This window comes from Lactuca saligna, chromosome 6 (assembly GCF_052625555.1).
Source record: "Lactuca saligna cultivar CGN05327 chromosome 6, ASM5262555v1, whole genome shotgun sequence".
Classification (NCBI taxonomy): Eukaryota; Viridiplantae; Streptophyta; class Magnoliopsida; order Asterales; family Asteraceae; genus Lactuca; species Lactuca saligna.
The window spans coordinates 128,996,960-129,069,048 of record NC_136422.1 but is presented as its reverse complement, the minus strand read 5'-3'; positions in this window follow the sequence as shown (position 1 = coordinate 129,069,048).

Genomic DNA, 72,089 nt, shown 5'->3' with positions numbered 1-72,089 from the left:
AGTATAATTCTATAACATTGGAAAGGATACAATGTATGACAAAACAAATGAGAAGAATCAAATTAGGCAGAAAGATAAAAGTTTCTCAAATCTGAAAGGATGAGAGAGTACTTTAGTATCATATTTCATGATCATCTTAATGATTATGAAACCATATCACAAATTCATACTCTAAGGATATCTTAGTGCATTGTTATGGCTAAGAAGAGAGGTCATGAATTGTTGCATTGGTTAAAATCAAGAAGATGAGTCATACTTCATTCCAAAACTATTCTTAGAGTCATACTCCAAGATTGTAACCTTGAGTGACATAAAGGAAGATTTATTAACACTAGTCAAATGTAAGTGTAAAATGTTTCTACCCTTGTATATTTGAGATTGGTAAGTTGTGATGTCTTGGATGAGACAAAGACCAACTAAGACCAATTGTGTGAAGTGTTAGTCTTGATAAGAATCTGCAATATCCCTTGAATATTAATTTTGTCAAGGAATGGTTCTTGACTAGGGAAACTTATATGTCAAGGGGACAGTGGGAGCCTTAAAGATCCTGAAAGAGTTTCAAGATTTAATTAAGAGTAAAACCTGTAATTTATGACTAGCACACGACTTAAGGTTTGCAACCTATCATGTTGACATAATTCTTATTTCTGTACCTACTTCAAAGAAGTTGAATTTGCATGTGAGTTATCAGAGTTCAACTTGGAAGCATTGGTGGGCCTTGTGCTACCAAGGTGACAAGAAACTAAGATTGAACAAGTTTAATCCATGTAAGGCTGAATTTGTCACTAACCTTATCTTTTGATTATGGTTTTGACAAATTCACATGGATAGGAACTCATACACTATAAAATCTAAGTGTCATAAGGTTTCTCTCCGATTCATGAAAATGATGGTGAGGAAACGCTTTCACTAAGTAGATTTTACGTAGATATCAATTGTGTTATTTGCATTTTCAAAAGTCGTTAGTGGAGCGCATGTGGTTAACCGGCACACTAACATGGACTTGTGAGAAATGGCAAATGCCTAAGCGATTGAGACTATGATTATGGCATCCCTTTTCATAGTTCTGAAAATTGTTTAGACACACATGTGAGCTATCTAAGAAAGGGTGTATGAATCTAAATTTCAGAAGTCCAGCAGATTTCTGGAAATATGTCAGAGCTAGTGGGAGCATAAGTGTTAAGCTGATAATCATCATGTTAGTGGGACCATGATTATTACATTTAGTGTTGCAAGTTAGCAATGTTAATTATAGAAAAAAAAGTTTCAATTTGTGAAGTTGCAGGGGTTGAAAAGTTGTTTTGCTATAATTAAAGGAGAGGAAATTATACTTCATTTCAATTCTAAAGCTTAGATTGAGATTTTAATCATCTTTAGTCAAGGACATATATATGAATTTTATGTTTGAATGGTTCGACTTAAGGAAATTCTATATTTATTGCGTTCTCAAAATTCAATTATGACTACGGCATCCCTCTTCATAGTTAAATCTTGAAAACATGGCAAATAAAAAATATTGTAGCAAAAGACTGGTCTAGTATCATGTCTTTATGTGAGACATCATGAATCGTGTCCCATATGCTTCGGATATAGGATCGATTTCATGTGCTATAATATTCATCCTTTCTAAATTTTCCAAATGCTCAGGCCATTTAGAAGGGAAAAGTCTAGAACTGGATATGACTAAAGTGATTAAGCAATTGTTGAGGACAATCTTTGTTCGCCAAAGATTGGTTGCTCAGGGAAAGTTGGAAGTATAATTTAAGTTGTCGGAAAGGACCGTATTGACATGTTCTGAAAAGAAGTAACTCTTCTTTGGAAGTGATAGTCAAAATGGGACTATGGAAATGTCTCCATAGGTGGAATTTATTCAATCTATGTAAGATTAGAAAATCTTAATGCAAGAAGGATGTTCAAAGCAATGTACTTTGAATATGAGACTTCCGTTCCATAGAAGTTGACCTTCTTTGGAATACTCTGTAATGACTGGTGACAAGGTTTTGGTGACTTTGTGAATAATCATTACAAGAGGAACATTGCATAAAAGTTTAAAATCTAACAGATTTTTGGTAAATAACAGGAATCGGGGATTCTCACATTTACAATAAGGATTTGGGATTGTGAAATGAGTATCATTGGAATCATGTTCAGTTGATCTACATCACAATGTAAGGATCATAGACAAACATAGTGTGCATACTTGGAGTATGGCATTACTATTGTTTAGAAAACAAAGTGTACATGCTAGGAGCATGGGACGACTGTTGTTTTTATTCAAGTCTTAAGTTGATTGTTTGAAACATTATATAATGAATAATGTGTAATCAATATGGTGATAAATAAAATGTGGTTTTATTTATATTCAAAAGGGTTCTAAGACCATATTGGATTCGATTATTATTGTGTTTCACTTTGCATGTTTTGACTTCCAAAATAGCTAGGTTAATCTTTCCGAATGACTAAGTTATTTAAACACTCCACAGTCGTTCATATGTTGGAAGTAGGTATGAATCAAGATTGTCATGAATCGGGTTTGTAGATGGCTAAATGGGTTTAGTCATAGCAATGGTTGCTACAACATTCATGAGTGCTCATAAGTTATGAGTATTGGAATAAACCCACGCTCACTTGTAACATTTATGGAATTTATCTCGAGTGATCGTGAGACGGTAATATCATATAAATCTTCAAACCTAGAGATATGAGTTGTTACCTATGAGTTGGTTGTGCATTGATTGAACGTAAACTCATCAGTAACTTGATGTCATAAAACGTGCCTTTGTGTACAATTCAACAAGTAGTATAACAAGCATATGAGTCGAAGTTATCTTTTCCTTCTAGAAATAGAAGCGATATCTGGGCCCCTCGATGATTTTGTTGTGACCTATGTACCGGCCGGTCAAAACTAAATTGATGTGTTTGATTAAGTTCTTTGTCAAACAAATCGAAAATCGGGAAACAAACTGCTGGACAATAAGTACGACGTTGTTCCATGTATTTGTCCGGCTGATATCATGAGAATAGAGGATTATACAATCACTTATCTAAAATGGCGCTTCATAGTTCAATAGAGTCTTCATAGTTCAACGGAGTTTTCGAGAGCTATGATTGCTGGTTGGTTCCTGAAGTAAGATACGCAAATATAGTTATTAGACTTATCCAAGTGGGAGTCTGTTGGATAAGGTGTCTAAGTCCATACTTATTTGGTATATACTTGACCCGACCCGGCATGGTCCATTTGGGTTGCATCTCATCCAAACTATTTATGGATAATTTTATGAGAGTTATACACATATGTTTATTAATATATTATAAGTTATAATATATTAATATGAGGTTATGTTATTTAATTAGTTTTAGTCTTAAATTAATTATGAATTAATTTAGAGATTAAAAGGAAGACTAATTAGATTATGGGCTATTGGTTTTATATAGTGTGGGCTAATGCTCTTTTGTTAATGGGCTAGGCTTATATGGAAGTCCATGGATGATCCTGATGGGTTTTGGTCATAAGACATCCTATGTGCTCATACAAACCTAATGCTTGGATCTAGGTTTCTCTATTGTACATGCTTTGAATCCAAGACTACAAACCCTAATTCTAGCATACATATAATCATATTAACATGAGAATAAGTTTATAGTGTTACCTTGATTGTTATGTAGCAATAACAATCCCAAATCTCCTTGTATTGACTTTGGAAGGCTTAGAGTCACAAGTGTCACTCCTCTAATGGCTCACAAACACCATAAGCAAGTGGAGAAGGTATAAGGAGAGAAGTGAGAGGTTAGAATTCGTATCTAGGACCTCTTGGGAAGGGATACACGAATTCATGGCCCTAGGGGTGTTTATATAGGTGTAGAGATAGGGTTTCAGTCATTATCCTTATCTAGTTGATTATCCATTAAGCAACCAATAAGATAACCCTTGAATCCTTATCATACTCGAATTCTAAGGGATTTACACCTCAAATTCGTTCACCATATATATAAGATAATTCTTACCTTATTTTGTAACTATCACATAATTACAATTCAGCCCCTCTAGTTTAATTAATTACATTTGATCACAAAACTAATTCTTAATTAATTATTGACCAATATTAATTAAACAAATATGATTTCTCCTTTAATATATTATTCTTATAACATATTAATAAATCATATTATCCTCTCTCTCTTTATTCATTTCTCCAATCAAGTTGCTTTGGTGAAGGCAACCCAAAAGGACCATGCACCATCGGGTCAAGTACATACCAAAATAGTTATGGACTTAGACACTAATCCAACAGTCTCCCACTTGGATAAGTCTAACAACTATTCTGCGTATGACTTCAGATCCTGATCTGCAATCGTAGCTTTCCAAAGCCGCTGTCAACTCTGATCATATCAGATACACGTGTCCTTAGATAAGGGATCATATATTCCTCCATTCTTGATATCGTCTGAGACATGATTTCTAATCATTCTCTTTGTACTACTTCTCGATTTCCGATTTATGACGACTGACTAATTGAACAAATCAAATTAGCCCTAGCCCGGCCGAGCATTTACGTATGTCATCACTAAACCATCGAGGGGCCCAAAGATATCGCTTTTATCCTACTTTGGATAAAAGGAACGGATAAACTTTGATACAATGCTTGCTTGCACTCACTCACCGAATTACACACAACAATATGTTTTATAACACCAAGTTACTGGTGCGTTTACATATTATCAATGTGCAACCGATTCGCAAGATACAACTCACACATCTCGGTTTCAAGAATATAAGATGTTATCGTCTCACCAATCACTCGTAATACAATTCATGGAGTGATCCAAGTGAGCGTGGGTTTAATCCAATGCTCAAATCATATTCGTAAGCACTCATGAATGTTGCAGCAAACATTTGCTTATGTCTAATACTCTTTTAGACAATCCACACACCAATTCACGACAGTCTTCATTCATATCTACTTCCAACATATGAACGACTGTGGCCCGTTTGAATAATTCGATTATTCTTAATAAACTCAGTTATTCTGGAAGTCAAAACATGCAAGGTGAAACACAAGAATAATACTAATCCCATATGGCCTCAAACCTTTGAGTATAAACAAACACGTTTTATTTATCACCATATCGATTACTCATTATTTGTCGTTTCGGGTAATCAACTTCGCATTTGAATTCCAACACTTGTCCCATGCTCCTAGCATGCACACAATGTTTACCTATGGTTCTTACTTTTGCGAAATAGACAAATTGAACACATTTCCAATCATTCTCATTTTACAACACCAAATCCTTTTTCTTAAGTGTAAGAATGTCAAATTCTTGTTACTTATAGAATATACTAGATTCTAACACTTTATGCAACGATCCTTTTGTAATGTCACTGCACCAAAGTTTCAAAGACTATTGCCAATGATATTAGAATTCCTCTATCGGAAATTGTTACAAGACAATTCCTTAGATATGATGTCTCTCACTCAAAGTACATTCCTTTGAACATCCTTTCGCATAAAGTTTCTAATCTAGACATAGATTTTACTTCCCAACATGGACACACTTCCATATTTTCTATATGACAACTCATTCTTAATAGAATCTTATCTATTCGTAATGATGTCGATATCGTCCATCCAATATGGAAACACTTCCATAATTTCCAATACTATACTTCCAACTACTCGCAAGCGACCAATCCTCGTTGAACTTTGGATTGTCCTTTGATAGTTGTTTAATTATTTTAGTCAAAACCAATTCTAGTCCCTTTTCCCTCTAAATGCACTATACATTTGGAAAATTTTAGAATGGTCAAACATTAAAGCATTCGCAATCGATCCTATACCCGAAGCGTATGGGACAGGACGCATAATGTTTTATTTGCTATGTTCTCAAAACTCGAATTGCGAAGAGGAATGCCGTAATCACAATCGAAATTTTAAGAACACACTATGTACCTTTGACTAAATTTATTAACATTCCACAACCTAATCCTTTAGATTTGAAATGAAGCATAATATTCTCTCCCTTAATTATAGCAAAACAACCTTTCAACTCTTACAACTTTGCAAAGTATGACTCTTGTTTTCTATAATTAATATTGCCAACTATGCAATACGTGCCTTAATAATCATACAATCATAACATTTATGCTCCCACTATCATGATGATTATTATAAAACATAACACTTATGCTCCCACTAGCTTCGACATGTATTCATAAACATCTTAACTTTCAGAAAAACAATACTTATTGAATTTCTTAAGTTCATGTTTCTAACACTTAGTGCTTTGATAATCTTTTATCAAGGCTTCTTGAACTTATACACTTTTGCCTTAGATAGTTCATATGTGTGTCTTAACAATTAAGACTAATTGCCAAACCTCACAATTCAAATTATGGAAAGGGATGCCGTAACCATGATCGAATTTGAGAATGCAATTTTACAATCACTATCTTTTAAAATCTTTCTTAGTGAAAGCATTTTCTCACAATCATTTTCATGAAGGAGGAAATCTTATGACACTTAGATTTAAACGGTGTATGTGTTCCTATCCATGCGAATTTGTTAAAACCAAAGTTTACGACAAATTCAAACTCATATGGATCGAACTTTCTTAATCTTGATTTCTTGCCTTATGGTAGCACAGCTGCCCACCACGTCTTCCAAGTAGTTAAGCATCTTACCTTTTTCCTATCAATGTACCTTTCATTGATCAAGGTCCTTGCCTTTTACGCATTCAAATGAGAACTCATAGGACTCACATGCATAATTAACTCGATTGGATTGGCACAGAAACAAAATAATGTCTTTACGATAGGTTGTAAATCTCAACTCGTGTGCTAGTGATAATCAATAAGGTTTATTTGATTTGTTCTTGAAACCTGTCAAGACCATTAAGACTCCCACTGACTCCTTGACATATAAGATTCTCTTGTCAATAAACATTTGTTGACAACCAAATATTCAAGAGTTAGTGTAGCTTTTATCAAAACACTTCATAAAATGGTCTTAGTTGGTCTTTGTCTTATCCAAGACATCACAACTTTCCACAATTGATGGATGTTATAAACCTTCTTAATACTATTCACTCAATGTCACAATCTTGACTTTAAGACTTGTTTTGGAACAAAGTATGATTGACTTCTTGATTTGACCATTTCTTCAATCTTTGATTCCTCTTCTTGGACATACAATTGTACCAAGACTCATTAGAGGATCAATTGAGATATGGTTCTTAATCATTAAGACCTATCATAAAGCATAAAAGCTACTCTCCCTTCTTCTTAGAATGGAGAAACTCTTATCTTTCTGCCTATTTGATTCTTCTTATTCGTTTTGCTATTGATCTAAACCCTTTAATCAATTCAAAATTACACTTAATCTTGTAAGTGTAATCATATTTACTAAGCCTTTAGTAAATCATGACGAATATCTTTGTTACTCTTATGGTGAACTTGATCAACACACAACTTTGTGTGCTCGATCTCCTAGTCCTTCACTTGACACTTTGTCAATGAATTAGTCTAATTTCCAAATATGAAGTTTCTCATTCATCGTGCAACCAAGTTGCATGATTACAAGTTTCGGTCCAATTGAAACTTGGGCGATCAGAAACTCTCCCTATTTGGTAAATTCTTGACACTTCCATAAATAACATAACTAAGAATCATATCCATTCGTTGTAGAAATATGCAAACATCAATTTTCATATAACGATTTCATTGCAAGGAAGTATACAAATAAATAAATAATTCAAACAAAATTTATTTTATTTCTGAAACAGCGGAAAAACATTTGTCCTTACAATGCAAAATCTATTGAAAACTATGTAAAAAGAAAATTTCTAACAACTCTATCATAACTATCTAATCTTAAAATCCAATCTTCAAGTCCATGCGATCAAGATCCATCTCTTGTGATTAGATTCATCTTGCTCTCTTATCAAGCTTCCTTTCTTTTCACCGATCCTTCAAAACATTCAAATGCAATCTTATCATATCATGTATTAAGAATCAATGAATAGGAACTTAATGGAGTTAGATAGTGGATTCTTACCTAAAGCGTAGTCATACTTTTGACTCTCCCATCTCTTAGATCTCTTAGGTAAATAGGGCAACTTCGTCTCCAATGCCCCTTCTCTTGGCAATAAAAGCAAATTGACTCATTTGGAACAACACATGGAACTACTTCAGACATCGCCTTTCTCTTATGATCAAACTTTTCGATCATTGCATGTCTTTCATTGCCATTGTCTATATCCATAGAGGTCTTGAAGGCAGATTCACCAATCAACTTTGCTTTTCTATTGCGCCAAACCATTGTTGATTCAGCAGCAATAAGCATGTAGGTGAGATCAATAAGGGCCACGCTGTGGTTTATCATATAGTACTCTCTTGCGAACTCACTATATGAGTTAGGAAGTGACTGAAGAACCCAATCAACAGTCATCGCTTCACCGACAACGGATCCCATCATTCTTAGTCTATCAATGTGTGACTTCATCCCTAAGACGTGTGCACACACCGACTTGCCCTCTTTATGTTTACTTGCCAAAAGGGCTTGAGTGATATTGAACCTTTCAATTTTACAATCTTGTGGGTTAGGGAGAATAATTGGAGGAGGAGGAGGAAGTGAAGCATGATTTCTTGTTCCTTGATTGAATCGTGGAATATCATCTTCATGTGGAATGCTTGTTCCACGGGATTGAGAAGACCATAGTTGTCGAACTTTGACATCGGGAGAAAAACGAATTCAAGTTAGTTGATTGATTGAGTCCTTGGTAAATCACCCAAATGAAATTCCAAGGCTAGGACCCAACACAATATCCTACAACTCGGGAGAGGGATGCCGTAACCCAAATCGCAGAACATTTGAAGGTAAGTGAATGACGATTCACTAGTTTCCACCATGAAAAACGAAAAGGAAATTTAAGTTTTAAATCTATGAAAACTCCTAGATCCTTTGAGATTCATTGAACATTTCAATGGGATGTTTAAATCTCGATATGCCCCTCATGTTTGTGACTGGGATGCCGAGGATCACAAAGCGGGTGTGAATAACCATGCAAACTACATGGTGCCCTCACATGTTACAATCACCTATTCGATGTGCCGGTAAACCACACACGCTCCACCGAACTATGACAAACATTGAGTCACCCTTTGCTACCTTTGCTTAGAACCATTTAGTGTGCCGGTAAACCACACACGCTCCACTAACGTCTTAGCAAGGGCACAAAGTGTAATTTCATGGAATTGCATCAATTCACTTTTGCCTAAGTAACTAAGATTGGGAATTTGAAAAACATTTAGTTACTTTGTATTTCATTATACTTATAATGGAAGGTTTTGTCCTATCCTACCCGTTCGGATAACGACCCTCCACTAGTCAAGAGTGCGGTGGGTAAGAGTGGATACCCATTCAATCGCCATTTTATAGGCAATTTCCTTAAACACCCCTTATAGACCAGCTTCGTGAATGAGGCCTACTAACGGTAAGACTGACTTTTACTCATACATATATATAATGTTAGACTTTTAATCTTATATATAGTATAGGGTGTATTTTACACTTTTAAAATACTATGTGGTTAACTTTAATAATTACACTTTTAATTCAATTAAATTGTTAACCTAAACTTTTATGGATTTATTAAACCACTTTTAATTATACTCCTTAATTAATTAATAAAACCATAAAGGGGTGATTTGAACTTTTCAAAACATTACTAGAGTTTTAGAATTTAACATTTCTAATTAACCTTTTAATCAACCTTTAAATTCCAAAACTTGAGGGCAAGTTGTGAAACATTTCAAAACATTAGGGTTTTAACTATTTAAATTTCAAAACAACAAAACTTTTGGGGTTCAAATTTAAACTATAAAACCTAAAGGGATAAATTGAAACTATTTCACAAGATAATTCAAATCTAAATTACAAATAATCAAACTTTATCTAATAAAACAAGTGATTATCTAAATTTTTGACAATTATCTTCTATTTAGGTAAGGATAATCACATAATAATGAAAAAATTCGGATTTTATCACAAAAACGAGTTTATGGTAATTATCCAAAGCCAAAACAGGAAGAAAATCGCGAAAACGAGCTGTCAGACACTTTGACTCGTCGAGTCTGGACCTGGACTCGTCGAGTACAGCTGACTCGGCGAGTTCACCAAGTGACTCGGCGAGTCAAACATTCAGAAACTCAAAAAATCGATTTTCAGTGCTTATTTCGATCAAATATGCATCAATACAATTGAAACCAATCAAGGCTCTGATACCACTGATGGGTTTTGGTCATAAGACATCCTATGTGCTCATACAAACCCTAATGCTTGGATCTAGGTTTCTCTATTGTACATGCTTTGAATCCAAGACTACAAACCGTAATTCTAGCATACATATAATCATATTAACATGAGAATAAGTTTATAGTGTTACCTTGATTGTTATGTAGCAATAACAATCCCAAATCTCCTTGTATTGACTTTGGAAGGCTTAGAGTCACAAGTATCACTCCTCTAATGGCTCACAAACACCATAAGCAAGTGGAGAAGGTATAAGGAGAGAAGTGAGAGGTTAGAATTCGTATCTAGGACCTCTTGGGAAGGGATACACGAATTCATGGCCCTAGGGGTGTTTATATAGGTGTAGAGATAGGGTTTCAGTCATTATCCTTATCTAGTTGATTATCCATTAAGCAACCAATAAGATAACCCTTGAATCCTTATCATACTCGAATTCTAAGGGATTTACACCTCAAATTCGTTCACCATATATATAAGATAATCCTTACCTTATTTTGTAACTATCACATAATTACAATTCAGCCCCTCTAGTTTAATTAATTACATTTGATCACAAAACTAATTCTTAATTAATTATTGACCAATATTAATTAAACAAATATGATTTCTCCTTTAATATATTATTCTTATAACATATTAATAAATCATATTATCCTCTCTCTTTATTCATTTCTCCAATCAAGTTGCTTTGGTGAAGGCAACCCAAAAGGACCATGCACCATCGGGTCAAGTACATACCAAAATAGTTATGGACTTAGACACTAATCCAACAGATCCATGGAGCTTTTAACCCATGGATCCTTGGAAAAGGAAAAGACATGGGTTATTAGGGTTTCACCCTAACCATGCACACTATATAAGCATGCTTATGGAGCATGAAATGGTGCCTAAGGGGTAACTAGTGAACTAGTGTGTGTGTGCTTGTGTGTGGCCGAAAATACAAGTGTGTATTCTCTCTCAAAGTTTTCCAAGAGTTTGTGGTGTTTTGTGATTCCATTTAAGGCATTCACACTATTGGTGCTTGGCTCTCAAACTCCTCAAGAACCAAACTCATCAAAAAGGTATGTAATCTCTTCTAACTCTTTATGTTGAAATGTTCCCCATGCCATGTTAGATAGGTTATAAACCTTGGAAAAATTATTATTTTGCATGTATTTAGACAAACATAGATCCAAGGTTTATTAGGGTTGCATGCACACTTAGGAAGTGTTAGATTGCTCAAAACCCAACAGAGAAACCCATCCAGGTCTCATACCTACCCCTGTCCTGAATACCTGTGCGATTCTCCCCTACTTAGATTTGACTAAGTCTTCATAATATACGAGATTAAAAGGATTCCCAATCCTTTTTAGTGTTTAATAACCAAACTGTTGACAACCTACTTGTCACACCCCCAAACCAAGGATGGCGGAAACGTCCGGGGGTGGAGGACTTCATGTATAGCATCATAACCATAATTTCAATAGTAATTCAAGCAAACACAACCAACATATATATAATTGAAAAAGTTACATCACTTGTATGAATTACATGTTTCAAAATCAATTATAATATGTTGTCAAAATGTGAAAAGTTTGACGCCTTAACGTCCCATCCTCAAAAGCACTTGATAACCTGATTAGTGTTTTCCTGTGAATACAAGTTGTTTGAAAAGTGTCAACACAAAGGTTGGTGAGTTCATAAGCTTTTATTAATAAGCTTAGTAGGAGTATTTCACATGTAAATGTCGCGTTTGTTTCAGAAAAATCCGGTATTTCCCTTGAAATCCGAGAAATGTAGCCTTATAACCAAAGACTAGAGTGTATGAGAAATCATCGTTTCTTAGTAACAATGTTATGAGTTTAAAATGAAATGGAAAGTAAATTTATTTTATCAACCTAAAACCTACTTCGGTTTTATGAAACCCCGTAAACTTTATGAATTGTTGTCTCCCTAAGTGAGTCGCTATAATCATACTGTGACTATGTGAACCTGCCACAACGTTTCTCAGGCGTCGCGAAAATGAAATGACATTTGTCACCCGTAGACCTGCAGGTCCCACTGTAGCTAGCAGCAAGGTGTGGGGTGTCAAACCCAATATAGATCTATATACAAGTATCACGTTCTCCCTCAAGGAGATTCTGATTATAACTACCAGGAATTATATCTCGCACTCGGACGTACGGGGAGAGAGAGAGAGAGAGAGTCTCACAACATAGGTTAACAAGTTTACTTGAAATGTGTGTGAATATAAATCTTTCTTGTATGAATGTACCCTTTTTGTACGAGTGCGTGAGTGATGTATCACAAACTATACCTATTATAGTTTATCTAAAGTGTATGTGATATGTATAAACTCTTTTATGGAAATGTGTTAGTGTTATGAAATTATCAAACTATACTTTTTATAGTTAAATAATCCGTGTTCTAAAATGAAAGAATAATATTTAATATGAATGTCTTAGTTTCAGTTCATAATGATAAACTAACATGGAAACACATTCAAATATTAGAACTTATGATTATACACTTTGCTCAACATAATACAAAGTGTTATGATATTTACATGCTGTTGGCTAACTTTAGCCATTCTGCCCTGTATTTGGAAAAATCATAGAAAAATCATACGAAGTCGAAAACTAGATCCGTAAATTCTGAGAGTTCACAAAATGTGTCTAGTTTGCTCATAAATTTTATCTCAATTTATAATGACCTCTAACTTGGGTGAAAAAGTCCAAAATCACAGACTGGTCCGGATTGTTGTTTGAAATGATAGGCAGTTTTGTAAAAATCACCATAAATTGTAGAAAAATCGTATGGAGATTTGCAAGTAGCCATTTTAAAGCTAAAAACTTGAACTATTTGCACCTTGTACAGTTTTGAAAACAAAAATATTTAAGATTCCCAAAACAGTCCGTGAATGGAGTCGAACTTTTCTGATGAAGGCTGTTAGAAAAATTTTGATAGGTTCTTAGTGTTTTAACTTGTATTCACCCCCTGAAAACTTGAGAAATCATGAAAATGTAGGGGTATGAACTCACCTTGAGTGATTTCAGTAGATGATTGTTGAAGGATGGAAGTGTTTAATTCAAGAACACTTGGAGATGCCTTGAAGGTTTTCGAGAATCTAACATCATAGTTAGGGAGTTTGTGTAAGCAACCAAAGATTTGAGTAGAATGAAGTGAAATAGTAATAGGGAGGATGAATTTTTACTTACTAAGTGTGGAAGAACACTTGAAATCAGCCTTGGATCTCGAAAATTTGTGTAGAAGAGTTTGAGAGAAAAAAGTGGTGTTTGTTACTTAGTGGAATGAGAGAAATGAGAGAAAATGAGGAGTGTGGTTGTTTGTTCCAGCTCAAAAACGTGGGAGTGAGTGAAATTTGAGTGTAAGGGAACATTGAAGTGACATAGGTAAGGTGGGGAGGTATGGCTTGTCATAGAGTGGGTGTGGGGTGGTTGCTTGTGTCATAAGTTAAGGCAAAGTCAACACTCTACCTTAAATAAATCCCCCATTAAATCTTTATTATTTAATTAATGATTTTTATAAAAATATGTTTAAATTATGAATATTTAGGGTTTATTATGTTAAAATAAAATTTCTGGAGAAAATCCCGCTTTAAAATCACGAAAAACGGGCTTAAAATGTTAAAAATATCAAAAATGGGCTGAAAATGACAAAAATGCGAGACCTGGCCGAGGTTCGGCCCTCTTATGATGAACCGAGAGAGAGAGGGAGGCGGAACCGAGAGGAGAGGAGAAGGAGGGAAGAACCGAGAGCACGAAGAGACAGAGAGGAGAGAAGGGAACCGAGAGTGCGCGAGAGACAGAGAGGCGGAGTCGGACCGAGAGTGCGCGAGAGGCAGAGAGGCGGAGTTGGACCGAGAGGCACCGAGCGCTCTGTCGTGAACAGTACTTTCGGTTCCAGTTCTTGCTTCTTGCTCTCGGTTTCGGTCTTCTTACTTTCGGTTCCTAAGAGGACCTCTCGGTCCTAAGGAACTTCGCCTCTTATAAGAGGGTTTCGGTTCCTAAGGTCCATTTTTCTCGTTTTCGCCCCGTTTTAAGCCGTTTTTGACCCGGTTAAGGGCCGGAATGACCCGAATGATTCCAAAAAGTCGCGGGAAGCTTTTGAGAGAGATTTGGGAGAGATTTCTCACACTTGGAGAGATTTGGGAGAGATTTGACATTCTTGGAGAGATTTCTCATACAAAGAGATATTTGTGAGAGTTTTCACATACTTGGAGGGATTTGGGAGAGATTTGACATTCTTGGAGAGATTTCTCATACAGAGAGATATTTGAGAGAGTTTTCACATACTTGGAGGGATTTGGGAGAGATTTGACATTCTTGGAGAGATTTCTCATACAGAGAGATATTTGAGAGAGTTTTCACATACTTGGAGGGATTTGGGAGAGATTTAACATTCTTGGAGAGATTTCTCATATAGAGAGATATTTGAGAGAGATTTCACCTACTTAGAGAGATTTGGGAGAGATTTGACATTCTTGGAGAGATTTCTCATACAGAGAGATATTTGAGAGAGATTTCACATACTTGGAGAGATTTGGGAGAGATTTGACATTCTTGGAGAGATTTCTCATACAGAGAGATATTTGAGAGAGATTTCACATACTTGGAGAGATTTAGGAGAGATTTGACATAGACAGAGATAGAGTGAAAATGATTGAGAGAGGATCCATGTGGGACAGTTGTGAGTGTCCGGCACCGCAATGCATGGTTCGTAAACCCTGTTAAGCCTTGTTTAAGGATCTTACACATTCCCGATGAGTATGCAACATGGTTTTCATCAGTTTAATTCACTGATTAGTACTAAGGCTTAGGAAATTTTTAACACAAAGCTTTTCTCTAGTGATGTTTTCCCATTAATATAGCAAGTTATACAATACAAACATAACACCAACCCTAATACACAAGGTTTAATAGAGTTGACCGGCTTGACTTGATGACTTGACTTGACTCAAGATTGACGATTGTCACATCATCCCCCCGTTAGAGGGAATTTCGTCCCGAAATTTAAATTCGGCTGGGACTTCAAGGGTTTGGGAAAAGATGTGGATATTTTTGTTTCATTTGATCTTCACGTTCCCAGGTAAACTCAGGCCCTCGTTTCGCGTTCCAACGAACCTTCACTATGGGAATGCGACTTTGTTTTGTTCTCTTGATCTCTCGATCCATGATCTCGACGGGTTCCTCCACAAAATGGAGATTTTCATTAACTTCGATTTCTTCGAGTGGTATTACGAGTGTCTCGTCAGACAGACACTTCTTTAAGTTGGACACGTGGAAGGTAGGGTGCACATTACTAAGTTCTTGTGGTAGTCGGAGTTTGTACGCCACAGGACCAATCCTAGCAAGGATTTCGAACGGACCGACGTACCTTGGGTTTAGTTTCCCCCGTTTACCGAAATGTATCACCCCCTTCCAGGGGGAAACTTTTAGTAGTACCCGGTCTCCGACCTAGAATTCTAAAGGTTTGCGTCGCTTATCCGCGTAACTCTTTTGTCGATCACGAGACGCTTTTAGTCTTTCCCGAATTTGAATGATCTTTTCTGTGGTTTCCCTTATGATTTCCGGCCCCGTAAGGGTGCTATCAGGGACTTGCCCTCTGGCTAGCTGAGTATCTCCAACTTCGGCCCAACACAGTGGTGATCTACACTTGCGGCCGTAGAGAGCTTCGAATGGAGCGACTCCAATGCTAGTGTGATAACTGTTATTATAAGAGAATTCGATAAGTGGTAGATGGGTATCCCATGCCTTACCAAAATCTATCACACAGGCTCTCAGCATGTCTTCCAACGTCTGGATGGTTCTCTCGCTTTGTCCGTCCGTTTGTGGATGGTAGGCCGTACTCATGTCTAACCTGGTTCCCAGAGACTTTTGTAGGGACTGCCAGAAACGCGAGGTGAATCTACTATCTCGATCCGAGATAATGGATGTTGGTACACCATGTAGTCGCACGATCTCCTTAATGTACGTCCTGGTCAACTTTTCCATCTTGTCTGTTTCCTTTATTGGCAGGAAGTGCGCGGACTTGGTCAATCTGTCCACAACCACCCATATGGTATCCATCCCACCTGATGTCTTAGGCAGTTTGGTTACGAAGTCCATGGTTATTCGCTCCCACTTCCACTCGGGTATATCCGGTTGTTGAAGTAGTCCTGATGGCTTCTGGTATTCCACCTTGACCTTGGCGCAAGTGAGGCACTTGCTCACATAAGTAGCAATTTCAGCCTTCATGTTTGGCCACCAGTATAACCTTTTGAGGTCTAGATACATCTTATCTGACCCCGGATGAATGGAGTATCGAGTCTTGTGGGCCTCGTCCATTACAACGTCTCTGTACCCACCGAACTTCGGTGTCCAGATTCGATTCATGAGATAACGAGCTCCATCCCCTTTGACTTCCAAGTTCTTATCCATCCCCCTTAGTGCTTCGCTTGCCACGTTTTCTGGTTTCAGGGCTTCTAATTGGGCGTCCTTGATCTGGGTGGCCAGTTGGGAGTGGATGGTCATGGCTAGGGATTTTACTCGGAGACCCGAGTATTCTTTCCTGCTTAAGGCGTCGGCTACTACATTAGCCTTGCCCGGGTGGTAGCGAATTTCACATTCGTAGTCATTCAGTAATTCCACCCATCTTCTTTGGCGCATGTTTAGTTCTTTCTGATTGAGAATGTGTTGAAGACTTTTGTGATCAGTGAAGATGGTGCACTTGGTGCCGTAGAGGTAGTGCCTCCAAATCTTCAGGGCGAACACCACAGCTCCCAATTCAAGGTCGTGGGTGGTGTAATTAACTTCATGTGTCTTCAGTTGCCTTGATGCATAAGCGATGACTTTTCCCCTTTGCATGAGCACACAGCCGAGGCCTTGATTTGAAGCATCGCAATACACCACAAAATCATCAGTTCCTTCTGGAAGAGACAAGACTGGTGCGCTGCATAGGGCTTGCTTTAGTGTCTGGAAGGCGGCTTCTTGTTTATCTTCCCATTCGAACACCACCCCTTTTTGAGTCAAGGTGGTGAGAGGCTTAGCGATTTTGGAGAAGTTTTGTATGAATCTTCGATAGTAGCCTGCGAGTCCCAAAAACTGTCGGATTTCTGTCGGCGTTGTAGGTGTTGACCAATCTTCGATTGCTTTGATCTTCGAGGGGTCCACATGTATTCCTTCTTTGCTTACTACATGGCCAAGGAATCCTACTTCTCGGAGCCAAAATTCACACTTTGAGAATTTAGCGTAAAGCTTCTCGGTCCTTAAAACTTCCAGAACTAGTCGTAGGTGATGTCTGTGCTCTTCTTCGCTCCTCGAATAGACCAGGATATCGTCGATGAATACGATGACGAATTTATCCAAGAAGGGTCGACACACTCGATTCATCAAATCCATGAATACCGCAGGAGCATTTGTTAACCCGAATGGCATCACTACAAACTCATAGTGCCCATAACGAGTTCTGAATGCCGTCTTGGGGATATCCTCTTCCTGAACTCGCAGTTGATGATAGCCCGACCTCAGGTCGATTTTTGAAAAGTAGCTGGCTCCTTGGAGCTGGTCGAAGAGGTCGTCGATTCGGGGTAGGGGATAACGGTTCTTGATAGTGAGTTTGTTTAGTTCTCGATAGTCTATGCACATGCGAAAAGACCCATCCTTCTTCTTTACAAATAAGACTGGTGCTCCCCAGGGTGAGAAGCTTGGCCTGATGAACCCTTTGCTCAATAGTTCATTCAACTGGATGGATAGTTCTTGCATTTCTGCCGGTGCTAAGCGATATGGAGCCCTGGCGACGGGGGTAGCTCCTGGGATTAAGTCGATCCGAAATTCGACTTGTCGTGCGAGTGGTACACCAGGCAGATCGTCTGGGAAAACATCAGGGAAGTTGCATACTTCTGGAATTTCTTTGATGTCCTTCACCTCCTGTTTCTTATCTACGATGTGGGCTAAGAAAACATGGTATTGCTTTCGGAGGTACTTTTGGGTTTTAACACAAGAGATGATTTGTAGGTTCGCACTAGGTTTATTGCCATAAACGGTGAGAACGTTGCCATTCGGCAGATTGAGGCGGACGGCCCTTTCGTAACATAGAATGTCGGCACGATGAAGGCTTAGCCAATCCATACCAATGATTATATCGAAGCTTTTTATGGTGACCGGCATAAGGTCGATTTTGAACAAATGGTTGTCTAGAGTGAGAGTACACCCTATGTAAATATCATTAGCGCGCTCAACCTTTCCATTTGCCATTTCTATGATGTAAGAATCTTCTAGTGGTTGAGAATTTTGCTTAAGTATATGTTTGAATTGGTGACTTATGAAACTTCTTTCTGCCCCACTATCGAAAAGTACGCATGCATAAGAGTTATTGAGGAGGAACGTACCAGTAACCACAGAGGGATCCTTGACTGCTTCTCCCTGCCCTAAAGTTAGGACTCTCCCTACACCCCCAGCATTAGGGGCTCGTGCCTTGGGGCAGTTCCTCCTGAAGTGTCCCGTTTCACCACATCCATAGCAGGCTTGGCTTGCCCCAGTGTTGGCGGTCGTAGCGACTTGTGTGGCGGGTTGGGTAGTCGCTCTACAGAATCGGGCAGTGTGCCCCTTTTTGTTACAGTTATTGCAGTGTAACTATCGACAAGCACCGTTATGGTGGTAGTTACACTTGTTGCACTTGGGAAGAGTTCCTGTATACTGTTTCGGTGGCGCTGGAGCGACAGCAGTAGTGGCGGTGCGAATAGCAACAATCGGTTGCTTTTTGGCGGGGTCCTGAGTTGGTTGTTTCCTTTTATTGCCCCAGAACTTCCTCTTGTTGTTCCCTCCTTTTGTTCGGTCGGTGGTGGTTATCACGGTACCACGGCTAGCCCTGTGATCTATGAGTTGTTGTGCTAATTCCTTGGCACTCTCGAAAGTAGTGGGTTTCGAGGCCAAGACACTATCTTGAATCTGGGATGATAGGCCCCAGAGATATCGTTCCACCTTCTTCTCTTCTGGAGTGACCATTGTTGGACAGAGGAGTGCTAGGTCGTTGAAGCGCGCAGTATAAGTTTCAAGATCAGTGCCTCTCATCCTGAGGTTCCAAAGTTCTTCTTCAAGTTTTTGTATTTCGCCCCTCGGGCAGTATTCCTTTAACATTAGGGCTTTCAAATCCTCCCAGCTGATTACGTTAGCTACTGCAGGGGTAAGTGACTTAACTCGGCCATTCCACCAAGTAAGTGCTTTTCCAGTGAAAGTGAATGCCGCATACTTGACCTTGCTCGCTTCGGGACAAGCGTAGATTTCAAAAACTGCCTCGGTCCTTTCGAACCATTGCACCAGTGTGATCACGCCCCCGCTTCCATTGAAAGGATCGGGTTTGCCATTTGTGAAGTCTTTGTAAGTGCACTCCCTCGTACGCCCCGTGCTGTCCCCATGAATGGAATTGGTAGCTCCGGATCCAGAACCGCCGGAACCATGGGTTCCCATTTGCGACATTGCTGCCGCCACGGCTGCCGTCACTGCAGCCTGGAACATTGCAGGATCAAACTGCGGAGGTGGTGGTGGAGGCGGCACTGGGTTGCTGGAAGGCCTTGGTCTTTTCCTTGGTGGCATGGTTCTGTCATAAAAAAAATGACTAGTCGGTAAGACTTCAATAGTGATAACGAGTCGAGTGATACTGGTTCCATCCCTCTTGTATTTTTATCATAACTTTATTATTCGTAAACTGTTTGTGTGATCAGGTTATGATGTATAGTGCCAAACATTCAATAAATAAAACACAAGCCAAATTTCATTGATAACTTTTAGTACATAACGCTTAGAGAGAAAAGTTTGACCTCATAAGGGTCTACATTACATCGTTACAAAAGGTAGTTTTTGGCATTACAAAAGCCCTTTGAATAGTGTAATCACATAGTCGCAGGGTCGACCTACATACAAGGAGTAGCACCAACGCGTACTCATAAAATCCTACTACCAAGACGGGAGAATAGCAACAAGTTCTAATCACTACGACCCTTCTTTGACGGAGGCTGCGATGATGTCGATGCGCCCTGTAGTTCCGCCAATTTGCGTTCTGCTGCAACCATTCTCTCTTCGAGTGCCATGTATCTTTCCCGATACTTTCTTGTTTCTGCTTGAGCCGCGAGAAGGTCTCGAATGAGTTGGTCTCGGTGGTGGGAGTCTCGTTCCAGGTTTCTGGTGCGATCCGTAGTAGACTGTACAATGGCACTTAACTCCCGGACCTGTTCTGTCGTTGTCCTACCACGATCATCCATTCTTGCCATTCGTTGTATCGTGACGGGGAGAGCCCTGTCAGCCGGTCCACCATGAGTGAGATCATAGTAACCTCGTTGGTAGCCATATGGTGACCGTTGGCGTTGTTGTCGGCTCCATCTTTCGATCGTTGTTACCCAAGGGGGTTCAGGTCCATTGTAACCAAAACGGTGCGCGGGTACCCTCGCGATGTAGGGAGGGTTGAATACTTCTGGTGGTTCCTCCGCTTCGTTCCCAACCATGACTACCTCATCACCTTCCTCTTCTTCCTCTTCTTCCTGGTCGTCTTCCTCTTCTTCCTCTTCTTCTTGGTCGTCTTCCTCTTCTTCTCCTTGTTCGTCTTCCTCCTCGGGCTCCTCCTCGGGATCCTCTTCGGGATCCTCCTCGGGTTCCTCTTCGGGATCCTCCTCGAGCTCGTCTTCGATCCATCCCGCGTTTCCCTGATTGGGAAAATAGGGGTCCCCGGGTATGTGAAATCCTGCCATGTCGTCTGCACGAGAAACGGGATTAAGAAGTACGTATCGGAAGATAATAATTTGGCGCTATAGAAACGTACAAATACTCATATAGTATTTTTTTAAATGTTTATATTTGGTTCTTAGCGTGTTCTTTATGGAGTGTAATTAGGTTTTCAGATTTGTCGCTCATTACGACTATTCCTTAGTGTGCGTAAGTTACTTCTTGGATGGATATAGTTGATCAGGCTATATCCTTCCCAGAACTGATTACACATGCTAAGGCGTATTAATAATGTTCGACTCCTCCTCTTTCAATTTATGTTCTCCTAAGTTATGATACCATGCTAGTATAGAATGCATGCAAGTATACTTTAAAACAAGAAATTATTTGTTTTCTAAAAGTACAACTCTTTAAATCACTTTAAGAATCAGAGACTTTTAGTCCCAAATGTGTTTATAGTTTGTATATCTTATGTGGTTGACATACTTAATTCACTATAAACCATGCTCTGATACCAATCTGTCACACCCCCAAACCAAGGATGGCGGAAACGTCCGGGGGTGGAGGACTTCATGTATAGCATCATAACCATAATTTCAATAGTAATTCAAGCAAACACAACCAACATATATATAATTGAAAAAGTTACATCACTTGTATGAATTACATGTTTCAAAATCAATTATAATATGTTGTCAAAATGTGAAAAGTTTGACGCCTTAACGTCCCATCCTCAAAAGCACTTGATAACCTGATTAGTGTTTTCCTGTGAATACAAGTTGTTTGAAAAGTGTCAACACAAAGGTTGGTGAGTTCATAAGCTTTTATTAATAAGCTTAGTAGGAGTATTTCACATGTAAATGTCGCGTTTGTTTCAGAAAAATCCGGTATTTCCCTTGAAATCCGAGAAATGTAGCCTTATAACCAAAGACTAGAGTATATGAGAAATCATCGTTTCTTAGTAACAATGTTATGAGTTTAAAATGAAATGGAAAGTAAATTTATTTTATCAACCTAAAACCTACTTCGGTTTTATGAAACCCCGTAAACTTTATGAATTGTTGTCTCCCTAAGTGAGTCGCTATAATCATACTGTGACTATGTGAACCTGCCACAACGTTTCTCAGGCGTCGCGAAAATGAAATGACATTTGTCACCCGTAGACCTGCAGGTCCCACTGTAGCTAGCAGCAAGGTGTGGGGTGTCAAACCCAATATAGATCTATATACAAGTATCACGTTCTCCCTCAAGGAGATTCTGATTATAACTACCAGGAATTATATCCCGCACTCGGACGTACGGGGAGAGAGAGAGAGAAAGTCTCACAACATAGGTTAACAAGTTTACTTGAAATGTGTGTGAATATAAATCTTTCTTGTATGAATGTACCCTTTTTGTACGAGTGCGTGAGTGATGTATCACAAACTATACCTATTATAGTTTATCTAAAGTGTATGTGATATGTATAAACTCTTTTATGGAAATGTGTTAGTGTTATGAAATTATCAAACTATACTTTTTATAGTTAAATAATCCGTGTTCTAAAATGAAAGAATAATATTTAATATGAATGTCTTAGTTTCAGTTCATAATGATAAACTAACATGGAAACACATTCAAATATTAGAACTTATGATTATACACTTTGCTCAACATAATACAAAGTGTTATGATATTTACATGCTGTTGGCTAACTTTAGCCATTCTGCCCTGTATTTGGAAAAATCATAGAAAAATCATACGAAGTCGAAAACTAGATCTGTAAATTCTGAGAGTTCACAAAATGTGTCTAGTTTGCTCATAAATTTTATCTCAATTTATAATGACCTCTAACTTGGGTGAAAAAGTCCAAAATCACAGACTGGTCCGGATTGTTGTTTGAAATGATAGGCAGTTTTGTAAAAATCACCATAAATTGTAGAAAAATCGTATGGAGATGTGCAAGTAGCCATTTTAAAGCTAAAAACTTGAACTATTTGCACCTTGTACAGTTTTGAAAACAAAAATATTTAAGATTCCCAAAACAGTCCGTGAATGGAGTCGAACTTTTCTGATGAAGGCTGTTAGAAAAATTTTGATAGGTTCTTAGTGTTTTAACTTGTATTCACCCCCTGAAAACTTGAGAAATCATGAAAATGTAGGGGTATGAACTCACCTTGAGTGATTTCAGTAGATGATTGTTGAAGGATGGAAGTGTTTAATTCAAGAACACTTGGAGATGCCTTGAAGGTTTTCGAGAATCTAACATCATAGTTAGGGAGTTTGTGTAAGCAACCAAAGATTTGAGTAGAATGAAGTGAAATAGTAATAGGGAGGATGAATTTTTACTTACTAAGTGTGGAAGAACACTTGAAATCAGCCTTGGATCTCGAAAATTTGTGTAGAAGAGTTTGAGAGAAAAAAGTGGTGTTTGTTACTTAGTGGAATGAGAGAAATGAGAGAAAATGAGGAGTGTGGTTGTTTGTTCCAGCTCAAAAACGTGGGAGTGAGTGAAATTTGAGTGTAAGGGAACATTGAAGTGACATAGGTAAGGTGGGGAGGTATGGCTGGTCATAGAGTGGGTGTGGGGTGGTTGCTTGTGTCATAAGTTAAGGCAAAGTCAACACTCTACCTTAAATAAATCCCCCATTAAATCTTTATTATTTAATTAATGATTTTTATAAAAATATGTTTAAATTATGAATATTTAGGGTTTATTATGTTAAAATAAAATTTCTGGAGAAAATCCCGCTTTAAAATCACGAAAAACGGGCTTAAAATGTTAAAAATATCAAAAATGGGCTGAAAATGACAAAAATGCGAGACCTGGCCGAGGTTCGGCCCTCTTATGCTGAACCGAGAGAGAGAGGGAGGCGGAACCGAGAGGAGAGGAGAAGGAGGGAAGAACCGAGAGCACGAAGAGACAGAGAGGAGAGAAGGGAACCGAGAGTGCGCGAGAGACAGAGAGGCGGAGTCGGACCGAGAGTGCGCGAGAGGCAGAGAGGCGGAGTTGGACCGAGAGGCACCGAGCGCTCTGTCGTGAACAGTACTTTCGGTTCCAGTTCTTGCTTCTTGCTCTCGGTTTCGGTCTTCTTACTTTCGGTTCCTAAGAGGACCTCTCGGTCCTAAGGAACTTCGCCTCTTATAAGAGGGTTTCGGTTCCTAAGGTCCATTTTTCTCGTTTTCGCCCCGTTTTAAGCCGTTTTTGACCCGGTTAAGGGCCGGAATGACCCGAATGATTCCAAAAAGTCGCGGGAAGCTTTTGAGAGAGATTTGGGAGAGATTTCTCACACTTGGAGAGATTTGGGAGAGATTTGACATTCTTGGAGAGATTTCTCATACAAAGAGATATTTGTGAGAGTTTTCACATACTTGGAGGGATTTGGGAGAGATTTGACATTCTTGGAGAGATTTCTCATACAGAGAGATATTTGAGAGAGTTTTCACATACTTGGAGGGATTTGGGAGAGATTTGACATTCTTGGAGAGATTTCTCATACAGAGAGATATTTGAGAGAGTTTTCACATATACTTGGAGGGATTTGGGAGAGATTTAACATTCTTGGAGAGATTTCTCATATAGAGAGATATTTGAGAGAGATTTCACCTACTTAGAGAGATTTGGGAGAGATTTGACATTCTTGGAGAGATTTCTCATACAGAGAGATATTTGAGAGAGATTTCACATACTTGGAGAGATTTGGGAGAGATTTGACATTCTTGGAGAGATTTCTCATACAGAGAGATATTTGAGAGAGATTTCACATACTTGGAGAGATTTAGGAGAGATTTGACATAGACAGAGATAGAGTGAAAATGATTGAGAGAGGATCCATGTGGGACAGTTGTGAGTGTCCGGCACCGCAATGCATGGTTCGTAAACCCTGTTAAGCCTTGTTTAAGGATCTTACACATTCCCGATGAGTATGCAACATGGTTTTCATCAGTTTAATTCACTGATTTGTACTAAGGCTTAGGAAATTTTTAACACAAAGCTTTTCTCTAGTGATGTTTTCCCATTAATATAGCAAGTTATACAATACGAACATAACACCAACCCTAATACACAAGGTTTAATAGAGTTGACCGGCTTGACTTGATGACTTGACTTGACTCAAGATTGACGATTGTCACACTACTGCTTACCCGTGCTAGTGTTCTATTACTGGCCCAAACCCCAAAAGACCACACAACTCCTTAAGATCAGATGAACACTTCGTGAATCCTAGAGAAACTAATAATCTCAGACGCCTTGAATTAATGCCACCCTTATATCTTGAAGTCCAAATAACCGATGCCCAGACCAAAGCCTCTATAGTAGACCACTTCCCCTGGCACTTCCAAAATCCAACCTAAGCATAATGGCTGAGTTACCAATTCTGACCGTAGACCTTCCACGCCACGTCACTGAACCGATCTCGACCATAGACCTAGATAACATTGAATGCTCCAAAGAAGCAAAGACGGAAACGAATTTTCACTAACCACCCTGTAACTCACGGTATGCAAATGGTATATGACAATGTTTGAAGGTATAACCCAAACAAAAGCAGGGAAACAAACCCAAAGATATGCTTGCTAAAAACTTTGAAACGAAAAACTCCCTTGTGCAGTTTCCCACAAGTACTGCACTGAATCCGGCCCTGCTAGCCTCTTAAAAGCTGACCTGAACTCTTGGGTCTCTTTCCAGGACTCTCGAATATATGTACCTGATCTTGTCCCCTCTTCCAAAGGTGCTCCAACTCAATCCCTTGCTCTTGGCTCTAAAAATTATATCATTCATGGTCTCGCACCCTGACACACTTACTAACTCAATCGTCAATGGCTGAACTGCAATAGCTAGAGCAACCTCACGAAGAACTTAAAACCATGACAGTTCTTCCACTAACTAGCTCACCACTGGAGCCGGGACCAAACCTTGGTCCTTCCTCATGTGTGCTCATCCTCATCCGGCAAAGCAGTTATCCCTACTATCATAGCATAACAAAGAATTATCCTTCCATAAGCTTCTTAAATTCTCCAAGACTCTCACTAATTCGAGTATGGATATTGTGCTTTTAGTAGTACGGGCCTATACTACCTTCCTCACCTATCCATACTTTCCTCAATAATCCTCCTAAATCCTAAGTCACCTACTCCACTGGTGCAACAAATATCCGCTAGACAGCAACACAATACCCACCAAAGCATCTCCTAGGCCCCCTAGGGTATCAAACTCACCAAACCGCCCCACTTAACTCATTGGAGTATATCCCACGCTTTACTAGGTTCCCAACCTCACCCTGCCATCAGCTACTGAAGAACTCCCCATGATGCCAGCCATCCACCTCCTGGATATCATCATATCCGCTTAGTAGCTAACTCCTATCACTCAAGAGTTCCACAACGCACAAAGCAGGCAACATTTAGGTAACGGTAAATCTAACTAGCATACACTAGATAATCTAGTCTATCCACACATACAATCCTCCAGCAGGTAACAACTGACACTAATCTTATCCTAGGCTTTCCCTAGGGTACTCTCCAACCCGTGAAACTATCATCGAACATTCAGTCCACATACCACAACCCATGCTCTCCACATCCATCCTCACTGTTGGCTGCCTTATGCATGCAAATTATAGATATAATAGGATCTAATCAATTGTCGAATATTAGACTCTACCCTAGGACCACAACCATACAAGGAACATGAAATAAGGCCAAATCTGTTATTCTAGAGCTATAAGATCCTAAATGTATACAATTTTTAAAGCATACACTTAATAGTTACTGATATCAATAGTCATTCTCTTTAGAGCATAACATACAATATCTCTAAGGCTACAAGCACCACGTTGTTGGATTAGATGTCTAAGCCCATAACTATTATTAGTATGTACTTGACCCGAGAGTAGATGGTCCATTTGGGTTGCATGGCATCAGAACAATTGGATAAACTAGTGAGAAAGGGTTAGTTATGATTTATATTAATATATTATAAGTTCTAATATATTAATATGAAATCACATTATTTAATTAGTATTGATCAAGAATTAATTTGGAGTTAATTTTGTGATCAAAAGAGACTAAGTAAATATATGGGGATTGATTATGTAAATCATTCATTATTATATATGTGGGCTTGTGATCCATTGTTCTTCATGTTAGACTTAAACCAAGTGGTAACCCATCGATACTCCATGGAGGTTAAAACCCATGGATCATGAAGGAAACGGAAAGTCATGCACATTAGGGTTTACATGGTGTAACCCTAATGGGCCACACTATATAAAGGATCCTATGGTTCATGAAATGACACTAGTGGGTACACAAAGTGAGGGCAAGGTCCGATTTTCATAGGGAGAACCAAAGTAACCTTCTTCTCGAGTTAATCCATTTGTTGATGGTGTTGTGTGATTCGATTTGAGGCTTCCACACTATTGGGGCTAAGCTCTTAAAGGTTCAAGACTTCAAGCTCCATCAAAAGGTATGTCCTCTAACTAGTCTTTTATAGTATAATTGCTTCATAATATTCTAGTTAGGATGATGCTTTCGAATTTTGTATATTTGCATGTATAATAGTGAAAACATAGATCCAAGGCACATGGGGTTGCATGGACACCATAGGAGAGAGAATTAGTTACGATTTATTAATATATTATGAGAATAATATATTAAAGGAGAAATCATATTGGTTAATTAATATTAGTCAATAATTAATTAAGAATTAATTTTGTGGCTAAAAGACATTAATTAAACTTAAGGGACTAGAACTGTCAACTGTATGATAATTGAATATTGGGCTAATGACTCCATATTAGAGCGATGGACGAATTCTATAGGAAATCCCATTAGAAATCATCCAAGGCATCTAAGAAGGGAGTCCTTGGGTTGCTTAGGGCCTAAGCAGTCAAATTAGGGTTTCCTTAATAGATAACCCTAATAGCCTCACTATTTAAGGATCCCTAGAGCACCAAAAACATAGCCAAGAGTTTCCTTACGTTTCCACACGTTTTTGGGTGCCTCTTCTCTTATCATTCTTCATCCTCTTGCTCTTGGTGTTTTTGAGCCATTAGAGGAGTGACACTTGTGACTCTAAGCTTTCTAAAGCCATTACAAGGAGGATTTGAGTTGTTATTACTATATAACAACAGAAGGTATGTATTCTAATCTTCTTGGTGAATTTCCAAAATAGTATGACTCATTAGGGTTTTATTATGTGTTCATAATGTTGTGTAACTAATAGTGAAAACATAGATCCAATTCTAGGGTTATATGCACACAGAGGATTGTTTGTATAAAACCCATCAGTGGTATCAGAGCCAATGGTTTTTGTTTTCAATTAACTTTTATTCAAATGTATGAACTTGACATATTAGGGTTTATGGCTAATAAACCCTGAAGGCTAGGAATTTTCGCAATTAGGGTTGCAAAACCCTAGTTGGCGATTTTTGCTTGGGTTTCCCAAACCCTTTCCTTAGCCTCCAAGATTTTGAAATCTAGGGTTATCCAACCCTTGGATTTCGAAATTATCTCCTTCCCCAAGCTTAGATCCTAAATTTTAGGGATTTGGATTATCCCATATCTTGTAATTATCCTTTAATAGTTAAATATGGTAATTAAAGATTTTGTGATATCTCATCCTTTATTTTCGAAATCTATGTAGAAGTTTAAGGGATTAGGATATCTTAAATGTATAAATGGTAATTATCCTCATGATTTAGATAATCCCTTTTGATTTAATAATTAAAATTAATAGTTTAATTCAAGATAATTATTAAATCAAGAGTTTTAATATTTAAAATTTTAATTTAAATGTCTGAAATCCGAAATTTTTTAGTGAGATTAAAACCTAATTGTTTTGAAAAGTTTCAAAACTTGACCTCAAGTTTTGGAATTTAAATTGTTGATTAAAAGTAAATTTTGAAAGTCTAAATTCCAAAACCCTAACTTTGAAAAGTTCAAATTAAACCCTTATGGTTTTATTAAATTAATTAAGTGTATAATTAAAAGAGAGTTAATAAATCCATAATGATTTTGGTTAATTAAAAGTATAATGTTATATATGTATAACTAAAATGCTAGTCTTACCGTTAGTAGGCCTCATTCACGAAGCCAATCTATAAGGGGGGGGGGGGGGGGGGGGGGAGGGGTATAAGGTTATGGCCTATAAAATGGCCGTTTAATAGGTATCCACTCTTACCCACCGCTTCCTTGATTGGTGGAGGGTCGTTAGCCAAACGGGTAGGATAGGGCAAACCCTTTCCATTAAAAGTATAATGAAGTATGACGTAACTAGAAGTTTTTACAAAATTCCCAATGTTAGTTACTTTTGGCAAAAGTGAATTGATGCAATTCCATGAAATTACACTTTGTGCCCTTGCGAAGACGTTAGTGGAGCGTGTGTGGTTAAGCGGCACACTAAGTGGTTCTAAGCAAAGGTAGCAAAGGGTGACTCGATGTTTTTCATAGTTCGGTGGAGCGTGTGTGGTTAACCGGCACATCGAATAGGTGATTGTAACATGTGGGGGCACCATGTAAGTTTGCATGGTTATTCAGACCCGCTTTGTGATTCTCAGTATCCCAGTCACAAACTAGAGGGACATAACGAGATTTAAACATGCCATTGAAAAGTTCAATGAATCTCAAAGTATCTAGGAGTTTTCATAGATTTAAAACTTAAATTTCTTTTTCTTTTTTCATGGTGGAAATTGGTAAATCGTCATTTACCTACCTTCAAATATTCTGCAACTAGATTACAACATCCCTTTTCTAGGTTGTAGCGTATTGTGTTGGGTCCTAGCCTTAATATCTCATTTGGGTGATTTATTAAGGACTCAATCAATCAACTAACTTGAATTTAGTTTCTCCCGTTTTGTAGATGTCAAAGTACGACAACTATGGTATTCCCAAATCCCGTGGAACAAGCTTTCCACATGAAGATGATATTCCATGATGCAATCTAGGAACAAGAGATCATGCTTCACTTCCTCCACCTCCTCCAGTTATTCTCCCTAACCCACAAGTTCGAAGGCTTGAAAAGTTCAAGCTCACTCAAGCCCTTTTGGCAAGTAAACATGGGAAACTTGTGTGTGTACACGTCTTACAGATGAAGTCACACATTGAAAGGTTAAGGATGTTGGGTGTCGAGATTTCAGGTAAGTTGGCTGTTGACTGGGTTCTTCAGTCACTTCCTGAATCATATAGTGAGTTCACAAGAGAGTACTATATGATGGATCATGACGTGACCCTCATTGATTTGACCTATTTGCTTATAGTTGCTGAATCATAAATGATTTGGCGAGCTGGTCGAGCAAATTTTTCTGGTAAATCAAACTCCCAAACTTCAATGGATATTGAAAATGGTGACATTGGAGATCCAGAAAAGATATATTTTGAGATAGTTCAGTGTGCCATTCCAAAGGAATCCATTTTCTTTTATTGCCAAGAGAGGGGCATTGGAGACGAGGCTGCCCTATTTACCTAAGAGATCTAAGAGATGGGAGAGTCAAAATGTATGGCTCTACTTTAGGTAAAATCCATTAACTAACTCTTTTAAGTTCCTATTTTAGATTCTTAATACATGATGTGATAAGATTACATTTCGATGTCTTGTAGGATCGCAGAAAAAAGAGGAAGCCTAAGGGAAGAAGTGAGCCGAATCTAATCGTGAAGAAATGGATTTCGATCGCATTACTTGAAGATTAGAATCTTGAGCTACTACTTAGAGTTAGAATAAGATTGCTAATAAATATGTATTAACATAGTTTTTCAATTGAATTGCATTGTAAGAACAAATTTTTTCCGTAATAAAATAAATTTTGATTTTTATATTATTTATTTATCCTTGCAATGGTGTGTATGAAAAATTGATGTTTGAAAGTTTCTATTATTAGCAATAATAGATTTGATTCTTAATTATGTTATTTGTGGAAAGGTCAATAATTTTCTAAATAGAGAAAGTTTCTCATCGTGCAAGTTTCAATTGGATAGAAACTTGGAATCATACAACAAGTATTGCATGATGGATGAGAAGTTTCATATTTGGAAATTAGACTAATTCGTTGACAAAGTGTCAAGTGAAGGACTAGGAGATGGAGTACACAAAGTTGTGTGTTGATCAAGTCCACCACAAGAGTAACAAAGATATTCGTCATGGTTTACTAACGGTTTAGTAAATATGATTATACTTATAAGATTAAGTGTGATACTGAATTGATTGAAAGAGTTTAAATCAATAGCAGAACGAATAAGAAGAATCAAGTAGGTAGAAAGATAAAAGTTTCTCTATTCTAAGAAGAAGGGAGAGTACCTTTTATTATGTTTTATGATAGGTCTCAATGATTAAGAACCATATCTCAATTGATTCTCTAAGTGAGTCTTAGTACAATTGTATGTCTAAGAAGAGGAATCAAGAATTTAAGAAATGGTTAAATCACGAAGTCAATCATACTTCGTTCCAAAAACAAGTCTTAGAGTTAAGATTGTGACATTGAGTGACAAGTCTTAAGATGGTTTATAACATTCACCAAATGTTAAAAGTTGTGATGTCTTGGAGAAGACAAAGACCAACTAGGACCAATTTTGTGAAGTGTTTTGTCTTGATAAAAGCTACACTAACTCTTGAATATTTGTTTGTCGAGAAATGTTTATTGACAAGAGAATCTTATTTGTCAAGGAGTCAGTGGGAGTCTTAATGGTCTTGAAAGGTTTCAAGAACAAATCAAGAATAAACCTTATCGATCATCACTAGCACACGACTTGAGGTTTATAACCCATTGTGTTGATGTTATTTTGTTTCTGTGCCATTCCAATTGAGTTAATTATGCATGTGAGTTCTATGAGTTCTCATTTGAATGCATAAAAGGAAAGGACCTTGATTAATGAAAAATACATTGATAGGAAAGAGTGAGCTGCTTAACTGCTTGGAAGACATGGTGGGCACTCGTGTTACCATAAGGCAAGAAATCAAGATTAAGAGTTCGGTCCATATAAGTTTGGATTTTTTGCAAACTTTGGTTTTGAAAAATTCGCATGGATAGGAACACATACACCATTAAAATCTAAGTGTCATAAGATTCCCTCCTTCATGAAAAATGAATATGAGGAAATGCTTTCACTAAGAGAGATTTTAAGAAGATAGTGATTGTGAAAATTGCATTCTTAAACTCGATTATGGTTACGGTATCCCTTTCCATGATTCGAATTGTGAGATTTGGCAATTAGTCTAAATTTTTTAGAGACGCATATGAGCTATCTAAGGCAAAGGTGTATAAGCTTAGATAAAGAATTCTCAAAGCGTTAGGTATTAGAAATATGAACTTAAGAAATTCAATAGGTATTGTTTTTCTGGAAGTTAAGCTGTTTTCTGAATACATGTCAAAGCTAGTGGGAGCATAAGAGTTATGCTTATATGATAATAATCATCATGATAGTGGGAGTATAAAAGTTGTGCTTGTATGATTATTATGGCAAGTATTGCAAGTTAGCAATATTAATTATAGAAAACAAGAGTTATACTTTGCAAAGTCGCAAGGGTTGAAAAGTTGTTTTGATATAATTAAGGGAGAGAATATTATGCTTCATTTCAAATCTAAACGCTTAGGTTGTGGAATGTTAATAAATTTAGTCAAGGATACATAGTGCATTCTCAAAATTTTGATTATGATTATGGCATCCCTCTTCATAGTTCAAACTGTGAGAACGTGACACATTAAATATTATGGCAGGAGATTGATAAAGTATTGTATCATTATGTAAGACATTATGCATCGTGTCCCATACACCTTGGGTATAGGATCGATTGCAAGTGCTATAATATTTGACCGTTCTAAAATTTTCCAAATGTCTAACGCATTTAGAGGGAAAAGGACAAGAATCGGTTTTGACTAAGATAATTAAACAACTATAAAAGGATGATCCAAAGCTCGCTGAGGATTGGTCGCTTGTGAGTAGTTGGAAGTATGGTATTGGATGGACCATATTGACATTATTATGAATAGATAAGATTCTATTAAGAATGAGTTGTCATATGGCAAATATGGAAATGTTTCCATATTGGGAGTTGGATATTGAGAATCTATATCTAGATTAGAAACTTTTATGCAAGAAACGATGTTCAAAGGAATGTACTTTGAGACATCATATCTATAGAATTGTTTCTTATAGAGATTGGCCAAGTCTTGATGATTTTGAGCTATGACTTTACAAAAGAATCATTGCATAAAATGTTAGAATCTAGCATAAGTAACAAGAATTTGGTATTCTTACACTTGTGATAGGTATTGGGAGTTGTGAAATGAGTATGATTGGAAATGTGTTCATTTGATCTATTTCACAAAGTAAGGACCATAGGTGAACATTGTGTGCATGCTAAGAGCATGCGACAAGTGTAGTAATAATTCAAGAAAGAAGTTGATTACCCGAAACAACAAATAATGAGTAATCAATATGGTGATTAAGTAAAATGTTTTATTTATACCCAGAGTTTGGGGCCATATGGGATTAGTATTATTCTTGTGTTTCACTTTGCATGTTTTGACTTCTTGAATAATTAAATTGGTTCAGAACAATCAAATTATTCGAACGGACCACAGTCGTTCATATGTTGGAAGTAAGTATGAATGAATACTATCATGAATTGGTTTGTAGACTGTCTAAAGTGTATTAGATATAGCAAGGGTTTACTGCAACGTTCATGAGTGCTTATGAATATGATTTTAAGCATTGGATGAAACCCACGCTCACTTGGATCACTTCATGGATTTTATCACGAGTGATTGGTGAGATGATAATATCTTATATTCTTGAAGCCGAGATGTTTGAGTTGTATCTTGTGATTCGGTTACACATAAACGCACCAGTAACTTGGTGTCATAAAACATATTGTTGTGTGTGATTCGGTGAGTGAGTGCAAGAAAGCATTGAATCAAATTTTATCCGTTCCTTTTATCCAAAGTGGGATGAAAGCGATATTTGTGGGCCCCTCGATGATTTAGTGATGACACCTAAGCGCTTGGCCAAGCCGAGACTAATATGATGTGTTCAATTGTAGTCTGTTGTTAGTCGTCGTAAATCGGAAATCGGGAAACAACACATAGACAGAGAGAATGATTTAAATCCATGTCTCAGTCTATACGATATCTAGAATGGAGGAATATATGATCTCTTATCTAAAGGACGCGTATCTGATAAGATCAGAGTTGACAGCGGCTTTTGAAAGCTACGATTGCGAATCAGGATCTGAAGTCATATGCATAATAGTTATTAGACTTATCCAAGTGGGAGACTGTTGGATTAGTGTTTAAGTTCATAACTATTTTGGTATGTACTTGACCCGATGGTGCATGGTCTTTTTGGGTTGCCTTCACCAAAGCAACTTGATAGGATGAATTATGGGGAGAGAGAATTAATTGTGATTTATTAATATATTATGAGAATAATATATTAAAGGAGAAATCATATTGGTTAATTAATATTAGTCAATAATTAATTAAGAATTAATTTTGTGGCTAAAAGACATTAATTAAACTTAAGGGACTAGAACTATCAATTGTATGATAATTGAATATTGGGCTAATGACTCCATATTAGAGGGATGGACGAATTCTATGGGAAACCCCATTAGAAATCGCCCAAGGCATCTAAGAAGGGAGTCCTTGGGTTACTTAGGGCCTAAGCAGTCAAATTAGGGTTTCCTTGTTAGATAACCATAATAGGCTCACTATTTAAGGATCCCTAGAGCACCAAAAACATGGCCAAGAGTTTCCTTAGGGTTTCCACACGTTTTTGGGTGCCTCCTCTCTTATCATTCTTCATCCTCTTGCTCTTGGTGTTTGTGAGCCATTAAAGGAGTGACGCTTGTGACTCTAAGCTTTCTAAAGCCATTACAAGGAGGATTTGAGTTGTTATTACTATATAACAACAAAAGGTATGTATTCTAATCTTCTTGGTGAATTTCGAAAATAGTATGACTCATTAGTGTTTTATTATGTGTTCATAATGTTGTGTAACTAATAGTGAAAACATAGATCCAATTCTAGGGTTGCATGCACACATAGGATTGTTTGTATAAAACCCATCACTTGTAACGAACCAAAAACCTAGGGAAAAATTTTCATTTTTCAATACAGTCAAAACATATATATCTTTAAATCCAAACATTCCAAAAACATGATTAATTAAAAACATTCATTAGAGTTCTTCCCAAAATCATATATTGCAGAAACACGGGTGTGTGCGCTGCGATCAAGTTGAGCCCTTCCTTTCCAAAACAATGATACCTGAAACCAGATATAAAACTTTAAGCACGAAGCTTAGTGAGTTCCCTAGAGCATATCCCACATAATCCACACATTCCACATAACCATATAAACCATAACAATCACATAGGCCATATCAATCATATAAGCCATAACAATCATATAAGGGAGCCATGGAAAGCCTCCAAGGCCTTATACACATAATCACATAAATCATATCAACTACACAAACCATGTATATAAACATATAAGGAAGCCATGGAAACCCTCCAAGGACTTACTCTGGGTGCCACTAGAACCCTTGATGGTCTTAAAGCAGATGGCATGGGAGCCCTACATGGTCTTAGATCACTGCCATAGGAACCCCCACATGGTCTTAGCCTGGAATGCCATGGGAACCCCCACATGACCTTATATCCAACTGCCTCAGGAACCCCCCCTCCCCACCTGCCGATGTCTTCCATGTAAGTATCAAGAAGACAACTAGCATACCAAATACCACACAATCAACTAGCATACCACATATAACTAATTGCCATGGGAACCCTCGCATGGTCTTCACATAAATACATAATGTATCAATAGCACACCCACAATAATCATCACAACTAGATAAATGGGATGGCCTTGGTACCTTAGACCCAGTGGTATGGTGAGGAGACTCACCTCGCACTGCTGAAGTCTCGTGGATAAAACTCTAGCTGTTGGTTGACAGATTCCTAAATGAGCTAATGTACTCCATTTTTGGAGAGGGTGACGGCGAAGAGGCAGTGAACGACCGGTAAAACATAACCACAACAGCGGCGGTGCCATGGCGTGTTCCTTGGCGGTATATCCTGATCGGAAACTGGGTAGCAGTGGTTTCGTGTTAACGGTGAAGAGGTAGTGACTGGAGGATTCCCCGACGATGGCGGCTGTAAATTGCATTAGCTTTAGGGTTGTGACAAATAAACGAGAGGGGGGGAGGGTAAGGACTACGGGGTTAATCCCGTGTCTCATCCCAAATATTTGTCCATTATGCCAATATTAGTCCCTCCTTCCAAGATCTTTTTCAATTTAAATCCGGAATTTACCCCATTAGCCTCTGTCTCCAAATGTCCTTTCATAATAGGTACCGAAATTACCAATCAACGCCTTAAGCCTTCAAATCCTTTTAATTTAAGTCCATTAATTACCAAACACACCCTGACTTCTGAAATCCTTTTCAAATTAAATCCATAACTTACACTTTTAACCCCTAAAATCCAAAATTATATCATTTAATTGGCTCCCCGAAACCAACACCCCGCTAAATATTATTGATTTTGGCTACCATTATATAAAATAAAAATAAAGATTACATATCGGAGATTTTAAGTTTATTATTTGTTTAATTGATTTTAAACATAGTGTTACATGATGCGTGGTGGCTCCTAACACTCGTTTGTAAGATACAGGGTGTTGGCCCCTGACCTGGCAAGGAAGACCAGGAGGTGAATCGTGGCATAATGGCAAGATTATGGTTGACACATAGCACTTTTATTGATTGATTGGTTATATATAGCATGTATGGCTTAATTGATTTGTATGGTATGTGGTATTTGGGGAACTCACTAAGCTTTGTGCTTACAGTTGTGGTTTATGGTTTCAGGTACTTCCGGTTCGAAAGGGAAGGGCCCGACTTCATCGTAGCGCATAAACTCGTGTTTTCCGCAATTCATGATTTTGGGATTTACTTTGATAATTGTTTTGCTCTGGAATAATTTAATTGTTTGAATAAGGATAAAGGAATGTTTTAAATATTTATATTAAAGATGAAATTTTTACCTTATGATTTTCGGGATGTTACAACTACATAAATTTTCCTGGATATATTTCAGTAAATGATGCAAAACATATTGTCTTCCTTAAAAACACAAGTTCACGTTTTTCTCTAATGATTTCACTAGAACTGGGAAGCCATAAATATACTATAACATACTCGCTAAATAAATCTTAGAATTCTCATTAAAATATCACACATAACACTGGTAAACTTATCTCTAACACAATAATAACAAAACAATTTTTTGTAAAATGTTTCTATATTTTTTTAAGGTTTATAATCATCAAGGTGTCATCACAATATAACATCATATTCGGAAGGTCAAAAATACATAAGTCCAGAGTCATAGCATCTACAATACAAGGAGCATTCAAATTTCACACAATGTCGGGATTAGGCAGAAGCCTTATGCAGAAGAAAGTAAGGAAAATAGAGCAATATCATAACCATGAAAGACAAGTAAGTAATCCTGATAACATAGCATGTCACAAATTACACACAACACCAACTCTGGGGTAGGAAATCGTACAAGACAATAAATAATGTAAAAGAGAGAAAAAAGAAAGTAGAAGGGAAACCTACAAGTCCACATGCAGATAACAATTTATGCACATCGATCAAATTGCTAGCAAGAACAAAACCTCTCCCAATCCAAGCGTAAGATGTTTCAATTACTATGGGAGAATTCACATGGGTCATGCAAGTAACAACAAGCAAAAAACATGATAACATAAAGACATTAAAGGAAAATAAAAACAAAGTAGCATACACTCGAACGAATGAAGAAATATTGTTACCTATTATTGATACAAACGAAGTAGGATGAAACCCTACACCACCAATAAATGACAAACTAGAGATTAAGATCGAGAAGAGGAGGAGCCAACAAAATCGTAAGCCATCAACAAAACTCCTAGGGGCCATCTTATTGGATTAGATGTCTAAGTCCATAACTATTATTGGTATGTACTTGACCCAAGAGTAGTATGGTCCATTTGGGTTGCATATCATCAGAACAATTTGTTAGGATGGACTCTTGAGAGAAAGTTATATATGATTTATTAATATATTATAAGTTATAATATATTAATATGAAATCATATGTTTTAATTAGTATTGGTAAAAAATTAATTTAATGCTCAAAGGAGACTAATTTAAATCTATGGAGACTAATTATGGTAATTTGTTATATGTATATATGTTGGGCTTATGATCCATGTTGGACCAAGTTTATGTATGGATATATAAAGAGTTGGGACTCATGAACCATGGATCATAAACCCATAGGTATGGGATTGGGTTAACCCATGACCTTTGGAATTCCACATATAAATATGTCACTTCATATGCAAAATGACCACTAATGTATTCTTGGAGGATATGGACGGTTTTGGTGTGTATGAATTTTCTCTCAAGTTTCATCGTTTTTCCATGATCTATTGTGACTTCATTTGAGGCTTCCACGGTATTGGGGCTAAGTTCTTAAGGCCAAACACATCAAGACTTCAAGCTACACAAAAGGTATGTTACCCTAATTAGTATCTTATATGGTTTATGTCAAATGCGTGCTAGTTATAGGTTTAATGCCTTGGAAACCAATTGCATTTATAATTTGTGAAAACATAGATCCAAGGTATTTAGGGTTGTATGTGCACCACAGGATGTTGTAGTATACAAAACCCTACAGTGGTCTCAGAACCTAGGCTTAGTTTTCAATTATACTTGATGCAATGCTGTATAAATCGAATTGTTGGCTTTCTGGACCATGGAATCGTCGAGTCCACTGGGGGACTAAACGAGTCCAAGAGTAAAATCATCCTACTCATCGAGTAGGTTCAAACACTCGAAGAGTATGAGGCCCTGAGTACAGATTTTCGACTTTTAAGGCTAAAATTGGACTAGAATCATTACCCTAAACTGTTTTTGAACTTATAAACCTATTTTTGATGTGGTAATGATCATTCTAATCCAATTCAAAAGATAATTTTCAAAATTTTCATGTTTTGTATTAGTTTAATGGTTAGGCTAATTACGTGAAAATTGTTTGATTTGAATTGTCTTGTTCATATGAGTTTAATCTAGATCATAGTTTTTCTTGACATATTTGTTTATTTATTAGATGATCTTAATGGCCTTTAATAGATTCCATAACTTGTCCTCAAGTTATGGAAAACCAAAAATCTTTCTTGTTAACGAGTCTTTAAAACTCATGAGTTGTGTATTTGAAGAGTTTTTCCCATAAATTGTTTTATGACATCCATAACTTGTCCTCAAGTTATGGATTTTCAAGAGTCTTGCCACTAAAAGCCATATTAAACTCATATGTTATGAAACCAAAAGTTTTTTTGAATTGTTCAAAACTTGCCCTCAAGTTTTGGAATTTGTAAAGTTACCTCCATGTATACTTTGGTTCCAAACCCTAGAATTTTAAACGTTTAAAATTCAACCCTTATACTTTTATAATATCATAGGTTATATATATATATATATATATATATATATATATATATATATATATATATATATATATATATATATATATATGTATGTATGTATAAGAGTAAGTCAGTCTTACCGTTAGTAGGCCTCATTCACGAAGCCAGTCTATAAGGGGGTATAAAGTTACTGCCTATAAAATGGTAGTTTAATGGGTGTCCACTCTCACCCACCGTTTCCTTGACTGGTGGCGGGTCGTTAGCTGAATGGGTAGGATAAGACATTAATTCTCCTTTTATTAAAATTATAATGATAAATATAAAGTAACTAAACTTTATTAAATTCCCAATCTTGGTTACTTTAGGAAAATGTGAATTTGGTGCTAACCCATGAAATTAGACTTTGTACCTTACCAAGCCGTTAATGGAGCGTGTGTGGTTAACCAACACACTAACATGGACTAGTAAGAGTGAAAAAGGGTAACTTAATGTTTATCATAGATTGATGGAGTGCATGTGGTTAACAGGCACATCGATTAGGTAATAAAGTTAAGGGTACCAAGTTAATTTGCATGGTTATTCACACCTTGTTTGTGATCCTTGGCATCCCAGTCACAAACTTGAGAGAGCCCAACCGAGATATAAACATGACATTGAAAAGTTCAATGAATCTTAAAAAATCTAGGAGTTTCAATCCATTTTAAACCCGATACCCTATTAGGTTTTCATGGTGGAAATTGGTGAATCGTCATTCGCCTACCTTCAAATATTTTATAGCTTGGATTACGACATCCCTTTTCCAAGTTATAAAATATTGTGTTCGGTCCTAGCATTAATATTTCATATTGGGTGTTATATTAAGGACTTAAATCAACAAACTTGAATTTCTCCCATTTTAGATGCCTAGTTCAGACAACTATGGTCTTCCCAAATCCCTTAGAACAAGCTTTCCTAATGAAGACGATGTCCCATGATTGGATCATGGAAATCATACTTCTCTTACTCCACCTCCTCCAATTATTATCCTTAACCCACAAGTTCTTGAAAAGTTCGAGGTCACTCAATCCCTACTGGCAAGCAATGTCTATATGTACTCACATATTGGAGATGAAGTCACATATTGACAATCTAGGAGAGATGGGTGTCGAATTCTCGAGGAAGTTGGCTATTGACTGGGTTCTTTAGTCACTCCCTGATGAAAGATCACGACATGACCCTTATTGATCTTACCTATTTGCTTGTTGTTGCTAAATCAACAATGATTTGGAGCACCGGTAAAGCAAATTTGATTGGAAGACCTACTTCCCTAACTTTCATGGACATTGACAATGGAAACATTAGAAGTCCAAAAAGTCTTCTCTTCCCAATGGAAAGGGATCGACCACAGTCAACCCGATTGACCAAATAGTAAAGAGAAAGGCTAAGTCTGAGATAGTCTAATGTACCATTACCAAAGAGTCCATATGTTTCTATTGCCAAAAGAAGGGGCATTGGTTGCAAAGCTGCCCAATTTACCTGAGAGTACATAAGAATGGTAAAAGTCAACAAATTTGACTATGCTTCAGGTAAAGTCCATTATCTGACTCTATTAAGTTTCTATTTGGAGATTCTTATTACATGATGTGACTAGGCCACATTTTGATGTTTTGTATAATCGAAGAAAGGAAGCTTAAAAGAAGAGTAAGTTGATTCTGATCGTGAAGATGGATTTCGGTCGCATGATTCGAAGATCAAAATTTTGAGCTGCTACTTAAGAGTTATGATAGGTTTCTTAGGAATAGATAACAACATAGTTTTCATATGTATTTTCATTGTAAGGATAAGTTTTTCTGCAATTTTAAAATAAAAGGAAAATTTTTGATTTTATTTATTTTCAGTATCCTTACAATGGGATTTTTGAAAATTGTTGTTTATATAATTCCATTGATAGCAACATGGGAAAATAGATTTGATTCTTTCGTTTGTGGTAGTGTCATAATTTACTAAATAAGGGAAGATTCTCATCACCCAAGTTTCAGTTGGATAGAAACTTGGAATCATGCAACTTGTATTGTATGTTGATTGAGAATTTTCATCTTTGGGAAATTAAGACTAATGCCTTGTTCACATCTATATGTGAGTCAAGTGAAGGACTAGGAAATTGGGTACACTTGGTTGTGCGCTAATCAGGTCTAACACAAAGAACGATAAGGCTATTCGTCATGATTTACTAAAGTTTACTAAACATGGTTGTGCTTACAAGTTTAAGTTAAATTCTGAAACATTGGAAAAGTTTCCATGTATGGCAGGACGAATGAGAAGAATCAAATTAGGCAAAAAGATAAAAGTTTCTCCAATCTAAAAAGATGGGAGCGTACTTTAGTATCGTGTTTTATGATTATCTTAGTGATTATGAAACCATATCACAGTAGGTCGTCTAAGGACATTTTAGTGCATTTGTATTACTAAGACGAGGAATCACAAATTGTTGAAATGGTTAAATCAAAAGATGAATCATACTTCGTTCCAAAATTGAGTCTTAGAGTAATACTCCAAGATTGTAACTTGAGTGACATAATTTTAAGAAGGTTTATAACACATGTTAAATGTAGAGTAAAATGTTTTCTTACTATTGTACATTTGAAATTGGTAAGTTGTGATGTTTTGGATAAAACAAAGATCAACTAAGGCAAATTGTGTGAAGTGTTTGTGTTGATAAGAATCCGCACTAATTCTTGAATATTTGCTTTGTCAAGGAATGGTTCTTGACAAGAGAATCTTATATGTCAAGAAGTTAGTGGGAGTCTTAAAGATCTTGAAAAGTTTCAAGAACTAATCAAGAGTAAAGCTTGTTGTTTATCACTAGCACACGACTTGAGGTTTATAGCCCATCGTGTTGACATCTTCTTGTTTCTGTGCCCATTCCAATTAAAGTTAACTATGCATGTGAGTTCTATGAGTTTTTAATTGTTTGCATAACTACTTGGAAGCAATGGTAAGCCCTTGTGCTGCCATGTGGCAAGAAGTTAAGATTGAACAAGTTCAATCCATATGAGTTAGGATTTGTCACTACCCTCTTCCTGTGGTTATGACAAATTCACATGGATAGGAACACATGCACAATAAAATCTAAGTGTCATAAGGTTTCTCTCTGATTCATGAAAATGATGGTGAGGAAACGCTTTCGCTAAATAGATTTTAAGTAGATACCAATTGTGATATTTTCATTCTTAAAGTCATTAGTGGAGCGTATGTGGGTAACCGGCATACTAACATGGACTTGTGAGTATGCCAAAAGGTCTAAACATTATGATTACAACATCTCTCTTCATAACTGTTTACACACACATGTGAGCTATCTAAGGAAAGGTGTATGATTTTGAGAAGCCTTGATAAAGTCTTATCAAAGCAACTCGTACGATAAATCTAAACTTTGGAAAGAAAATCAATAAAGTATTGATTTCTAGAAGTCCAGCTGATTTATGAGTATGTGTCAAAGCTAGTGGGAGCATAATTGTTATGCTAGTGGGACCATAATCAATTATGACAAGTGTTGCAAGTTATAAATGTTAATTATAGAAAACAAAAGTTTCAATTGGGAAAAGTTGTTTTGCTATAATTAAGGGAGAGGAAATTATACTTCATTTCAATTCTAAAAGTTTATATTGAGATTTTAATCATCTTTAGTCAAGGATATATATATATATATATATATATATATATATATATATATATATATATATATATATATATATATATATATATATATGAATTTTATGTTGGAATGGTTCAACATAAGGAAATTCTATATATATTGCGTTCTCAAAATTCGATCATGATTACGGTATCTTCATAGTTAAATTATGAAAACATGGCATATAAAAAAAATATTGTAGCAAAAGATTGGTGTAGGATCATGTCTTTATGTGAGACATCATGAATCGTGTCCCATATGCTTTAGGTATAGGATCGATTACATGTGCTATAATATCATTTCTAAATTTTCCAAATGCCTAGGGCATTAAGAGAGGAAAAGGTCTAGAATGGATATGACTAAAATGATTAAGCAATTGTCGAGGATAATTTTAGGTTTACCAAAGATTGGTTGCTCAAGAACAGTTTGAAGTATAGTGTAAATTTTTGGAAAGGACCATATCGACTTATTCTGAAAGGAGGTAACTCATATTCAGAAATGTCAGCCGGAATGGGAATATGGAAATGTTTCATATGTGGAGGTTATTCATTAAATCTGTGTAAGATTAGAAAACTTAATGTAAGAAGGATGTTCAAAGGAATGTACTTTGTATTTGACACTTTGTTTCCATGGAATTGATCTCCATTGGAATACTCTGTAATGTCTGTTGATAAGTCTTTGTGACTTTGTGCATAGTCATTACAAGAGGATCAATGCATATAAGTTTAGAATCTAACAGATTTCGGTAAATGGTAGGAATTTGGAATTCTTACATTTACGATAAGTACTTGGAATTATCAAATGAGAATCATTGGAATTATGTTCAATTGATCTATTCCAAAAAGTGAGGATCATAGACAAACATAGTGTGAATACTTGGAGTATGGGATAGCTAGTGTTTAGAAAAACATAGTGTGCATGCTTGGAGCATGACATGAGTATTGTTTCGATTCAAGTATAAAGTTGATTATTGGAAACAATGTACATTGAATAATGAGTAATCAATATGGTGATTAAATAAAAGGTGTTTTATTTACTCTCAAAGGTGTTTGGGGCCATATAGGATTAGTATTATTCTTGTGTTTCACTATGCATGTTTCGACTTCCCGAATAACTAGGTTATTCAAACTCTCCACAGTCAATCATACTTTGGAAGTACATATGTGTAACGCCCGTGTTTCTAGGCTTGCCAATTTTAGCAATGTAATAGTCTAGGTTAACCTTGTAACTCAACTTGAAATAATAAGAATGTATTATTTGTGAATTATGTGAATTATGTGATTTATGTGTGTATTTTCTTAATTTTTATAATTTAATGAATTAAGAATAAAATAAGCGTCAAAATTTAAGTGTGAGATAAGCCCGACATCTTTGCATAAAGTTGTAGTGGTCGAAACAAGGATTCCGGAGATATAAGGAATGCCAAAATCCGAGTTATAACGAAGAAGTTATGACCTATCGAAGTTTCGAGACAGAACCGGTACGACGCTGAGTGACGTAAAAATATGAATTTAAGATAGAGCGATATTTAGCCTTAGCGATCTAAACGAAAGTCGTAGATTTCGTTAAACCGAGAGCATTCATAAAAGGAACGCCCAAATCTAACTTCGTATGAGGAAGTTATGATTTTCTGAAGTTTCGACGTGGCAGTATGCAGCCCGAATACTCGATTTGAGATCGAGCGGTTTTTAGCCGAAACAATCTAAATGAGAATCGAAGATCTTGTTGTTAGTAGCGAAAAAATGAAAAGTTAGGTGAGAACGGACGTCAGACGAAGAAGTTATGAATTTATAACAAAGTTTTTCTGTCCCGGCCTTCTAAAAATAAATAATAAAAATAAAAGTCAAAATTAGCCGACGGAGTCTAAACGAAAGTTGTAGAGCGTAGTCTCACCTTCGCGTGGATATAAAGAACGTCGAAAACGGAGTTCGTATGAAGGAGATATGAATTTTTGAAGTTTTAATAAATATTTTATATTTATTTTAATTTAACTCCGATATTATCCGAAGAGAAGGAGAGGCGGTCTATCCGAAGTACGCAGCGCGTACTGCTGTACGCCCCGCGTACAGCATAGGGCACTCGAGTTCTACGGAGTAGCGAGTCGTATGCAATGACGGAGATGGACCGATGACGTAAGCGCTGACGACCACCGAGGCGTACGCCCCGCGTAGCCTTGTACGCCCCGCGTACGTGCGAGGGTTCAACACCTATAAAAGGAGACCCGAAGCAGCCGAGTTTCCTTTGCAAATTTCATCATTCTCTCTGGTCCTTTGCCTCGATTTGCGTGCCAATCATATCCCAAATCCCCGGTATCATTCCCGAGCCCCGAAGTAAGATCCGAAGCCCCGAGGATCCCGAAGAGCGTTATTCCCGAGCTGAAACGCTGCCCGCGAGGAGCCTGGTTTTGTGAAGATCTTCCAGATCTACGGAGAAACACCTCTTCTGCAAGCCGTAGTGCTGCCCGATCATCTTTTGATCAAGTGAGTGTGTAGTTATTTTCATTCCAACGCAATATTATGAAGTATATCATATAAAATACGTGTTAAGTGTATATATTTGGTTGTTATACGTGTGAGTGTATATTCACTCTCTTCTATCTTACAGATCTGATGTATTCTCTATGAAATACGTGTTATGTGTGTATGCCTCATCTGTTATGTGGAATATGTTTTGCTTAAAGCATGTTATACAGGTTTTTAAACTATGTATAAAAATGTATATTTTTATCTACTAATATGTTGGGTAGAACATGGGTAGATAATTGGTGTGTAATAAACAGATGAGAGGCCTCGGTGTTATTGGTGTTATTCTAGTCATTCAGCAGAGTATGGATGACGACCACGGACTATTCTAGACTGTCCTGTGGAACACTAGCAGGCTCATTACCTGTAGGTGTTGTGAACGACGTGTTCACCGGTGTACTCTATCCCCCACATGGTTGCCTTTAGGACACTTATTATTGAGGAAGCCCCTCTGCAGTGATGTCCGTCCCGATGAAAAATCCTGAAATAGGTTCCTTATAATAGACGTTATTTTTAGGAACGTAAGGTGAGGATAACGGGAATGGGTAATCGGGTTTATTGTTGATTGTTGAAATTAAATATAATTATTGTGGGTTGAAAACCCTATATGCTCACCAGGCTCCCAAGCCTGACCCACTCAGTTGATTTATTTTACAGGAAGTGGCGCAAGAGCTTAAGATGGGCGAACATCAAGTTGTTTTGTTTACAAGTCTGTATATGTATATATTTGTTGAATGACTTGTAATGCTATCGTTTATGCTTTATGACCTGTATCGGAACATGACATCCCGACTTTTGATTATGAAATGAAATCATATTTCTTTATGAAATGTTTTGATAAATATCTATTTTATCATGTTTTGTTTTTGGGAACAAATTCCGCATCTCTTTTAAAATTAAAAGGATTTACTCTGAAAATTATTTTTAAAAGCATAAATGAAATCGGTCTTTTCTGGCCGAGATTTTGGGGATGTCACAGTTGGTATCAGAGCATTAGTTTAAGCGAACTAGGAATTTGTAGGATTTCTAAACTTAAACTTAGCATTCTAATTGGAGATTGCGAGGTGTGTGTCTGTTGGATCTTAGACACAAGCACTAGTTTATTTTAGGAAAGTTGCCTAAAATGCTTTTATGTGCTAAATGTTATATGTTGCCATATATGATATTATTTGTTCGGATCTATGGTTTGTTGCCAACCGGATCTGAAGGTTTATGTGTTTAGGATTCTAAGCGTATGTATACGATATTAGAACTAGCATGTAATCGTTTGGAGTAATAAGGTGAAATTATTCGGTGTATAGATCAAAATGGTGAGAACAAGAAGCGGAGTTGGAAATGCTAATGAGAACAGGAATCAACCACCTGTAATCGAGCAAGTACCTGTCGTAGCTGCTGCACCTGAGCAGATAACAATGGTTGGTGTACAAATGATGATTCAAATGATGTTGGATCGTCAGATGGAAGAAACAAGACGCCTGCTTAGGCAGAATCGTGAAGAACCGTCAATTCAAGCGGAAGAGCCCGAGGAGAATGGAGGGCAGTCTGAAGGAGAAAACTTTAGTGGGATCATTGGTCAAGATGAACAACCAGTGGTTAGACGCAATAACCAGTATGGAGGAAATGATGGTCGTGGGTGTAAGTATAAGGATTTCATGGCATCCAAACCACCATGCCTATCCGGAAGCCCGACGCCGGTGCAAGTTATGGACTGGGTCTCTGAAATGGAGACTATGTTTGAAAGTTGCGAATGCAGCAACAGGCAGAAGACCGCTCTTGCGATCCCTCTGCTAAAATCTGGCGTGTTGAGTTGGTGGAAGCTGTTAGCTGACTCTATGCCCAAGGGAGAAGCAAGCAAAATGTCTTGGGAAGACTTTGTGGAACAACTAAAACTGCAATACTGCTCCGAGCAGGACCTTCTGGAAATCAGTAATGAGTTTCAGAATTTGAAGAAAGGGAAATTGAGCGTTACTGAATACACTACAAGTTTCACGGAAAAGATGAAGTTTATCCCATATTTGGTGCCTACAGAACTCTCTAAGGTCAACAAGTTTGCCCTTGGACTACCAGCGGACTATGGTCCAATGGTTAACCAAGCAACCACATTGAAAGCCGCCATCTGGGCTGCTAGAAATGTTGAGACCCAGATCAGGGAAAAAGGTCTAGAAAGGTCAGAGGTTGGTAAGAAAAGGAAAATCGATGGATTTTCAGGGTCCAGCAAGAAAAGTAAATTCTCGAAGTCTAGTTCGAGAGGAAGTGGAGGAAAGGTAGAGGCGAAATGGTGCGACAAGTGCAAGAAGAAGCATCATGGGAAGTGTGGCGGGGAAACCACATGCTTCAAATGTGGAAATCCAGGGCATTATGCCAACGAATGCACCTTCACCAAGAATGTTTGTTATGGTTGCGGTGAGGAGGGGCACATCTCAAGGGATTGTCCGAAGAAGAAGGAGGCAGCAAGACCCAACATTCCGCCAAAGCCAAAGGCGAGAGCATTCCAGATGACACTGGAAGCTGCTAAAGATGAAGCTGATGTCGCTTCAGGTACCTTTCTCGTTAACAATTTGCCTGCCCAAATTTTATTTGATTCTGGAGCCAACTACTCCTTTATATCGCATGAATTTGGTAGAAAACTAGCTTTGCCTATTGTGAGACTAGATAATGCTTTATTAGTCGAAGTTGCTAGTGGCAAGATTGTACCTGTTAGCCATCGTATGAAAAACATTTTAATTGATTTGAATGGGAATAAGTTCCACGAGGAATTATTACCTATAGAACTTAATGGTTTCGACATCGTTTTGGGAATGGATTGGCTTAGTGCCAATGATGCCGAAATTTTATGCAAGAAGAAAATAGTGAAAGTGAATTCGCCTAGAAAGGAATCGTTTATGGTGTATGGAGATAAACGCAGAGTAAATTCTGGAATCATTTCCCTAATGAAAGCCAGAAAGTGTTTGACCAAGGGATGTACATTATATTTAGCATTCGTGATCGATGCTAAGAAGGAAAAGAAGGTGATGCAAAATATTCCTGTTGTGTGTGATTATCCGGAAGTATTTCCCGAAGATCTTCCTGGATTACCGCCCGATCGACAAGTAGAATTTCGTATTGACTTGTTGCCCGGAACAACGCCAATTGCAAAAGCACCTTATCGATTAGCACCGACGGAGATGAAGGAGCTAATGATGCAACTTCAGGAGTTATTAGACAAAGGTTTCATTAGACCTAGTTCATCACCCTGGGGAGCTCCGGTGTTATTCGTAAAGAAGAAAGATGGAAGCATGAGGATGTGCATTGATTACCGAGAGCTGAATAAGGCAACAATAAAGAATAGATATCCGTTGTCGAGGATTGATGACCTATTCGATCAGCTACAAGGTTCAAGTTATTTCTCAAAGATCGACTTGAGGTCAGGATATCATCAGCTAAAAGTAAGAGAGTAGGATATAGAGAAGACTGCATTCAGAACCCGATATGGACACTATGAGTTTTTGGTTATGTCGTTTGGACTAACCAATGCTCCAGCAGCATTCATGGATTTAATGAACAGGGTTTGTAATCCGTTCCTTGATAAATCTGTGATAGTGTTCATTGATGACATTCTGATTTATTCAAAAAGCCAAGAGGAGCATGGCAGACACTTGCGAGAAGTTTTGGAAGTCTTGAAGAAGGAGAAGCTATATGCGAAGTTCTCCAAATGTGATTTTTGGATTCGAGAAGTCCAATTCTTGGGTCACGTGGTCAACCAAGAAGGTATAATGGTTGATCCAGCAAAGATTGAAGCTGTAATGAAGTGGGAACAACCAAAAAGTCCCACGGAGATTCGAAGCTTTTTAGGATTAGCCGGATATTACCGAAGGTTTATCCAAGGCTTTTCTTCGATTGCTAGTCCATTAACAGCTTTGACCCACAAAGGAGCTACTTATGCTTGGAGTGATAAGCATAAAGAAGCATTCGAGAAGCTAAAGAAGAAATTATGCGAGGCACCGATACTTTCTCTACCCGATGGAGTTGAAGACTTCGCTGTTTATAGCGATGCGTCTGGTGTTGGATTGGGTTGTGTTTTGACCCAAAGAGATAAGGTGATCGCGTATGCATCTCGACAGCTGAAAGAGCATGAAAAGAACTACCCGACTCATGATTTGGAGTTGGCAGCGGTAGTTTTCGCTCTGAAAATATGGAGGCATTACCTCTATGGCACGAAGTGCAAACTTTTCACTGATCATAAGAGTCTCCAATATCTCTTTAGTCAGAAAGAATTGAATATGAGGCAACGACGCTGGCTGGAACTACTTAAAGACTACGACTGTGAGATACTTTACCACCCCGGTAAAGCCAATGTTGTCGCTGATGCTCTCAGTCGGAAAGTCAATCTTGAAAGGAGAAGGCCAAGAGCATTGAGAATTGAAGTTGTCTCGACTATTTTAGAAAGTATAAAGAAAGCTCAAGAGGAAGCTTCGGAGAAGAATGACCGGAAGGAGGAACGTTTGGGCAAAACGTTGGTGTTCGGTGTAAACAGTCACGGACTGAAGGTGCTCCAAGATCGGATTTGGATACCTAAGACAGGAGGAGTCAGAGATCTTCTGATGGAAGAAGCTCACAAGACCATGTACTCAATTCATCCCGGTAGCACTAAAATGTATAGGGACCTGAAACCCTATTATTGGTGGCCGATGATGAAGCTCGACATTGCGAAGTATGTGGCCAAGTGTGTGACTTGTGCAAGAGTCAAGGCACAACATCAGAAACCGTACGGGAGTTTAGAACCATTGCCTGTGCCTATGGGTAAGTGGGAAGACATTACTATGGATGTTGTCACTAAACTGCCCAGAACAAAGAATGGTCACGACATGATTTGGGTGGTCGTCGATCGATTCACTAAGAGTGCGCATTTCATAGCAGCCAATGAGAAATGGTCTATGGAAAAGCTTGCGAATTCTTACGTGAAGGAAATTGTGAGACTTCACAGTGTTCCGTTAACGATTGTGTCGGATCGTGATAGCCGTTTCACCTCACGATTTTGGAAAAGTCTACAAGAGGAATTGGGTACCAAGTTGTGTTTAAGTACAGCTTACCATCCGCAGACTGATGGTCAGAGCGAACGGACGATACAAACACTTGAAGATATGCTGAGAGCTTGTACCTTGGAATTCCTAGGTAATTGGGATGAACATTTACCTTTGGTAGAATTTTCCTATAATAATAGTTTTCACTCGAGCATAAAGATGGCACCTTATCAAGCCTTGTATGGACAGAAGTGTCGTACGCCATCTTGTTGGCTTGAGGCTGGGGAAAAGCAGTTTATGGGGCCGGAGATAGTCCATCAAACTGCTGAAAAGTTGAAAATAATTAGGGAGAGAATGTTAGCAGCTCAGGACCGTCAAAAGAGTTATGCTGACAAAAAGCGAAGACCTATGACTTTTGAAGTTGGAGATTTAGTTTTGCTTAAAGTCTCGCCGTGGAAGGGACTTATAAGATTTGGAAAAAGGGGAAAGTTAAGTCCAAGGTTTATTGGACCGTTTAAAGTTCTTCAGAAGATTGGGAACCAAGCTTACAAGCTCGAACTACCAGAAGAACTGAATGGAATTCATAACACTTTCCATGTGTGTTATTTGAGGAAGTTCACGGGAGAAGTTCCCAACATAATTCCACTTTCAGAGTTGAGAATCGATGAGAACAAAAGGTTGATTGAGGAACCGGAGGCAATTGTTGACCGAAAGACTAAGAAATTGCGACGTAAGATGGTGGAGTTAGTGCTTGTCCGATGGAAACACACGAATGGGCCAAATCTCACCTGGGAGACGGAGAGTGACATGATGAGTCGCTATCCGCATTTGTTTGCTGGTGTGTGATTCCGGGGACGGAATCATTCTAAGGTGGAGAGAATTGTAACGCCCGTGTTTCTAGGCTTGCCAATTTTAGCAATGTAATAGTCTAGGTTAAACTTGTAACTCAACTTGAAATAATAAGAATGTATTATTTGTGAATTATGTGAATTATGTGATTTATGTGTGTATTTTCTTAATTTTTATAATTTAATGAATTAAGAATAAAATAAGCGTCAAAAAGTTAAGTGTGAGATAAGCCCGACATCTTTGCATAAAGTTGTAGTGGTCGAAACAAGGATTCCGGAGATATAAGGAATGCCAAAATCCGAGTTATAACGAAGAAGTTATGACCTATCGAAGTTTCGAGACAGAACCGGTACGACGCTGAGTGACGTAAAAATATGAATTTAAGATAGAGCGATATTTAGCCTTAGCAATCTAAACGAAAGTCGTAGATTTCGTTAAACCGAGAGCATTCATAAAAGGAACGCCCAAATCTGACTTCGTATGAGGAAGTTATGATTTTCTGAAGTTTCGACGTGGCAGTATGCAGCCCGAATACTCGATTTGAGATCGAGCGGTTTTTAGCCGAAACAATCTAAATGAGAATCGAAGATCTTGTTGTTAGTAGCGAAACAATGAAAAGTTAGGTGAGAACGGACGTCAGACGAAGAAGTTATGAATTTATAACAAAGTTTTTCTGTCCCGGCCTTCTAAAAATAAATAATAAAAATAAAAGTCAAAATTAGCCGACGGAGTCTAAACGAAAGTTGTAGAGCGTAGTCTCACCTTCGCGTGGATATAAAGAACGTCGAAAACGGAGTTCGTATGAAGGAGATATGAATTTTTGAAGTTTTAATAAATATTTTATATTTATTTTAATTTAACTCCGATATTATCCGAAGAGAAGGAGAGGCGGTCTATCCGAAGTACGCAGCGCGTACTGCTGTACGCCCCGCGTACAGCATAGGGCACTCGAGTTCTACGGAGTAGCGAGTCGTATGCAATGACGGAGATGGACCGATGACGTAAGCGCTGACGACCACCGAGGCGTACGCCCCGCGTAGCCTTGTACGCCCCGCGTACGTGCGAGGGTTCAACACCTATAAAAGGAGACCCGAAGCAGCCGAGTTTCCTTTGCAAATTTCATCATTCTCTCTGGTCCTTTGCCTCGATTTGCGTGCCAATCATATCCCAAATCCCCGGTATCATTCCCGAGCCCCGAAGTAAGATCCGAAGCCCCGAGGATCCCGAAGAGCGTTATTCCCGAGCTGAAACGCTGCCCGCGAGGAGCCTGGTTTTGTGAAGATCTTCCAGATCTACGGAGAAACACCTCTTCTGCAAGCCGTAGTGCTGCCCGATCATCTTTTGATCAAGTGAGTGTGTAGTTATTTTCATTCCAACGCAATATTATGAAGTATATCATATAAAATACGTGTTAGGTGTATATATTTGGTTGTTATACGTGTGAGTGTATATTCACTCTCTTCTATCTTACAGATCTGATGTATTCTCTATGAAATACGTGTTATGTGTGTATGCCTCATCTGTTATGTGGAATATGTTTTGCTTAAAGCATGTTATACAGGTTTTTAAACTATGTATAAAAATGTATATTTTTATCTACTAATATGTTGGGTAGAACATGGGTAGATAATTGGTGTGTAATAAACAGATGAGAGGCCTCGGTGTTATTGGTGTTATTCTAGTCATTCAGCAGAGTATGGATGACGACCACGGACTATTCTAGACTGTCCTGTGGAACACTAGCAGGCTCATTACCTGTAGGTGTTGTGAACGACGTGTTCACCGGTGTACTCTATCCCCCACATGGTTGCCTTTAGGACACTTATTGTTGAGGAAGCCCCTCTGCAGTGATGTCCGTCCCGATGAAAAATCCTGAAATAGGTTCCTTATAATAGACGTTATTTTTAGGAACGTAAGGTGAGGATAACGGGAATGGGTAATCGGGTTTATTGTTGATTGTTGAAATTAAATATAATTATTGTGGGTTGAAAACCCTATATGCTCACCAGGCTCCCAAGCCTGACCCACTCAGTTGATTTATTTTACAGGAAGTGGCGCAAGAGCTTAAGATGGGCGAACATCAAGTTGTTTTGTTTACAAGTCTGTATATGTATATATTTGTTGAATGACTTGTAATGCTATCGTTTATGCTTTATGACCTGTATCGGAACATGACATCCCGACTTTTGATTATGAAATGAAATCATATTTCTTTATGAAATGTTTTGATAAATATCTATTTTATCATGTTTTGTTTTTGGGAACAAATTCCGCATCTCTTTTAAAATTAAAAGGATTTACTCTGAAAATTATTTTTAAAAGCATAAATGAAATCGGTCTTTTCTGGCCGAGATTTTGGGGATGTCACAATATGAATCAAGACTGTCATGAATTGGGCTTGTAGATGTCTAAAGTGTTTAGACATAGCAAAAGTTGCTGCAACATTCATAAGTGCTCATAAGTTCTGAGTATTAGATTAAACCCATGCTCATTTGAATCACTTCATGGATTTTATCACGAGTGATCATGAGACGATAATATCTTATATTCTTCAAACCTAGAGATATTATTTGTTGACTATGAGTTAGTTATACATTGATTGTACGAAAACGCATCAGTAACTTGATGTTATAAAATGTGCCTTTGTGATGATTCAACAAGTAGTTAGTACAAGCATATGGGTGGGTTTATCCATCCATTTTACCCTTGGAGGGATAAAAGCGATATCTGTGGGCCCCTCGATGATTTAGTGATGACAAACGTAAGTGCTCGGCTTGGCTTAGACTGATTTGAATTTGTTCAATTAGTTGGTCGTCATAAATCGGAAATCGGGAAACAACAAATGGACAGAGAGAATGAATATAATCCATGTCTCAGTCCATATGATATCTAGAATAGATGAATATATAATCCCTTATCTAATGGACATGTCCTTGACTAGGTCAGATTTTGACATCGACTTTTAAAAGATAAGATTGCTAGTCGGGTTTTGGAGTCGTACTTGCAATAATAGTTTTAGACTTATCTAAGTGGGAGACTGTTGGATTAGATATCTAAGCCCATAACTATTGTTGGTATGTACTTAACCCAAGAGTAGTATGGTCTATTTGGGTTGCATATCATTAGGACAATTTGTTAGGATGGACTCTTGAGAGAAGGTTTTATATGTTTTAATTAGTATTGATCAAGAATTAATTTAGAATTAATTTAGTGAGCAAAGGAGACTAATTTAAATCTGTGGGGACTAATTATGGTAATTAGTTATATTTATATGTGTCGGGATTATGATCCATGTTGGACCAAGTTTATGTATGGATACATAAAGAGTTGGGCCACATGAACCATGGATCATAAACCCATGGGTATGGGCTTGGGTTAACCCATGACCTTTGGAATTCCATATATAAATATGTTACTTCGTAGCCAAAATGACCACTAATGTATTCTTGGAGGATATGGATGGTTTTAGTGTGTATAAATTCTCTCTCAAGTTTCATCCTTTGTCCATGATGTATTGTGACTTCATTTGAGGCTTCCACACTATTAAGGATAAGCTCTTAAGGCCAAAAACATCAAGACTTCAAGCTACATAAAAGGTATGTTACCCTAACTAGTATCTTATATGGTTTATGTTAAATGCATGCTAGTTATAGGTGTAATGCCTTGGAAACCATTTGCATGTATAATTTGTGAAAACATATATCCAAGGTATTTAGGGTTGTATGTGCACCATAGGATGTTGTAGTATACAAAACCATACACATCTATAGCATGAAAGTCGGGCAAGGTGCTAAAAGAGAGGTCGTTAGCAAAAAAAAGTGAAAGGGATGCATCAAACCAAGCTGCCTTGTTTGATGGGGAAGTAAGAAAAGTGGACAAACATGGTTGGGGTAACAGGGGACGACACATAAACTTGAACTCCAAAATGAAAAAAGTATGCCCAGATAGCAAAAACCTCAATTATGTGTGACATGTTGAGGAAACTCCCTAGAGCAAGCTCGTAGTCATGAACCTTATCCATGAAAATATGTAGAAGCAAAGTGGCTACCTTCTTAATCTTTTCAATGATGGTTTAATGGCGAAATAATGAGTACAATATTTATCTAACCGTAGCTCAGTCTACCGACTGCTTAGAATTGGTCATGTAAACATATTGACCACGGATATCCTGTTAGCCAACTAAGCAACAATATTTATCTAACTGTAGCTCGGTCCGACGACTAGTTAGAAATTTTAGCCATGACAACATATTGACCACAACTACCTGGTTAGCCAACTAGGCAACGATATTTATTTAATTATATCTTGTTCCACTGACTACTTCGAAATTTTGGTCAAGTAAACATATTGACCATGGCTACCTGGTTAGATAACTTAGTAACAATATTTATTTAACCATAGCTCGGTCCGCCGACTACTTATAAATTTTGGTCATGGAAACATATTGACTACACCTACCCAAATTAGCTAACTAAGCAATAATATATATCTAACCATAGCTCGGCCTGCCGACTACTTAGAAATTTAGGTCATGGAAACAATATTTATCCTACGCTTAGGGTTTTTATGTTCGAGATTTAGAGTTGTATGGTGTTTTTAGTCTCATGCACAAGTTTTTTTTCTATATTTTGACCTAGATTAGAAGAGACATGCATTGGAAGTGCATGTCCATAAAGCACTGATTTTTATGATGCATTAGGTGTAGGAAAGCCTTCTAGAAAGTATGGATGTGTGGCCTTATTGTTTAAGAACTTAATGCATTAAGAAGGCTAGAGTAGTTCCCACGACGTGAAGGATTAGCCTTAGTGTTTAAGGATTGGTCCCTGATTGTTGTGTACATGACCTATAGTACCAGTTTTGGGATTTGAGACAGTTGTGTTGTTATTTGCTAGACTTCAAAGTGAGTTTTCTTACTATACTTTGTGATGCATCATGTATCCTTATGTGTGCATGATGTAGTGATCTGTCAGATTAATAGATTTGTTATGATTACCTGTGTTTTGCTGGTTATTATTTATCTTTTTGCATATGTCAACATATTGTGGTTGTTGGGTTCAGGCGATCCTACTTTGTGCTATATGACAAGATACCGGATGGTCCAGTGTACTGTAGGCCTTGCGAAGCAGTTAAGTTAGACTGTAGGCCCAAGGGAGTGGTCCAACAACTATAGGACTTGGAAGGCGGGCCAGTAGACTGTAGGCTGGGTAGAGCGGTCCAAGCATCATGTAAGTCTCGTGAGGCGGTCTAGGAAAATTTTAGGCTCATGTGTGCATGCATTGTATGTATTATTGTGTGGGGTATGTAGGGGGAACTCTCTAAGATTTCGCTTACAGTTATGCTTTTAAATGTTTTTAGGTACTTCAAATTATCGGGACGTTACAGTTCGCTACTCCTATGTTGCATATACAAGTACACACATTGTCATTAACGATTGGTACAACTTGTGTCAATTACCTCATGTTAGACCTCCCGAATCCATCGTGATGTTTGCGCTAGCCCTATCGCTTTGCCAACATCACTCCAGTTCACCCACCACATTGACCATGTCTTGAGTGGTTGTCTAGAAAAACCACTTGATGTCTCTATTGGCTTAGGATCTTATCCTGTAGGTATATTTCAAACCACTAGATCATCAAATAATTTGGATAAGATACACACCTCTGTATAGGTTGTTACCCTTTGCCCCACTCATGTATTCCCCCTTCTAATACATTTATTATTAATTCAACTTTTAAGGAATTACATATTTTCCCACCCTAAGTAATCATGCGTATTTATTAAATTTTTTTTCTAGTGTATTACTTCCCAAGATCCTCTTATGTAAACATGCAAACTATTAATTACAAGTTATAACATTTTACATCACATCCAATTTCCATGCATATATCATACTTAGCGAATGCAGAGTTCATGCATATATAAGATTGAATTATAAGCCGATACAACAAAATGACTGGGTCAAGGGGGTCGTGCTCCCTTGTAGGGTCCAAGGGGAAGAGCGCTTAGTGGCATCCAAGGGGTAGATTCACTAGCGGTAGTCTAAGGGGCAGACCCCCGAAAGGTATTCAACAAATTGAAATAGTTTGATTATGGAAAAACCAAATTCTAGTGGGTGATTATGTTAAGATTGACAAATCTTGTCAGTTTTGGAAAACAATGACTAGGACATTAAATTTGACATTCTCCTAACTAATTTAAAAGATAAAACCCCTTATCCTTCATGTATATATACAACTCTTCTTTTGAGCAGTAGAGAACCCTTCTCAACTCTTCTTCTTCTTGAAAAAACTCAGAACTCTTTAGCGATTTGTATTGTGTTTCTGTGTCTAGATACACAAGTATCCTTTTGGATTATCCTATAATGGATTTCCTATAACCTAGAGACAGGTTAGAAATATTAGTTCGGAAAGTGAAATTACACGATCTATAAGGAATACGGTTCTCCACCATCAACCTACTTACATTACTCCCCAACATTAACCCCTCAATTATAATAAGTGACTTCTAAGCACTCCTAACCCTAATAAGTAATCAATTCAAGTTTCCTTTTATGACCCTTTGGCCCCTCAATTCATATTATTCTTTTTTTTTTATGATTAGAATTATCTTAAATACCCCAACATTAATCTTTTATGTATAAAATAACATCCTTTTTTATTTTTATTTTATTGAATTTATAACCCTAAACACTGAAATGACCATCAAAAATTAATATTCAAGTAATGAAAACTAACCTTGTTGAAAGATGGAAAATTTGGGTCATTGCATAAACATATCTTGGACAGTTGGGCACTTAAAGAATTTGATCGTTGCAAAACCTAAATACAATGATGTGCTTAACGCATAAAGCAACGTAACAGTAAGCCATTCAACAAAACAACAAATGAAGATGGTCAACCACATATGCTATCAGTTTTGCAGCAAAGCATACCAAAACCTAGGCAATATATATATATATATATATATATATATATATATATATATATATATATATATATATATATATATATTGTCGCACCCCGCTAAAGTGGAAACGAAGGATATGACAGCGATAATGGTTTCATTAGTTAAGATAGAGATACGTCACTATAGTAATAATTTAAAGTTTACAACCCATCATTTAAAAAAAAATAGAAGTTTCCCAAAATAACATTGTTCAAAAGTTAACTTCATAAAATGACTTCCACACGATGCATCATGCTCTATGATAATGAATCTTTATATCCACTTAGTAATTATTTCCTAAAAAAGCTTGTAAAATGAGGGTCAACTATGAAAAGAGTTGATGAGTTCACAGGTTTACCAAATCAAGATTTGATATAAAATTTCCATAAATAAAAGTGTATTGCTAAAATAAGTAACAAGTTTGCATGCATGTAATAATCTTTGTATGTGTGTAACAATCAACAATGAGTTCACAACCAAGCCTAAGATTGACGCCCTATCAACATCTATGCTTACCGTTCCATAGATAAACATGGTAAAATGCACTCAAGCAATCGGACGAGTGAGGAGTTGTCAATTCCAAATAGCGCTATTCATAGTTACCATTGGCTCAAAGAGTTAACGGTTGGAGTAATGTGTAAGGAACTTAAGATGATAAGGCCCCATCTTTCAAGTTGCATACAAATACATAACAAAATATAGCAATCAAGTTTGATACAATTCATTATAGATACATCAAACATGAATAGTTAGGACCCCAAAACATTTAAAAACTGAAAATAGGGGAAACGTGAATACTCACAATGTTTGAAGTTGCTACAAGTGGTGCCTCGGAGTACACCAATACCTTACTACCGGGATCCAACGACATCAAACACTCACTATTGAGTTTCTATGTTGAAATCTAACGGTAATATACTAAATTCTACATATAGAGAAATGCCAATTTTAGTTTTAAGTATTGGCTTTTAATTATTTGGTAACAAGTTTTCTGAAATGGTGAAATTTTATAACTCATGTGATTGAGACAATTTTGGATGTTATTTTCCAGATTTTTGTAATATTAATTGAGGGTATTTCAACACATTTAAATGTGTTTTAAACTCTTAAAATCCAAAATGTTATCAAACAGTTTCCAAAAAATTTCAAACTTTATATTTTCATTCCAAATACAATAGAGGTCTTCCAGAAAATTTCCTTTGAGTTTTTGATGTGATTAGTTATTTTTCCTAATTTTAACCCTTTATATCAATATAAATTTGTGAAAAATAGCATTCGGTTAATAAAAGTTCCTAAACTTTTTGTAACACTGTTATTCAGCATACATAGGCTTTAAAAATATAAAAATGGATTTTTAAATAGGTTAACCCGATTTTATGATTTTTGTGCATTTATTCTAACAAAAATGGAGATAAATAGAACATAGTTTCCAAAATTCCATAAACTTTTTGTACCATTGTTATTACACATATAAAAGCTAAGAAATGTATAAAAGTTCATTTTCAAATAGTTTGGTTATTTTTCTTTGTTTTATTCACTTAAATAAACATGAATTCGTGAATAATTATTAAACATATAAGGGAATTTACCAAACCTTTTTTAAACTTCATATGTAATGTACATCATACCAAAGGTGATTTTTATATATTGGAGTCCGATTTTGTAGATTTAAGTGTATTTAATCTTAAGAAATAGAAGAAAAATAACATATAGAAGAGAAAAATCATCTAACTTTTTTTGTAGCATCCTAATGTATTATAAGGTGTTCTAGTAAATTTTCATGAATTTTGGATGAGTAAGACTAATTTTCCTGTTTTTAGTCCATTATATACAAAAAAATCATGGAAAATTGTAAATACATTATGAAAAATCACTAAAATATTTTTTTGAGTATTCCACATGGTTTAGGAGCTACGAAAAATCATAGATGATCATTTCATATTTCCTAAACTGGTTATTGGAACTAAACAAAAAGAAAATTCAAAATCATACCAATCGATAACAAAAATCAATGAAACTTAATGAGAGGCCTTTATTTACTTTAGGGGTCATCCAAGAATTTATCTAGGATTTATGGACCTCAGAAAGTATTTTAAATGATTTATGACCTTGGTAACAATTACAATAAATCAAAGAAATGAAAACAACTTTTGGAATTTTTAAGATCATCTTATTTTCTTAGTGGGATTCTAAGAAAATTTATTTTGAACATAAAAGGATATTTATATTTTTTTATGAATAAAATCCTTTACATGCACTATTAACAATATACTTTGATCATCAAGGCTTTAAGCTTGATGTTCATCACATGCATCACGGTTTGAAGATCATGCATGGTCATATTTTGTTTAGAGTGATGTTTTCAAAGGAAAATATGGATGCATGTGGTGGATGAACATTTAAAACTAGTAAAAAGTCATATTCTAAGGTTTGGTATAGGTTTTGGTCCTTGGATTTCACCATCAAACAACATGTATTGTTCTTGGGTGAAATCCTACCGCCACCATCATCAAACTCGACGTTCATGGTTATGCACATGAATGTTCATAAAGAATGGTGTAGGAGAAGAAATAAGTGTAAGAAAACTTTTAAAGACTTGAAAGAAAAGTGATAGAGAATGAAGGATTTGCGTGATTACTTTGAAGAACAACCCTAGAAGATGAAGATTTTGAGCTTGGGGGTGTTCTTGGCTAGAGATTTTCGTGGGTTTAGAGGGAGAAAGAGAGAAAAGGAGTGGTATAAGTGGTGGAGTGTGAGAGAGAGTGAAGAGAGGGAGATGGAGTAAAGAAGTGAAATAATGATTAAGATTTTTGGGAAGAGAGTGACTTGGAGAGAGGGTGGCCGGATTTTGGGGGGATGAGAAAAGCTCTCTCTCTCATAATTTAAATTTAATAACTCATCATTTCAGTTTTTATAAAATCCTAATTTTCATAAAAAGGCTTCTTTATTTAAATCTTTGATTTATTAAAAATCTTTATTTTTAGCTCATAAAGTATGATTAATGTTTGATAATTAAAATTTTCTATCTTTGATTATATCCTATAAATAATTATTTGATATAATGAGGTTTACAGCCAAACTTATAGAGTTTATAGGTTTTAAAGTTTAGAAATTTGGATTTTAGGGCTCTTTAGGGATTTTGGAACATTGTTAGATATTAAACATAATAATGAAGTGAATTTAGAAGATTTTAATTTGTTTTTAGAGTTTCATACCCTCTTTCAGTTTTAACAAATGTTTGGATTTTGCTCGAATTTGGGTATTGGCATTTCCTACAATAGCTAGACAACTTACTAGAATCGTAAGAGTCAAATATATTAGTCCTAGATTTTAGTTGGATCCTAGTTTCTACAAGGTTATGGCCTAATTTCTAGTACTAGTCCATGACATGATGTGCATATATGGTTTATGAAAAAAATACATGAGTCTGAAAATGACCTGAATTTGACAGTTGTCATATATATATATATATATATATATATATATATATATATATATATATATATATATATATATATATATATATATATATATATTAAAAACCAAAATAATATTATCACAGACAAGTGGAATGGTTGTTCATGAACACTTAGCAACCAGTGCAAAACAAACAAAAGTACAAGAATAACAAAGGACAATCACAAAGGCCATGAAACTGAGAAATTAGATATGAAAAAGGAAAATATAATATCAAGAAACAACCGTAAAAAAATAGTAGCAAAAACAGCGATAAAAAAAACTATTATCCATACAACATCAACCAAATATCACTGCCAACAGAAACCGACTACCATAACCTTCTAAACACCTTGATTACCTCCACCACTTGTAGACTTACCACCTCCAGTATGATCATACATAAAATCCCAAAGTTCACCAACCGAACATATAGGGAAGTCAAGCTCTGATAAGAAATCACCACATAATAAAGCAGAAAATGCATTCTCCATCTGTTGCAAATATGTAGGATCATAAAACGACACTTCAGTTTCAACAAGACTTAGGGAGTGTTCCTCATTCATCAATTCAAAACCTTTCCCTTTTCCTAATTTGATACATATTGAATAAAGGTCCTGGTTTGTGTCATAAAAAGAAGAGTGTGTTGGATTATGTGTTTAAGCCCATAACTATAATTGGTATGTACTTGACCTAATAGTAGCATGGTCCTTTTGGGTTGCCTTCACCGGTGCAATTTGATAGAATAGATATTTGAGAAAGAGAATATTTTTGATTTATTAATATACTATAAGAATAATATATTAATTGAGAAATCATATTATTTAATTGGTATTGATCAACAATTAATTTGGAATAAATTTAGTTATCAAAAGAGACTGATTACATTTACATGGACTAATTTAGTAAATCAGTAATACCTATAGTTTGGGCCAATGATCCATGTTGACTATAGATGGAATAAATCTATATGAGAGTCCATGAAGAGTTAGTCCAAAGGGCCTATCATATGGATTATTGGAATACTTAAAGGCTTAAGTAAATTAGGGTTTTATATAAGAAACCCTAAGGATTCCACATTATAAATTGAACCCCTAACCTTCCCAAAATCAGCCAAGACTTCCAAGAAGAAACCCTAGCCAAATTTTGGTGCCTCCTAGACAATCTCTCACAATCCTCCACTGTTTTTTGTGTTTGTGACTTATTTGAGGTATCAAATTTGAGGTACTAAGCTTTTGAAAGGCCAAGTTTTACAAGCTACATCAAAGAGGTATTTATCTTAACTCGTTTTATGTTGTAAATCTCAAAATTATATGCTAGTTAGGCTTCATGTTTCGGATAATATGAAAATTGCATGTATCACTTGAGAAAACTTAGATCCAAAGCATTAGGGTTGTATGTGCACCATTTGATTCTTATAGTGCTCAAAACCCATCAGTGGTATCAGAGCCTAGGGCGTTTTCTGTTATATTGATGCGTTGGTTAATTGTTCATGTTGGAGCAAATTGAAATCTGCTCTTTGACTGGTGACCTCGATGAGTCTATTGCTTGAGTCGACGAGTTGGATCATCTGTTGGCATATTTTCAAGTTTTTGGGCTAGAATTGGATTAGGATCATTACCACAACCTGTTTTGACTATTAAAAAATTGTTTTTTATGATAAGGTAATGATTATCCTCATCCAATTGAAGGATAATTGTCAAATTTTGAGATAATTAATTGTTTATGTGATAAATTGATTGTTTGTAGAATTTGATGTGAATTATCTTTCTATATGAAATTAGATTAGGTCAAATTTTGTGATATAGATAAATTATATGATTAATTTAATTGTTCTCAAATTTTATTTAAAAGATTTTGAAAAGTTTCAAAACTTTTCCTCAAGTTTTGGAATTTAAAATTTAATTAAAAGTTTTAATTTTGAAATATTAAATTCTTAAACCCTAGTATTTTGAAAAGTTTCAAAAGAGCACCTCGTGGTTTTGTAATTTAAATTTGATTAAATAGCTTTAATTTTGAAATCTTAAATTTAGAACCTTGATATTTTGAATAGTTCAAATTTCACCCTTATGGTGTTATTAAATTAATTAAGAGTTTAATTAAAAGAGCGAATTAATAAATCCATAATGACATGGTTTAAATTTAATTAAAATTAAGAGTCTAAATTATTAATAGATTAAACCATCTAGTATTTTAATTGTATACAATACACCCTTATACTATTTAAAATTAAAAGTTTGATATATTATATATGTATAAATAAAAGTCAGTCTTACCATTAGTAGGCCTCGTTCACGAAGCTGGTCTATAAGGGGGTATAAGGAAATTGCCAATAAAATGACAATTGAATGGGTGTCTACTCTCACCTACTACATACTTGACTAGTGGAGGGTCGTTAGCCGAACGGGTAGGATAAGACATTAATTATCATTAAAAAGTATAATGATAATTACACAAAGTAACTAAATGTTTTATAAATTTCCAAATCTTAGTTACTTTAGGAAAAATTTGAATTTGATGCTAACCCATGAAATTGCACATTATACGTTATTGGTCGTTAGTTGAGTGTGTGTGGCTAACCAACACACTAATATGAGACTAATGAAGGATGGTAATGGGTAGCTCGTAGGTTATCATAGTTCAATGGAGCGTGTGTGGTTAACCGGCACATTGATTAGATGATACATGACTTCGAGAGTACCAAACTAATTTTCATGGTTATTCACACCTTATTTATGATCCTCGGTATCCTAGTCACAAAATTAAAGGGCATATTCGAGATTAAACATGCTATTGAAAAGTTCAATGAATCTCAAAAGGTATAAGAGTTTCATTTAAAAATCTAATTCGTTTCAAATTTCATTATCGTGGTGGAATTGGTAAATCATCATTTACCTACCGAAAAATAATTTACAATTAGATTACGAAATCCCTCTTCCGAATTGTAAAATTATTGTGTTGGGTCCTAGCCTTAATATTTCATTTGGGTGTTATATTAAGGATTGAATCAACTAACTTGAATTTCTCACTTCTAGATGTCTTGTTCAAAAAACTATGGTATTCCCGAATCTTTTGGAAAAAGCTTTCTTCATGAAGATGATGTTCCACGTTTTGATCGAGGAACTAGAAATCATACTTGAAAAGTTCAAGGTCACTCATGCCCTATTAGCAAGTAAACACGAAGATGGAAAGTCTGTATATGCTCATGTCTTGGAGATAAAGTTGCATATTGATAGGCTGGGAATGTTGGGTGTAATTTTCCCAAGGAAGTTGACTGTTGACTTGGTTCATCAATCACTTCCCGAGTCGTATGGTCAAATCGTTAATGACTACTATATGATAGATCACAACATGACCCTTATTGATCTTACATATTTGCTAATTGCTGTTGAATCAGTAATGATGTGGTGCACTGGTCAAGCAAATTTGAATGGAAGACCTGCATCCCAAATTTTCATGGACCCTAACAATGGCAAAGGTAATAGTCTAGAAATGGTCTCCTCTCCTAAAGGAGAAAAATCTTCTATGGTCAATGTGACATCCCCAAAATCTCGGCCAGAAAAGACCGATTGTCAGTTATGCTTTTAAAATAATTTCAGAGTAAATCCTTTTGATTTGAAAGAGTTGCGGAATTTGTTCCCAAAAACAAAACATGATAAAACAATTTTTACCAAAGCATTTCATAAAAGAAATGTATTTTCATTATATAATCAAAACTCAGGGTGTCATGTTCCGATACAGACCAATAAGCATAAACGATAACATTACAAGTCATTCAACAAATATATACATATACAGACTTGTAAACAAAACAACTTGATGGTTCACCCATCTTACGCCCTTGCGCCACTTCCTGTAATACAAATAAAACTGAGTGGGTCACGCTTGGGAGCCTGGTGAGCATATAGGGTTTTCAACCCACAATAAATAATTAAATTAATTATTATCAACCAACAATAACCCAGTTACCCATTCCCGTTATTCTCACTTTATGTCCCTAAAATAACTAACACAAGGGACCTAATCTAAGAATAATTTTCATCGGGGTGACAACACATGCTACGGGGGTTCCTCAGCAATATAAGTCAAATAAGGCAACCATGAGGGGGATGGAATACAGCGAATGAGCACCCAAGTTCATTAACACCTACAGATTATGAGCCTGCTAGCGTTCCACTGGACTGTCTAGAAAAGTCCGTGGTTGTCATCTAAATTCCCTAGATGACTGGATCAAAACAACATCGAGGCCTCTCATCTGTTTATTACACACCAACTATCTACCCATGTTCTACCCAACATATTAGTAGATAAAAACATACATTTTTATACATATTTTCAAAACCTGTATAGCATGCTTGATCAATACATTTTCCATATAACAGATGAGGCACACACACATAACACGTATTTCATATAGAAATAATCAGATCTGTAAGATAGAAGAAAGTGAATACACATTCACGCATATAACAACAAAATATACACATATCTCGTATTTTATATTAAATACTTGATAATTATGCGTTAGAAGAAAGTAACAACGCACTCACACATATAAACAACAATATACTTAATACACTCAAACCATACTTGTATTATTATTGTGTTTATGAAAGGTAGTATACACTCACTTGATCAGAAGATGATCGGACAACACTACGACTTGCAAAAGTAGTAATCCTTAGCAGATCTAGAAGATCTCTACAAAAATCGAACTTCTCGCGGGCAGAGCTTCAGCTCGGAAACCGCACTTCTCGGGATCTTCGGGATCTCGGGACTTGCTTCGGGACTCGGGAATATTACCGGGGCTTCGGGGTATTTCTGGCATGCAAAAATAGGCAAAACGGGAGAGAGAATGGAGAAAAATAGCAAAGAAGCCGGCTGCCCTCGCATCCTATTTATAGGAGGCTGATGCCTCGCAGTACGCGGGGTGTACAGCAGTACGCGGGGCGTACTGCCTCCGAAACATCACTGCATGCGTCATCCGAAGTCCTCGAGTGCGAGTGTCGACACTCGTCGCTGTACGCGGGGCGTACTCCGGATGAGTCCGGTGACTAGCCTCCGGATAATACCGAGGTTTAATAATTAATTTTAATTATTAATTATTTAATAAACTTCGGAAATTCATATCTTCTTCATACGAACTCCATTTTCAACGTTCTTTATATCCACGCGAAGGTGAGACTACGCTCTACAACGTTCGTTTAGACTCCGTCGGCAAATTTTGATTTTATTTTTTTATTATTTATTTTTAGTAGGCCGGGACAGAAAATTTCGTTATAAATTCATAACTTCTTCGTTTGACGTCCGTTCTTGCCTAACTTTTTATCGCTTTGATACTAACAACGAGATCTTCGATTCTCGTTTAGATCACTAAGGCTAAATATCGCTCTAACGTAACTTTCACTTTTTACGTTATTCAGCGGTGCTGGTTCTGTCGCGAAACTTCGACGGGTCATACCTGCTTCGTTATAACTCGGATTTTTGCATTCTTTATATCTTCGGAAACCTTGTTTCAATTACTACAACATTATCTAAAGATATCAAGTTTATTTTACACCTAAATTTTGACGCTTATTTTTATTCTTAATTAATCAAACCACATAATTAAGCAATTAAGCACAAAACACATAATACTCAAATAATACACTTCTATTATTTCAAAACGGGTCACAAAGGTTAACCTAGACTATCACATTGCTAAAAATGGCAAGCCCAGAAACATAGGCGTTACAATTCTCCCCACCTTAGAATGATTCCGTCCCCGGAATCACACCTCAACAAACAAATGCGGATAGCGACCCATCATGTCACTCTCCGTCTCCCAGGTGAGATTCGACCCATTCGTGTGTTTCCATCGGACAAGCACTAACTCGACCATCTTGCGTCGCAACTTCTTAGTCTTTCGGTCAACAATTGCCTCTGGTTCTTCAATCAACCTTTTGTTCTCATCGATTCTCAACTCCAAAAGTGGAATCATGTCGGGAACTTCCCCCGTGAACTTCCGTAAATAACACACATGAAAAGTGTTATGAATTCCATTCAGTTCTTCTAGTAGTTCGAGCTTGTAAGCTTGGTTCCCAATCCTCTGAAGAACTTTAAACGGTCCAATAAACCTTGGAATTAATTTTCCCCTTTTACCAAATCTTATAAGTCTCTTCCACGGCGAGACTTTAAGCAAAACCGAATCTCCAACTTCAAAAGTCATCAGTCTTCGCTTTTTGTCAACATAACTCTTTTGACGATCTTGAGCTGCTAACATTCTTTCCCTAATTATTTTCAACTTTTCAGCAGTTTGATGAACCATCTCCGGTCCCATAAACTGCTTTTCCCCAGCCTCAAGCCAACAAGACGGCGTACGACACTTTTTTCCATACAAAGCTTGGTAAGGTGCCATCTTAATGCTCGAGTGAAAACTATTGTTATAGGAAAATTCTACCAACGGTAAATGTTCATCCCAGTTACCTAGGAATTCCAAGGTACATGCTCTTAGCATATCTTCAAGTGTTTGTATCATTCGTTCGCTCTGGCCATCAGTCTGCGGATGGTAAGCTGTACTTAAATATAACTTGGTACCCATTTCCTCTTGTAGACTTTTCCAAAACCTTGAGGTGAAACGACTATCACGATCCGACACAATTGCTAGCGGAACACCGTGAAGTCTCACAATTTCCTTCACATAAGAATTCGCAAGCTTTTCCATAGACCATTTCTCCCAGGCTGCTATGAAATGCGCACTCTTAGTGAATCGATCGACGACCACCCAAATCATGTCGTGACCATTCTTTGTTCTGGGAAGTTTAGTGACAAAATCCATAGCAATGTCTTCCCACATACCCATAGGCACAAGTAAAGGTTCTAAACTCCCATACGGTTTCTGATGTTGTGTCTTGACTCTCGCACAAGTCACACACTATGCCACATACTTTGCAACATCAAGCTTCATCGTCGGCCACCAGTAGTAGGGTTTCAGGTCCCTATACATTTTAGTGCTACCTGGATGAATCGAGTACATGGTCTTGTGAGCTTCTTCCATCAGAAGATCTCTGACTCCTCCAATCTTAGGTATCCAAATCCGATCCTGGAACACCTTCAGTCCATGACTGTTTACACCGAACACTAACGTTTTGCCCAAACGTTCCTCCTTTCAGTCATTCTTTTCAGAAGCTTCCTCTTGAGCTTTCTTTATACTTTCCACAATGGTCGAGACAACTTCAACTCCCAATGCTCTTGGCCTTTTCCTTTCAAAATTGACTTTCCGACTGAGAGCATCAGCAACAACATTAGCTTTATCGGGATGGTAAAGTATCTCACAGTCGTAGTCTTTAAGTAATTCTAGCCAGCGTCGTTGCCTCATATTTAACTCTTTTTGATTGAAGAGATATTGGAGACTCTTATGATCAGTGAAAAGTTTGCACTTCGTGCCATAGAGGTAATGCCTCCATATTTTCAGAGCGAAAACCACCGCTGCCAACTCCAAATCATGAGTCGGGTAGTTCTTTTCATGCTCTTTTAGTTGTTGATACGCATATGCTATCACCTTTTCTCTTTGGGTCAAAACACAACCCAATCCAACCCCAGACGCATCGCTATAAACAGCGAAGTCTTCGACTCCATCGGGTAGAGAAAGTATCGGTGCCTCGCATAGCTTCTTCTTTAGCTTCTCGAATGCTTCTTTATGCTTATCACTCCAAGCATAAGTAGCTCCTTTGTGGGTCAAAGCTCTCAATGGAGTAGCAATCGAAGAAAAGCCTTGGATAAACCTTCGGTAATATCCGGCTAATCCTAAAAAGCTTCAGATCTCCGTGGGACTTTTCGGTTGTTCCCACTTCATCACAGCTTCGATCTTCGCGGGATCAACCATTATCCCTTCTTGGTTGACCACGTGACCCAAGAATTGGACTTCACGAATCCAAAATTCACATTTTGAGAACTTAGCATACAACTTCTCCTTCTTCAAGACTTCTAACACTTCTCACAAGTATCTGCCATGCTCCTCCTGGCTTTTTGAGTAAATCAGAATGTCGTCTATGAACACTATCACGGATTTATCAAGGAACGGATTACAAACCCTATTCATTAAATCCATGAATGCTGCCGGAGCATTGGTTAGTCCAAACGACATAACCAAGAACTCGTAGTGTCCATATCTAGTTCTGAATGCAGTCTTCTCTATATCCTGCTCTCTTACTTTCAGCTGATGATATCCTGACCTAAGATCGATCTTCGAGAAATAGCTCGAACCTTGCAATTGATCAAATAGGTCATCAATCCTTGGCAACGGATATCTATTCTTTATTGTTGCCTTGTTCAGCTCTCTGTAATCAATGCACATTCTCATACTTCCATCTTTCTTCTTCACGAATAACACCGGAGCTCCCCAGGGTGATGAACTAGGTCTAATGAAACCTTTGTCCAATAACTCCTGAAGTTGCATCATCAGCTCCTTCATCTCCATCGGTGCTAATCGATAAGGTGCTTTTGCAATTGGCGTTGTTCCTGGTAACAAGTCTACTATGAACTCTACTTGTCTATCAGGTGGTAATCCAGGAAGATCTTTGGGAAATACTTCCAGATAATCACACACCACAGGAATACTCTGCATCACCTTCTTTTCCTTCTTAGCATCAATCACGAATGCTAAATATGATGTACATCCCTTGGTCAAACACTTTCTGGCTTTCATTAGGGAAATGATTCCAGAATTCACTCTACGTTTATCCCCATACACCATAAACGAATCTTTTCCAGAAGGGTTTACTTTAACAATCTTCTTCTTGCATAAAATTTCGGCATCATTGGCGCTAAGCCAATCCATTCCCAACACGATGTCGAAACCATTAAGTTTGATAGGTAATAATTCTTCATGAAACTTATTCCCATTAAGGTCGATTAAGATGTTTTTCATATGATGGCTAACAGGTACAAACTTGCCACTAGCAACTTCAACTAATAAAGCATTATCTAGTCTATCAACACGCAAAGCTAGTTTTCTACCAAATTCATGCGATATAAAGGAGTAGTTGGATCCAGAATCAAATAAAATTTGGGTAGGCAATGTGTTTACGAGAAAGGTACCTGAAGCGACATCAGCTTCATCCTTAGCAGCTTCCAGTGTCATCTGGAATGCTCTCGCCTTCGGCTTTGGTGGAATGTTGGGCTTAGCTGCCTCCTTCTTCTTCGGACAGTCTTTCAAAATGTGCCCCTCTTCATTACAACCAAAACACATCCTTTTGTTGTTCGGACATTCATTGGCAAAATGTCCAACCTTCCCACACTTGTAGCAGGTTACATCCTCGCTACATTTCCCAAAGTGCTTTTTCTTACACTTATCACACCACTTTGCTTCGCCTCCTCTTCCTCCAAACTTTTTCGAATCAGATTTCGAAATTTTGCTTTTCTTACCGGAACCAGATGTTCCCTTAAACTTTCTCTTCTCACCAACTTCAACCTTGTTGGTGGTTCTCCCCTTAATCATGTTCTCAACAGACTTGGCAGCCCAGATAGCTGCCTCTAGAGTATGTGCCTGACGTACTGGCACCTCGTACTCCCATGGGAGTCCCATCGCATACCGGTCCACCTTTGTCAGCTCGTCTGGAACGATACGCAAGGCAAACTCCATCTTATCGGTGAAGTTATTGGTGTATTCATCAACTGACATGCTGCCTTTCGTTAGTGTCAGAAACTTGTTCTCTAGCTCCAATAGATTTTGAGCCGAGCAGAACTTGCGCTTGAACTGTACCAAGAATTCTGCCCATGACAATTGCAGTGGCTCATTTGGGCTTAAAGTCTTCCCTAGAGTATTCCACCAATGAACGGCTCCTCCTCGGAACTGACGTACTGCATAGATAGTCTGCAACTTGCCTCTGCAGCCACAAGTCATGAAGGCCAATTCCATTTCTGAGATCCAATCCATAACTCCAATTGGATCCTCCTTTCCATTGCAGGTCGATGGTTTGCAAGTTAGAAAGTCCTTGTACTTGCATCTCATTCCATCATTCCTTCCATCATGGTTGTCTCGCCTAACTATCGGTGGGTTAGCTTAACCAACAGACCCACTGAAGTTTCCACCTTTCGAGTGCCCTTCATTTAATTCAGGCTCTTCCACACGAATTGACAGTTCTTCACGATTCTGTTGAAGCAACCGTCTAGTTTCATCCATCTGACGATCCAACATTG